The 61,684-nt window shown below is 32.6% G+C and overlaps 1 protein-coding gene and 1 long non-coding RNA gene across 2 annotated transcripts; both read left to right on the top strand.

Annotated features, from left to right (window-relative positions):
• The first annotated feature begins 1,000 nt into the window (after positions 1-1,000).
• Positions 1,001-29,741, top strand: LOC132720327 (uncharacterized). Its single transcript, XM_060704453.1, has 33 exons — positions 1,001-1,196; positions 3,578-3,661; positions 4,125-4,256; positions 4,792-4,933; positions 6,041-6,058; positions 8,724-8,860; positions 9,413-9,529; positions 9,780-9,913; positions 10,132-10,331; positions 10,845-10,975; positions 11,947-12,060; positions 12,357-12,500; positions 13,053-13,233; positions 13,987-14,092; positions 14,864-15,012; positions 16,298-16,312; positions 17,859-17,993; positions 18,333-18,478; positions 18,839-18,964; positions 19,389-19,484; positions 20,022-20,219; positions 20,634-20,874; positions 21,614-21,713; positions 23,135-23,219; positions 23,960-24,127; positions 24,560-24,745; positions 24,935-24,976; positions 25,472-25,600; positions 26,389-26,455; positions 27,401-27,577; positions 27,856-28,002; positions 28,779-29,004; positions 29,251-29,741. The coding sequence occupies exons 1-33, from the start codon at positions 1,124-1,126 to the stop codon at positions 29,494-29,496; spliced, it is 4,392 nt and encodes a 1,463-aa protein (XP_060560436.1). The 5' UTR covers positions 1,001-1,123; the 3' UTR covers positions 29,497-29,741.
• Positions 29,742-41,817: 12,076 nt separating this feature from the next.
• Positions 41,818-47,752, top strand: LOC132720324 (uncharacterized). Its single transcript, XR_009624324.1, has 3 exons — positions 41,818-41,885; positions 44,569-44,664; positions 46,988-47,752. It is a non-coding gene; the product is annotated as an uncharacterized LOC132720324 (long non-coding RNA).
• Positions 47,753-61,684: the final 13,932 nt, after the last annotated feature.

The following is a 61,684-nucleotide window of genomic DNA, read 5'->3' as shown; positions in this document are numbered from 1 at the left end:
AGTCCCAGATATCTTCTTTCCTCTGTTCTGCCAATCATAAATGAAAAATCGCAGAATAGTCCTAATAATATCGTCCTCTCATGAGCATACTAGTAAGTGCAAGAAAAAAATCAGGTTACAATGGTATTTTCAATATTAAAAAGAAACATAAACTTTGAAAAACTGTAATTTTGGCACCAAAGTGTAGACAATTTAATTGTGATCAGAATTAGTTGACATTGCTTTTCTTATTTAATAACTAGAATTTCTTTTTATGTGACGTCCATCCTTGAACAGATTAAAAAATATTATACATATTTATTTCATGCTTTCCAGTGTTTTATTACAATATATCAGATGATTATATTCTGATAAACCACTAGTGAAATTTATAAAATATAATTTTCACTGTAGCCGGACTATATCTGAATGCGTATGAAAAGAAAATCATAACCAAATGGAATAACAGGCAGAAATAAATGCCGTCATACGTAAATTTGCTTATTTAGGAAAAGAAAGTCAATGTCATCATTTATCATGTTAAAAATTTAACAAAATTACAGAAATTTAACAGAACTATATTTCAAAACTTATGATGTGACGTCATGATATAATGACGTCACAAAGGAAAATGCGCGACGTTACGCGGCAAAATCTGTAAAGAAATACTTAACATCACTTTAAAAGCATAAAATAAAAAGAAAATTTATTTGTTTTACATATAAGATTGAAATATATTTCATTCGTGAACACCAGCTATTATATTTTCACTCGTGGCTACGCCACTCGTGAAAATATTGCATCTGGTGTTCACTCAGTGAAATTATATTTCAATCTTACATGCAAAACAAACAAATATCCTCTATATATTAATGTCATTTACATTGTCAACATTGATTCATGACAGTTTTTATTTCTTATAGATTTGCACTTACTACTTCAAATGATCAATATTAATATTCATTCAATCGATGCTGAGAAAACAATCCAGGCAGTTTAAACTTTAAGAATAAGATGTTTTGTTTCAGATGCATGTCCACCAGGCTATTTTTCATTCGATGGGTTAACACCATGTACACTATGCCCGAAGAATTACTACAGTGTGGCACCGTATAGTCACACGTGTGAACCGTGCGATGGTAGTATGGTAACTTATGAAACAGGGTCAACATCAGAGAGCGCTTGTAAAACTCTAGATGAGGCGATAGCTGATAATGGTACTAGTATTCATGACGTAATCTAGAATGTAACATTATCGTCATTTTAGCCGTTTAAGCTACAGTCTCACTAACATCCGTAACTCTGTCGACAAACGTCTGGGATGATCCGGGAACATCCGGCATTTGGCCCCGGATGGAATAAAATATCTAATATCACCGGGGTGGTCCGGGATGATCCGGGAAGTATAGCTTTGCCGGGTTCATCCTTAGCTCTGCCTGGAACGACCGGGGTTACACCGGGGAAGCACCGTAACTCTGCCGGCACAAACCGGGGATGATTCGGGGCATGATATAGCCGGTAGAGCTACGGTAGTGCCCCAGTGAATGCTGGCAGAGCCCCAGTGAAGGCCGGCAGAGCCCCGGTAAATGCCGGCAGAGCCCCGGAGGATGTCGGTAGAGCCACAGAAGATGACGATGGAGCTACGGTTGATCCCGGTAGAGTCCCGGCAAAGCCCGGTTCATTTCAAAAGAATCACGACATTTTGCGATAGTTATTAAAACGCTTCCCATTTCCCTTTTATCCAGTCCTGCATAAGGATTTTCAGAAAATCATCATAAAATGACTGCTTTGGATCAATAGATATAATATTAAATAAAAATTATGTATCAATGAAATCATTTTTGCGCGTTTTCAATCCACCGGGGTTCTACCGGGACTCTGCGTGGATCCTCCTGGGCTCTGCCGGTGCTCTGCCTGGATCGACCGGGGCTCTGCCTTAGTCAACCGGGGCTCTTCCGGCGTCATCCGGGAACGACCGAAGAAGCACCAGCATAAACCGTAGCTTCACCTGGGCTCTGCCTGGATGGTCCGGAGCACATCCTTGGTGGTAAGTTGGGAATTACCATAGTGCTGCCGAGGTTAGTATGACCGCAACAATAAATTCACCCTGGATCGTCCCGGATCACCCCGGTAACTTACCGGGGTGGTTCTGGGTTCTGCCGGGAGTAAGTGAGACCGCAGCTTTAATTTATTCAACAGTTTTCAAATTACAACAGATCACTTGATCTCACATAGAAAATCACACTTTAATTGTGGAGACGGCGCAATGTAATAGATGGTCATATTATAGAAATATATAGGTTGAATTCTTTAATTATTTTTGTTTTTGGAGGGGGGAGTATGTATGAAAAGTCTTTTCATTGGAAGAGAAAAGAGAAAAATAAAGAAGGCGTTGTACTACTATGGAAATTACCAGTGGTAGTCACACATTCAAGGGATATAACTGCATGAAATTTTAATTAACAGTAATTAATTGTATTTGCTTCTCTTAGTTTGCTGATCAAACACGTAACGTTATGATATAATGGGTCGTGTATGTCATTTAATTGTTAGTTACAATATAACAGAACAGAATGTATTTTAGAGATACCTGATTATAGCTCCTCGTCCACAAAAATAATGATTACAATACATAATAAAAACGCAAAGTAGCCAGATAGAATAAAAGTTGTTATGGACACGTGAAGCGTTCTGAATAAGTAAACGTTTTTTCGAGTTCGAATCTGCAAATGCAAAAGTATGACTTTTACTTTCGGAATATTTTTAAAGAAGTTTGTCATGCGAGTGTTAATTTTCTATTTTTAAACATATTATCACGACATTGTGTCATTTGAATCAATTTTTGCACAGTTGAAAAGGTTAAGCAAACTTTAATGTATTTGAATTTGTTTACATTCATTTAACATATTTAAATAGTATTTTTTATTCTATTTGAAGCATTGAATTTCATTAGTCACATTATTAACAATTTAGAATATTTCTAATCGTATATTTCTAATTTTGTCGATTACTATTTATTCGGTCATTTAGCACCTTAATTATCGACAGTGTTGACTTTAACTTAATGTTCTTAAATAGTCTAGTAAGTATGAAATTTACTAGAGAAAAAAGTCCAGTTAGTTCAGAAATATATAAGACAAAAACAAGTTAAAGGTAAAAAATGCCTATTCCAAGGTTCGAACCAGGGTCTCTACACGTACGAAGCGGAAATTCTACCTGTACGCTTTTACGCTGTGGAATGCAGAATGGACATAAATGAGTAATGGTTCAGATTATAAAAGATTTAGGCCATAAATAATAATTATACTTTTATACAAGAATTGTAAACACGCCTATATGTTAATATTGATGTAAACAGATAATGAAAGGAAAAGCGGATTCCAGCTATATTTTAAATTTTTGTTAAGCAACATCTACACGTTATTGTTTGGAAAAAAAAAACATAAAAAATTATACTGATTTTTGATCTTTTTTTGGCTGTCACATAGCTTTATTTTGATATCCAGAGAAAGAAGGACATCATTCAACAGTGTCACGAATTTCCGTTTATATTCAGCAATTAAAAATTATGTCATACTCTTTTTCTTATACATTACAGCCGAAACGCCGTGCACTCCGAATCCGTGTGTAAATGGCGAATGCTCCTTTAAAAGATTGAATTATTTCTGTACATGTCCGGCAGGTAAGTCTATGTTTACAACCTATACTCAAACCTGTAAAACAAAAGACACGTCTCATGGTCTTTGCTGACAGGTGATCTGTTTTAACAGGGTCAAGGAAATTAATGAAACGGAAAGTTGAAAGTTTGTTACTTTGAGCGCATCAATAAAAATTGTTTTCAGTCAAAGTTGATCACTAGTAAAATGTTGTTTATAGAAAGTGTTGTTTTGTGTATTTCATATGATTTATATGTGCCGTCTAAAATGAAAATATTGAAGTCGGTTGTATGAAGAATACAAGGTTATTATAAGCATTTGATATACATGATACTGCAAATATTTGACGAAAATGAATGACTGAAAAAAATGAAAGGTATAATTAAATTAAAGATTATACATTTTGTAATATAATTAAAGATTATAGATAGAACTTAAACAGCAAATCACGAAGCTAAAAATCAATAAAAGCTGAACATTTACTTGCAGGATTCACGGGCAAGAGATGTGAGAATCCTATGAACGGATGCACGGGAAAACCGTGCAAAAACGAGAGGACATGTAGTGCGGCATCAGATGGCCTTGGATTTACATGTACCTGTGGTAGTTCCACCACTACACGTAAGTTAGTTCTGTCATTATGTGTCATTACGGTTGTACTGACATGCGCAGTGCTTATCAAATGCAAACATATTTCGTTCACGATTTGCCTTTATTAAATTGGAAAATGAAACGACTACTCAGTCTAGATACTCCTTTGTTTTTGTTTTTGGAAAATGGTATTTCGGGAAGTATATATGTCTTATAGATCCTTTTTATTTGTGTATTATCTAAATATGATATGCATAGAGCATGATGTCCAAAATTTATAATAAAAAAAAGACAAAAAGGAAACTTTCCGTTCGCAAGATGAGATGGTCAAAACGCTAGGGAATATCTAGGTCATGAAAAAAATAATGAATATTTAAATGTTTATTTACTTATATAAATTAGAACTGAAACGTGCATAAGTCGATGCGTTATAGAGAAAATCGGATACTTCAAAACCAATTTTCGTTCCATAAAGTATTTAAAAAACGTTTGTTTTTAGTATACGTTTCTTATGTATGTGGATTTAAATGATTTATATATTGTTTTTGTTTGTTTTGTTTTTCAGCCAACGAATTCTCGGGCACTCTTTGTGAGAACGACGACTTTGGTTGTTCTCCGAGCTATTGTAAGAATAACGGTACTTGTCATAACCAGTATCAAAGTTTCTCATGTAAATGTCCGACATATTCCGGTTATCAAAACGCAGAGTAAGTATATAGCATTTCTGATAAGTTATGGTTAGATTTTTCTGTGTATACCCTACACATTGTAGAAATATATATGAAATAACTTTGTGAGGAATCACAAAAGTAGATACTGATTTAAGTCAAGACTATATGATTTACAATGTAAACAATATAGATAACATAATAACCGAAACAAAATGAAGTACAACAGTTATTTAATGACCGTTGATAGTAAACATGCTGTATTATAGAGATGCATGAATAATTTCAACTTGTAATTTAGTACGCAGTAAAGAATAAATATGTTAAATAATTTACTACTATAATAATACGTGTAAGTCTAAAAATCAAGAGTTATAAAAGATTAAAAATTCCTGCCACTCATCTGCTTCCTGTAGTCGCAAAAGATGATAAAAGTTGAGTAGTGTCAGGTGTCTATACATGATGCAGTGATCTGAAGTAAAAGGTGTTTTTAATCAAAATAACTCGTATACACTTATAGTCAATGGAACGATGATTGCATTTCTGCACAGTTCTCTAAGCATGATAATAAATAATTATGACAAAATGTTTTTTATAAATACTAAAATCTGATTGCGTTTTTGTGATCTAGATTATCTTTATATATGACGATCACACATTTTGCTAGTATTCTGTTTGTGCTTGTGAATATATACAATTATCACATGTTATTGTATTAAGTAAATTTATAATAATGTGCATTGATTTTATATAAAAATAGAATATTTATATGGGATGAATTGTAGCAGATAATAATGTTAAGTATCTATCATGTACTTAACTACTGTTTTCTTTATACATGTATTCATTTTATGTTAATTATGTTGATTACTTGTAAATATATTGTTCTTATGGGACTATGACCTTCTGGAATTTACTTGAATAAAATCTAAAAAAATCAAAATCTTCTCTGTAAATTTCAATGTTAGAGATATAAAGATAAACACTTATTAGACATAAGTATAGAGCGGATGTACAGGCTGGCCTACCTCTATACTGGTGTAAAAGGCTTACCCCTTTTGGTTCGAGCACCAAGGGTTAAAGTTAACAAGTCCGTTCTGTTTTTTAAACATACTAGTGTAAAATATTTTCTAATTTTTTTACCAGTCCTAGAGGTACTGGCAGGTATGGAGTATGAAGATTGCATGTGTTTAAACAGACGATTGTTCTCATTATTTCACTGCAAAATTAACTTATCTTAAATCTGTAAATGCCTTAATGTCTTATGCTTTAAGGGCTTAAACTTCTCTAATGCGTCGCCCTTTTGCGTTGCTTAGATACCGGGTTTAACGCTTTTGGCATGCCGGAAGTTTGAAAGGTTTAAGCTTGTGAGGGTTTAATTTGAATTATTCATTTGCAAATTTTTATGTCAAAATTGAATTCTATCTTAAATATTTGCTGATATATATCTTTAAATGCTTATTTATTCAAATCTAGCAAAAAAATGTTATAAAATTGCTTTACCTATGAAAAATATGATTAAATTCGTGAAACTATAGTCTATCTATTCTAAAATGCGTCTGACAGAAATTAGGGAATGAAAAATATTGTTTTAAAATTTCTAAGAGTAATAAAACTCTTTGAATACATGTACGAAATTCACTGCATTTCATTTAAAGTTGTTAATTTAACAAACGTTCAGATATAATGTACATTTGTTATACTGATGTTCGAGAATTGTTTCACGTATTTGTGAAATAAAAGCTATATATGTATGACATTGCTACTCCTTCACTATATTAGTACAATTAAGGAGAAACATTTCATAGAGTTTAAGTATATATAGAATCTCTGCGTTAATAAACACGTGTACATGCCATTTATAGAAATGATTATTTTTAGGATTATTCAATTATGATATTATTAGATATATCAAGAAAACCCTAACGTGCCATTTGCTTGTAATCGGTGACATTTCTATGACAATGATTCCAGAAATATAATACAGACCACATTGACCATGTCATCTCTCCAATTGTGATTTAATTATTTAAATAATATATTGTTGGGAACACATATTTACGTAATTGATTTATTACAGAACTGCTCATGAGTAAGTGCTACTAAGGTTTGCTTTGCCTAACAGTGATACTAACTAAATGATGTAACATGTATGTGAATAAATTTAAATGTATCAGAATAAAACACTAATACAAATGAATGCTTCTATTAATATCACGCTGTTGCCTTGTTTGCTACGAATTTTAACATAAAATTTCACAAAATGTAGGATCAAACTGTGGTTTAGTTGGGTCCGTTCGTTTGTGCGATCGCACGTGCATTCGTACGTCACCTCGTCATTGTCTGATTAATAACTTAAGAAGGAATCAACATATTGTATGTAACGTGGCAGGGACATAACCCTCAGCAGATAAATGACCCTTACATATGTCTAGCTCTGAAGGTCTAAAAGAGTTCGACCAAGCATTAGCGACCGCTTTGATCATCAGTCCTAGGAGATGATTAGAATGTTGGTTACGACTAGTTAATACCCTCTCCCGCTAATGTTTTTATTAAAAACGTCAGTTTTAAAACTTTATTTGTTAAGATCAAGTCTCAAAATATTCCATTTTTCTGACTGAAGTTTCTTTATGTTTGAATCTTTTTAGAACACCGGCAAAGTAAGTTAAGATACAGAGTTGATATTGTGACGGGCTTTATAACTATGTTACCTTCTCACCTTAGATTTTCCTTTCTTATAAATTATGGCACTACAGTTTGGTCTTCACCTTTCTTAAATAAGCGTCACACTTCTTTGGTGAATTCTAAAAATCTAGTTGAGCTGTCTAAGTTTGAAAATATACATTTCAGCAATACTGATGGTACTTTATATAACTTCAAATTGTCCCGATAATTCATGTATCATTTATCACATACCCGTGCCGACTTTGCGCCTCCGTAAAAACGGTAATGCATTTTTTGATTTGATGTCATTTGCGTTATACAAACTTAGTGTGAAGACGCGCTAAATGTTAGTACTACACTATAAGCGCGCCATTAAAAATATTTTTTTCACTTTAAACACTCTTTATTTTGGATATGTGATAAATAGAATATTATAGTCGTGTAATTACAATACTTAATTTATTGAACACTTTGAATAAAATAATATTATGCTTGCAAGAGGCTCGCATAATATAACTTTATTCAACTCGTTCAATAAATTCAGTATTGAATTTACACTCATTCAATATCCTCTATTTATTGATATTCTTATTTTAAGACATTAACAAGTTTCGCTTAAATGTGTGCTTTGCTTTATGGAGATTTATTTGTACATATAGCTAAAATAGATTGTATAATTATTAGGTAACCATGTTTTAAGCCTGAAAACTGAAAAGTCAGTCATGGTGATGGTTTCTCATTACATTTATAATTTATATCGACGGGTAACATTAAATCAAAACCTTAAAGATTGAAATTAAACATAATAATGAACTAATCGAAAATCGCTGAAACCAGGTTTGTGAAAATACTATAATATCTCTTGAGAAAAATTTCTTAGTTGACAAGAAGTACATGAAAATGTTAATTGTTTACTTAAATTTCTGTAAACAATATATTCTTATGTTTTTTTACAATTAATGATAGCATTTACATAACCTATTCTTTTAATGTAGGTTTTGTTTATTGTTATTTTCACATATTCCATATAAACATATTTAAGAACAGCGCCAAGAAATGTAAATATTTATTAATATTTCGTCTTTTTTCTCGTTTTTTTTAAGTTCTTTTGCTATATGTTATTTTATAATAGAACATGGGTATGATATGTATTATTTTATTACAGCGGAACATGTAATACCAAGATAAACCCATGCTCCGTAGACCCGTGCGAGCACGGCACGTGTTACAACAACAGTCATTTCTACAAAACATGTGATTGTTATCCAGGATTTACGGGCATTTATTGTAATACAAGTATAGGTATGTATTTCTTCTGTTATATAGATCTTATTCATATAAACTGACTCATAGTTTCTTTACAAAAAAAGAAGCAAAGATTACATCACAATTTGCTTTCAACATACTTAATTTCATTATATATCTAGTAATACTTTGTGTTTAATCATAGGTAACTTTAAAACAATATAATGAATATATTAGTGTAAATATTTCTTTTGACAAACTTTCTATATTTATCTTTACACATGCGCACGCACACACGCACATGCGCATACAAAGGCTTTAACTTTGTTAGCAAGTGTCACATGAGTTTATGTGATACCTATGGAATATTAAGTTTTATTGTGTTATACATTTACATGTGCTACACTAGATAGATAATATTAAAATGAAAGGTTTTGGTTTGTTTTGAAATGATAATTGGACAGTCCGAAAAGATGTACCGTCAATGACTAGGCAAAATCCATAATTATACCTTAGTTTGTTGCTATGCTTTAGAGACTGATTGAACCTCATTGAGCACGTAGACCAAATGAATTTACTATGTAAATTTACATATGCATTTCATTATAGATGACTGTAGTCCAAACTTTTGTGAGAATGGAGCCACGTGTATAGATGGCGTTAACTCGTTCACTTGTAACTGTGCCGACGGTTACCATGGACACTACTGCCAATTCAGAAAAGCCTGTAAGTAAAGTCTGTTGATGATGTTTGTCCAATATTACAATACAAAACAGACGGTAAATTTTACTAAATTCTTTTAAATTTTTTTTAAGTTTACTGCTTCTTTCTCATTTAGTAAAGTAAACAATGTTGATAAAGTTTATTTCACAGTAATAGCAGAAAAGACATTGTATACAAAAATATGTTTTCTGGACACAAATTACAACTAAATGTGTTTATATTCATATATCTTAACATCATATTTAATGAACAGGCGACAAAAAGTGTGGAAGCCCGGATGAACAATTCTGTAACACGTGTAACGATGACAACACGGACACGTGTTTAAATGTCAACGATGATTTCCAGTGTCAATGTCTTGACGGTTACGCAGGAAGGTCATGCGAGGTAATTCCATTGTTTGTAACAACAAAAGTAATATTTCAAGTTTAAGTTTAATAAGAAAATTAATATTACTTAGTAGTTTTTGTACATGTACTTAATTTCTTTTGCGACAATATCCTGTCGGAACACTGAAGTCAACCGAACAAGCAGATTATTGAAATACTAGTAAATTGCAAAGCAACAGGAACTGTCACCACTTGATAAATATTTGTTGTTTTTAGATTGAGACTTCAATATGTAAAAGTTACCCATGCAAACACGGCGGCAACTGCACATCCAACAACGCAACTTCTTTCTCGTGCTCTTGTATCCAGCCGTGGACAGGAAGATTCTGTGACCAGTTACCAAACAGATGTCCGAATGGGAACATGTGTTTTAATGGAGGCACGTGTTATAGTACGACGTCAGGATATAGATGCAAGTATGTCATTTTGTTATTTATTTCAATGATGAATAATCAAAATAATCTTCAAATTTAAAGACAAAGATACATGTTTTACGATATTTAAATTTAATTTTCTTAAATTTCCTAAATCATAAAGTGTACAGTAGTTTTTATTTGCTGAATGTTGTTTTCGGACGACTTTTTAGTAAATAAGCACAATTTTTGAGTTCTCTTTTACATAACAACTAAAGAATGTCTCTTTAATCGTCTTCACCTCTTGGGTACTATACTAGAACTTGTCCGTTATTTAGCATAACTTAGTTTTTATGGTTTCCGATAGTTTGCCCTTGTTCATTGGTTTTGATTCGTTGAAAAGAGCTCTGATCTTATATATAGCAAATTCATGTATTTAATTCACCACCCCCCCCCCCCTGTTCTTATTTTGTGTCCGTTGGTATATTTAGGTATACAAGAGATTTGATCGATTTTGTATTGTTTAGAAAAACATTGCTATCTTGTAAGAAACATCCATCTCTTTTTTTTCTTCAGATGTCCAGATCACTATATTGGTGATGATTGTTCCGTAACTTACGACTTATGTGCACGTGCCAACCCGTGCAGTGGTAACGAAAGTACCTGCTCGTTCGAAAATGGCAATTTCGCATGCGATTGTCAAACAGGTTAATGCATTACTGTACATTCTTAATAACAAGAGTAACATTTTCCAGGTAGTTTTCTTGTTTTGGTCTCGAGACAACCAAGAGGGTGAGACAGTTTGCTTTACTTGCTTATTGCTCAAGGAACAATGCACACATGACCTACTGTCTGTCTGCATGTAATGCGTTGTGTTTATCTTTATCGGAATTAATTTTATTTGCGTCATTTGGATTTTAATGTGCTCAAGACAGTAAGCTCATATAAAAGCATAGTTTATTTAGAGATTGCCAGAGTAGCTTAAGTCAATATAAAACAAAATAGTAAAATAATCCCTGGTCTAGCAAATGTCGAATTATGTTTGATTAAAAAAACTGACTGAGCCGGAAGTAAACCAAGCAAAGGGCTTTACGCGGTGGAAAGATGTTTATATTAAAGGTATATGCCTGCACAGAATTGCAGCATTAAAATAGAGAAAATAATAATCCTCAAAGAAAGTCCAAAACGGCAAAATTGAATATGTAACATAGGTTTGATTGAGCCTGTCAACCGTCAAGTGCAAACTACCGCCTACGCCCCCTAGCACCGGCTTAAGCAGAATTCAACATTTAAATATGAAATGGCAAAATTTTGAATTTAAATTAAGAAACATTTGCAGATGTGTTCATACGGAGGTTATCATGGAACCTTCAATTTGACACAGTAGTGTCATTCTATAAAAAGCGGCGTATGGTCCCAAATTAAAAGAATGAGTGTGCAAAAATGGGCGAAACTAAATAAAATGGAATTTCGAAAAAGGGTTCTGAGGTTATGAAGTCTGCATATGACAGACAAGACGTCAAAGGCAAATATAAATAGCATGCAACATATCCTAAGGGTGATTATACAATATTCAAGTAGGAATACTAAGTCAAGTATATTTTATTATTAAAGAAGATAGTGTTATTTGTTTTATGACACAATTTATCATCACTTTATGCAGATGTTTATGTTACAGGATACAGCGGCAACTTTTGTGAGAACGTGCTTCCCACATGTTCTGATAATGTCTGTAAGAACGGAGCCACGTGCACTAACACGGGAAATGGTGTAACTTGTGACTGTGCTGACGGTAAATTTTATAGTTTATTTTAATATATAAGAAACAATGAAAACATATACTTAAAATCAAATATCGTTTTTTTTTCTTCAGTAGAAAATTTGACTTTGTAATGTTTTCAAATTTAAGAATACTGGAAACATACATTCTGAAAAGTAATTCATTTGTATATTTTTAGAAATACAAGACGATTGTTTTGTTTTGACTTTGAAACTTGTGTTTAAAGTGTAATATTAAGCTTGCATAAGTGTTTTCATAATTCATATATTATACGTTTTGTTATGTTGTGATATTATTGTATCATATAGGTTATACTGGTGAGACATGTGACTCTATGACAGGAAGTTGTTCACCAAATCCTTGTGGATCAAATCGTCAATGTCTGAGCAACAATGCTGGTGGATATACGTGCGTCTGTGCTAGTGGTTATAGTGGAGAATCCTGTGACAAACGTAACAGTTTATCTATATTTGCATCTGCTATTGCTTCAACCCACATATTAAGTTTTATTTTGGTTGGTATCTAAATTCTATTGAGTTCCCTCGAGATCAATGAAAGCAAAAACAAATTGTTGAAGATGGTAGGCCCGGTTTTATAAAGCCTTTACATCAGATACATGTATAATGCAGAGTGCGACGTCTTACACCCCCCCCCCCCAGCACCACCTCAAGCGGTATTCAATTCTCTGTATGATACTGAATTACTAAAAAGGATGTAACTTAAAATACTTTATTTAAAACTTAAAATGTTTGATCCTCAATGACAACAAACAAATGTAACTTTAAATACTTTATTTAAAGAAAGAATCTAATTTCTTCACATTCTGTTATGTAGAATCTATGTATCTATTAACATATTAAAACTAGGCACACCAACAATCTAATAATAAGTTGGCTGTGAAAACAAAACCAATTGCAACGCAAGAAATGCATGAAAAGTTCATAGTGATAATGTTTGTAATTATTGAAATATAACATGCATATATTTATTATTATATATTTCAGTGGTAGGAGATGCATTTGACTATGTTATAACACCACAACTACTATGTCGTACCGAGGCATCGTTAGCAATGTTTGGTGACGGACAAACTGACATCAATTCATTGTCGATATCTTTCTGGGCCAGGTACAAGGCGGTACATGGAGACGGTGTCATTATGAAAATATATGGATCAAGAACAGGGTAAAATATACTTTCCTTGCACATTTTCTTTTACCCCTATCTATCTATATGTTTTCTTACTTTATGTCTTGTAATTCAATTCGGAATAATTTAGTTTATTCGAATTTATTTTAGTTCGATTGTGTTGGAAACTATTAACGTTTTGAAACTCTCTAGAATCCGTTCAAGGAACTCGCCAGTACTAAGAAATGGTACTTTATTTTGGTTGCATTTTATATTCTGTTGTGTACGTAAAATAATGACATGTTAATCACAAATTGTTTTAGCATATAGCCACGATAACATACATTTAGTTTTTAAACAGTAATTCTATGAAACCAAAAATTGTTTGCCTTGAAAACAAGGAATAAGGACTTTCTTCCATGCTTTATAACACATTCTATAATAGGTAGCTCATTTTTACTTTCTTTGCTACATTTCTTAAAACCATCTTGGCAATTTCCAGTTTGTTTATTTCAGTCTTATTTATAACCAGGTGTGCTAATGCCAATGCACACATTCTGTACATGTAGAAAATGCACACGCAAACACTTAGTTTTTGGCTTTCAAAATTTTATTTGCCACTTTTGTAACTTTTTTGTTTCTTTCAATTCCTGTCACAGTATATAAACGGATAAGCTAACACCTTAAGCTAGTGTAAACTGTCTTCTGATATTAAGTCACTTCCTTTAGGGGACAATATTAAGAATGATCGAATACAAACATGATATGGTTTATTTTTTACCAAATCTTATATTTATTGTATGTTTACAGTGGCGAGATGATACCGTCGTCACCTGACGTCAAACTGACGTTCTACACGGAGGAGTTAGAATTATATGAAACTGACAGTGTAACAAGGAGGAAACGAGAAACACGGGTACAAATAACATATAACAACATTTAATCCTGTTTATAAGTCATAACATTCTTTAGCCATAAGTCAATGTAATGTCTTGTTATAATTTTTATAATTATAATGCTCATTTGAAAGGCCGTTTTTCATTGGATAATCGTGGCATTTATATTATCTATATGCATGTACACTTCTGCTGTAAATTTATGAAATATTTTGTATATTATAAAAAAAGAAGTTATGCAGCAATATGCAGTCGAAGTTTTACCTGTTATTTAGTGGTGTGTATAGATTGGTTTGTTTTTATAACACCCGTTTGTATAAGGCCATATAACATATCACAATTACTATAGTTATATAATTTGTGTTTACCAGTATATCCGTACGATAATCAAGTATATTACTAGTTAATGAAAGTCAAGTTTAATTTATATCTTTAATAATGGTCACAAAAAATGCATCCTAGTCTTTACTATTTTACCATATCATTGATATATCAGAAGAAAACGCAGGTCTCAAATGATAGTGCAATTTTGTATATATTTTTATTCTTCATTTCAAATTTTCACAAAATGAAATGTTTTACACATAAATCATAGACTTTTAATTTGGTTTTTGAATGATATATTTTTCTCAGGAAGACATCTTGAAATGCCATGTGCCTGGTTGTAAATATTAACATATTTATTAATTTGAAATTATTTTAAAGGAAGTCTACACATTAGGTCTGTTTTCTGAACATCTTGCAAAGTCATGTATCTGGTTATTAATATAAAGCTATTAATTTTATTTTAGACATTGTCGTATGGGAAGTCAGTCGCAGACGGATATTGGCACCATTTCTTAATAGTTTGGTCGGCTTCATCTGAAGAAATATTTCTTTACATTGACGGACAGTATGAGGACTCGAGCTTCTTTTCACGGAACCTACCCACTGGAAATGTGTAAGTTTTTTTGTGTGTTTGTGATGTTGCCATAACAACAAGCTTATAAAGGTGTTTGTGTACATGTATTAAGTTGTGAGCGCAATGGCCAGGTATCGTACTGGTGCTTAGCTTGTATGAATTGTGGCATTTCTATAGAAACTATGTCTGTGTCGTGGAAACTCTGATATTGATCATTTTAAACAGGCATTTCACATTTCACGTCATGATTAAAGTCATTTTACTGAATAATTAAATGACCTGTTTTATATGTTGATTTAGAAGCTGTTTTGAACATGACTTTAAAATTTTGTTGCAGACTCACATTTTTACGTTTCCTTTCTTATATCATTTTTAGAGAACTTAGTATTTGATGAATAATTAACGATTTAAAGGTTATCAAGTTGATTTTTCGTAAATACAAGATAATACAAATTGAAGTACATGTACATTATTTTGTAATTTTATCTATTTCAAACTTATTAACATCATTAGGCGCCATTTGTGAAATCAAATTGTACATGTAATTAAGAGCTCACTACGCAAAAAATCATTTTGATCTTAATCAACTTATTCAAAGTTTTTCTTTCTATTGATATTTAACTTCATTTTAATAGTGTATGCATTTAGTTAATTACATTAACTAGGTAAAAAATATTAGGTAATTTCTTTTGAAGTTTTTACTAATCAATTTCATGATAACGAATAACAGTGGTTATAAGTTTATTAATAGTTTTACCAATAAATTGAAAATATATAGAATTCTTTTTTGTTTACAAAAATGTATACGTTTTACTTTTTCAAATTTTAGACAGGTTATCATAACTTATATGTCCCTTATATAAAAGGTTGTTTGTATAAAAGACAACTCCGGTGATATTGCAAATAAAATTTATATATGCCATATAGCCTATTAAGAATCTTTATAACAAATTTGTAATACTGCAAAACCTTTTTTATTTGGGAAAAATGAAATTAATTCATAAATTGACTGCAGCCGTGTTTATAGATTGTACAAATATCACGGTTATCCAATGAAAAACGACGTTACAAATATGCAGTATTATAAATTTTGATATACACTACATACAATTGTTGACAAAGTCTTCCCTTTTTCAAAATAGTATGGTATAATAATGACTAATTATGACGTTAACATTAGCGAATTCATTTTGGACAGACCTGATTATTTAAACTTTTGGACTATTAACACATTCATACATATAAATTACATCACCCTCCATCCACTCTTCTATCTAACCCTTCTTTTATTTTTATATAAATCTATATGAAACTGGTATTTCAGCAACGGAGTAACTGTGTAAGTTAAAAATATATTAGAATGTTTTATATATCGATATAGCTTGCTAGTATTCTATTCAGTTGCATGCCCTGTAGATAGTATAGTCACATGTATTCAGTATAATAGACGTATATTATGTGTGTATTTAGTTATAAACCTATCTTTATCCAGAAACTAGTTTACCTAATGATACTTATTAAGGCACGTTAGTAACTGGTGATATTTTTGTAATGATCTGACAAAATAATTCGGTTCAGCTAACATTTTGGTCGATTGGTGTCCCGTGTTAACAGAAGACGTCAAAGTAAACTGGTGTCAACGAAATATATATTTTTTCCCATCCATTAGTTTGACCAATACGTGATAGTGTAGTCTGCACTACATTAAACATGAAAATTTCCGTTAGTTCAAAAATATTTTATTCAGAATATTTGTACTTTTGTAAGTAACAACATTACAAAAGTTACAGATTTCGGTCGAAGCAAGATTCTATAGAAGCCATTATCAAACAATAACAATCTTCAATGTCAGAGGTGGTTGTAATTAACAAGTTACCAGAAAGTAAACACATCTGATAATGCAAGATGCAAGAAAAGAAATAATAATTCATAACATTTAGGGCAAAGAAAGTTTACAAATACAAAGAATTCCCGTTGGTCGACATTGTTTATTAAATTAGAGAAAATGGAATCCTCAACAAACGCCCAAAACGACAAATTTGAGAATGTTGGCTCGGTCTGATTGTGCCTGTTCATGGACAGTAATGGAACGTGTGTTGCATTGCAGGCTAATTACTCATACATATTTTATGTAAATGAATGACGAACACAGTTTTACCATATATATGTTTCATTTATGTGAACTTTAAACATGACAATGATTTATGTATGTTATCTGACAAAATACTTGCAACTGCACTGGATGGTTACAATATGTCAAGAATGATCGATAACAGTTCTACATATAACTTCAAACCCATGCATGTATATCAATTTTTATGAGAATATATGTTTATGATGTTGACAGTTTTACGTGTTGAGTGGTCATGATAATCCTGGTCACGGCACCAAAACGACCGTTTTCGCCAGGTATAATGGAGTAACAAAATGCAGAACTTTTACATATTTAATTCTACATAAGTGTACAAACGTCTACTCTAGCCGACTCCCAATTTCGAACTGCCGACCAGTATTTATCATCACAACTCAACACATAAAACTGTCAACAGAAAAACATTCCATTTTGTAGCATTTCAAAACTCCATTCTATATTTTCTAACACTTCTTTACAAAGCATTTACTTACAGACTTTAACTTGTAAGTTGTTTTCATTTCATCATCATTTTAAATGATAAAATTTCATTAGTTCTGTGTTTTTGTTTGTTTCATACTTAAAATTCATCTATTACTTACTTTTGGAATAGTTTTAGTTTAAGAAAATATTGTTCATTATGAAGAAAAAACGTTATTGAATTTAAGAATAATCTGTGCTATAATGCATTTGTATAAAAATGGAATGAATGTTTAGTATATCTAACACATATATATGTCTATTCTTATTTCAGTGGTTTTCTTGTGTTTGGGGACTTTGACGAACAAGACGGGTTTACTGTTCCAGATAATAGTTTCGAAGGTCTTGTTAACCGTCTATATGTTGTGAGCACAGACCTTACTGATCTTCTTCCTCAGCTGTACTCCAGGTTAACAGATGTTAACATTATTTTTGAATTTCTTGACTTGCGAAAGTCGGGTGGATCTGCTGGTGCACGGCTGTTCACCGGTTAAAGCTTCATTGTCTTTATGTAGAGGTTGATTGTGTACTGGAATGTTAAATAGGACAGTATACGGTTGATGATGAACATTATATTTTGCATTAGTTTACTTTCAAACTTATACATTTTTTCTGACTAATGTGTACATGAACAGTTGGCCATGATAATCATTTTCCTTCAACAAACGAATATTTCTTCTGTACACACCTGCAGTGTTTGATTTTATTTATATAAGTTAATGGTGTAAATCATTATTTTACCCTACAGATCTTACACACCTCCGCAAAATGCTGTCATCTTGATCCAGGAAAGAACTACGTTACTGCTTTATTCTGTGACCTACAACAGCGAGCTTAGTTTAAATAGTAATAAATGCTTGCCATCTGACAACACTTGTAAAGGAATTGATGAACGTAAGTGTACATATAATCTTATAGCACTGAATTCATGAAATGAACGTTTCTTAGTTGAATAAGGAAGAAAGCTTTCCTTGCATTCGGAATTCGATTAAATACTAAACATTGAGTATAAATTACCACTTCAATTAAAACCATTGCATACATTTGCTATCTAGTAAATAAATTAGCTACAATTAGTCACAATTTAAGCGCATGACCAAAGCCTAAGATTGAACTAGATTTATATATAAGTCGTCAGCGGTATCGAGTATGGCACTTTAAATTGAAATGAAAAATTATAATATCAAAGGGCATTGGTGGGCTTCATTTATTCTGTTAATTTCATTAAGTTTTTTTGATTTGTTCTGCATTTAGGTGCCAGTGCACCGACAATCAACAGTTGCCCGGGAGACACGTTTGTTGTTAGGGCACGATGGGTAAATTTCAACTGGACAGAACCGGTCTTTTCAGGATCATTTCCATCTATTACAAATGCTGGAGGTAGTGTTTTATTTTTTATAAAAATTTGAATTATCATATGACTGATTTGAAACCATTCCAAACTTTCCATACATTGCATAAAGATGGTTATGCATCAGAAAATCTTAAAAAGGCATTTACATTTTAATTGATTGATCAATAATGTTAAGTGTTTACATGTACTTCAAACAAAAGAAAGCATCAAAACGGCATAATTTCTTTCTTTCCAAAGATAAGTCAAAAGTTGTTTTTTATATAGCGTATGCAGCCAGAACATGTGATCTATTCATCTTTTTTTAGTTCCGTCTTTCCGTCTTCCAGGGAAAGCATTTAAAAGGAAATAATTTATCAGTTGGTGTTTAACAATGCATATTTATAGTACAACGACTATTTATCACTTTTCATAATCCTTTTAACAATTTACTCTCATATATCGTATATACAGGATCTAGATATGATTACGGTGTACATGGTATAAGTTATGCCAATCTAGACGGGGAGGGTGATGCCGCAGTGTGTACCTTTAGACTCTTCTATAGTGGTAAGACAAACATTATACTAGTTTACATTGTCACTTGGTATTGTACGCCCTGATTAGTAGTTGCACAGATACTTATACTCTATCGAACATTTATATAATGCGTATATCATGCTTTACGTTTTGAACTGTCTATAATTGTAAGACTTCAGAATGGTTGAATTTTAAAACAAAAAATTATATCCTGGTCATACAGCACGAATGTACAGAATGATTTAAATTTGTATTTGTTAAATGGAGTGTTTATTAGATAGAGTGATAATTTGACACTTCTAATCTGAAAGAACACAGAATTTGATAGTTAAATTATTACGAAAGCCTTATTGATATAGACTTACAAGAAGTTAATCAAGACTCAAAGTACTGATCATCTTTATTCAATTCAAAGGGCCTTTGAAATGTTAATTTTTTTGGGACAGTCAGGTCGGTTTTAAAACAGTTGAATATTTATATTCTTGGCTAAGGAAATTGTTTTTAAAGTATATGCACCATTAACTATGAGTATTTATACGCAGTTTTGATATATGCTTCTTACATTAGATGTTGGTTGTGGAAGTATTGACGGAACTAACGCAAACTGTAACAACGATTTAGGACCTGGAGTTACTGCATGCACGGAAGATTGCTCTAGCAATAATTTGCTTCCCGGTAACCAGCCGTTATATCTTACATGTAGTATGTACGGAATGTGGGACGAGGCGGTGAAATATACGGATTATATCTATCCAACATGTTCAGGTATGAAAATGAAGCGCTTGCAGTGAAGTTAAAATATCTGTTAAAAATTCTTCCATTAAATAGATTAATTAATATCCTAATTCGTGATGAATTATAGTTTTTTATATCCTTAATAAAAAATTCTATAAACCGATGATTGTTTACTAGCCCAAAACATATTAATTCAATATTTCATTTGCCATGTGCAATAGAATTCCGTATGTTGTAATTGATTGTATCTTTTTGAAGTTAGAAATATATTCTTATATTCTAAAGCGGAAAAAACTATCTATAACATGGCATTCGTTGTAGGGCAAATTCCACAAATCTAAGCAATTGAAGGGAATTGTTAAAGTTATCACTAAGTTACATACATTTATGTACATGTTTGATTGTTACAAGATATATCATATTTTTCTCTCTTTTGTTATAAAGCAACAACGAGCATGACCCAACGCGTTTCTCTCAGTTTGACAGCAATGTCTAGTTTAGGAACATGTGACAGTACCATTATCTCGCAATATAGTGTTGCTGTCCGCAACAAATTTGTGCTCCTTAACAACCAACAAGCACAAAACAACAAGCTATGTTCCAATGACTGCATCGATGTCATGATTCCAGCGTTCACATGCGACGGAAACAACATACGTGTTTCCATCAACTTTGGATTAACAAGGTGTTTTATTTTTCCATGTATCTTTCATATTACTTTACTTCAAGATTAAGGAATGCGATGCATATAATATAAATCCAAATCATTCTATATATGTCAGCTTGTAAGCGATTAATACATAACATTTATTGTAATAGAACATGGTATTAAATAAACACGTATATACTTAGAACATAACCTATCTTTCATTGGCTTGGGCACATTGTGAATAAGCACCGCAAATGTTAGTGGGATATGCAAACATGATTATTTGGAAACTAAGCATACATGTTTGTACCAACGCTTTTATTTCTGCATCAAAAATTAGATTCTATAATTTAAATTCTGTAGCTACAATACAATACAATTAAAGGACATACATTTTTTATGATTATAGAAATAAAAAAAAACTTCTGTGGAGAAAACAGACAAATATGGTAATAAGTAAATTTTTACACTAATGGTTCGCGACATTTCTGAAAATATGTCATCATTTTTATTGTTATATGCGAATACTGACATTCTTAACTTTACTCTTATCGTATCTTATAATCAATGAACATCTGGATATAACAATTCTTCTCTAAAGGAAAAGAATTAAAATAAATACAAACTGAATAGTGAACAGTACAGACCATGACCAGTTAACACGGATGTTCTGACTGATCTTGGTCTGCACTGGCCGCATGGATAGAATCAGTTCTCACCACCAAGCTGAGGGCTACCCTATAACAATACAAGTATAAATTGTAAATTATTTTAGTTCTTTCATGACGTACGAAGGATCAAGTGTCACGACTGAGGAGTTACTCAAGATTGCCGTCGGGGACTTCAAGGCGTTTGATTATGTCCAAACTAATCTGGTATTTGTTTTAATTGTTAATAATAAACAGATACATTTCATTTAGTTACTTGATATATGTTTGTGTAGCTTGTGTTTGATTGCCGATTTGACTTTTCTTTGATTGAAATTATCGTGAACTTTTGAATTTGACAATTCAAGACAAAAATTGCAGTAAAGTTTAGTTTATGTGATTCTTAGCGGATTTTTTGGATCGATGTTTAAATTTAAGGTAAGAATGTTATCGTATTAGGCCTACATTCTGTTGTATCTTTTATCCGAGTCGAAAGAAAAAATGGCCGCCAATTACAAATTCTAAGTGTCAGGGGCGGAGGAATTTGTTTTCAAGAATTATTTCTTTGAACAAAAATTCCCCTTTTTAACGAAATTCGCTATTTAGAAGTAGATTATTTTGTTATTTTGACAGTTATTATGTGTTACATGATAAATAGAAAAACATGCTACTGTCTTTTGATATTAATTTTATCGGCAAGCCTCGCCCTTTCTAGCCCATATCAGCCTCGCCTGATAAAATTGATATCAAAAGACAGTAGCATGTTATTCTCTATATACCCCGGTATCATATAAAATCTCATGTTATATCATATCACTATTATATAATAAAAATAATGTCATAGTCTATCACATTCTATCATGTACCATATAATATATATTGTCTTTGATTTATTGGCGATATAAAAGGAATACTGCATGACGTATATTGCTCGGATAGGTAAATTATATCGAACAAAATGAATGTGTTCAGTTGTATTCTGGCGAGTACATGAGGCATACAACGAACCAGAACCTAATTACTCATTTAACTTTTCTTTTATTGCTTACCTTGGCTTAAACTTCATACTCTTATTTGAGAGTATAATAAGGGGTAACTGTTTCACTACCAAGCACTGAGAATAGTCGTGTTATCTTGTTCTATTTACAGTTCTTGTTTCGGAAAAAAATTCAGTTAAAATGATGCTGTGTGGTCTATATACATTTGTGAACAGACCCAATTTCCTATTTATCGTAATAAATCTTTGAGACTTTTTGTTTTGGTTTGTTACGTAGTGATATTGGTAGTTGTCACTCCAGATCACGGCAGCAAGCACATTGAATTAACCAGAGCACAGTTGAGCCACTGCATTGTTTCTGGCCAAGCTTGCGAGCAGTTTACCAGTACTGGTTCCTTTTGAATAGTGTGCAAGAACAAAGGTACAGTACGAATAATCATAGAAAGGATTTAATGATCAATCACAAGGAAAGTGACCTGCATTGTCCGAGAATCTAATCAGGGTCGCCCGATTTACAGTCCAACGGCTGACCGGACGGTGCTTCATTTTGTTATAACATATTTTCCATATTTAAATACAGGTATAAAGTAAATATAATTGTTTGAAACTGCTTAGAGTTACATATGTATCAACATTTTTTTCTTTGCTTCAGACCATATCACCAGATCTTTCAACCCTTGTTCTAACAACAACACCAGAATGTGTTGCTGGTTATATGGTTAAAGAAGATAAATGCGGTATGTACATTTTAATATGTATTATGTTATAATATATCGGGGCTCCGAAATACCAACAGATCTAGCTTGTTGTTTGTATACAAAAATGCAATACTTGTACCATTTTGATGATGGTGATAATTTTAATGTTACAGTAGGTTCTGTGTTGATGAAGAATTTGTTTTGGACATGTGTTATTTAAATACGGATTGTAAAAAAATACTGGTTGTAAGAAAAAGGAATATCAGCGTATAATTTTCAACACCGCCTGCAAGGGTATGGCTGAAATATAGCAAGTTCAGTCGCGAGACACTGAGGTCGAAATATATGTTTGCCTTACCAATTTCGATGATACACATAGTTAAACCTGCGAACAAAGATCATACAAGGAATAGTCCGAACATGGTCTTTGTATAGAGGTTATTTTATTTTTAATCAATGAAGGTTTGTCGAACAGTGGCCTTTATTTACACGGTGATCTTTATAGAGATGCTCTTTAATACAGAACATTTACACATTTTAGTACTTTTGAATAAGATAAGAACTGTGGGAAGTGTTTTCTGGTATGAGAATGATTACACGAGATTTAAACAAGAGTATGTCGACTTGGAGTGTTTTAAGAGCATTTGCCCACCTGTACTTATGGTGACTGCATTCCGAGTATTTTCGTATATTCAATATGTGTGATATTAGGAACACAGTGGTACCTATAAAATCTTGTGAATGAACATTCTTTTATATGAAATACTTATATTTTACAGTTTCATGTGGACAAGGAACGTTTTATAATTCTTCCACGAAAGCATGTGAAAGATGCCCAGTTGGTACATACCGCAGCGATATCTCAAACCTTGTTTCTACTTGCACCTCGTGCTTCACGAGTCAAACCACACCGGATAAAGGCGCCAGGGAGCAGACGTACTGCATACGTGAGAACTGGTTCTTTTTCAAACATTTTATAAAAAAAGAGAAAAATTCTTACAACTACTTGTCACTTCATAGACTAATAATGCTAAAATCACTGTCTCAAAGCAGATAGAAAAGAACAAATTGGATAGTCATATAGTTTAGATTAAATACAGATTATCAATTAAACACAGCCACGTGAACATTTGTTACGTGATTTTCGAATTCAGTGTTTTCTTAAATTTAGTGTTTCATCATAAGAAAAGGTGGTGTGGTATAAAGAGAGTAGCGCCTTGTCCAAATATTTATTTATTTGCTGTATAGCCGTCAATTAGAATTCAGTATTGTACTCATTTTTATAACCTCGTGTTATACTAAAATCTCATAGGGACATGTATTAACGAGAGGTTTGTCATATATTTATGATTAAGTTAATACCGTTTTGTATCTTACAGAAAGATGTCTCCCTGGGAATTATTATGCATTCCCACCCAATACAAACCTTAATATTAACCAAGGCACGTGTGACCTTTGTGGGCAGGGATATTACCAGGAATCTCTTGGTTCCATCAGTTGTAAAGCTTGTCCAGTTGAACTGACCACAGATGGACAGGGTTCCACTGGGTCAAGTAGTTGTGTCAGTAAGTAATAATATGTGTTTTCTAACAACTTGAAGTATAAATTTGTTACTTGTATTTTTTAAATAGATAAAATGAAATATTTATGTGTTTAAGTCCCCTAAAAGCCGACGATTTCATCTCTGATAAACTTAATATTTAGCTAAAAAACTGAAAATAATTGTTTGATGTTTTTTTTCTGTAATTTTACAGGTCCTGGGAGTTTGACTACAACCACAACGGAATCCTCTGTTCGTCAGTATAGTTTATAAATATTTCGATCAATGTATTTTCCTAAATTAAACGGCTAGTTTGCCCAGTGTCATGTATATATATTTTAGGTGTGCAATTGTATAATGTATATAATTAATTCAGTTGACATAAATAAAATAATATGACGCGTGACCCAGTTAATCATTTGGAACTCTCCTTTTATTTCTTCATTTAGACCTCACAGCTCCCGTGGAGATTATATACGTCACACAATTTTCCAATTATTGTCACTATTTCTCCTTCGAGCATTTACAGTATAAAGTTGTTGATATAATGGTGATTTGCATAAGGACTTTTCTGATATCATAATTAATTTTAGAAAAATGTTTAATCAAGATTCAAAATTTTATAAATATTTCCTCCGCCGTGACAATTTCCACTGTGTTGATAGCATGCGTTGATAAACCGATTGACAGGAAGTACATTATTCCATGTCACATAGAGGTTTGCACTAATTGACAAGCGTTTGTTTTATAGCTGATACGGGTGCAGCAACAGAGGAAACCGGTTTGAGTGTTGGTGTAATAGTGGCTGTCGTGTTAGGAGTGTTGCTAGGTCTAACTATCATCATACTGATTGTGTGCTTCTGCTGCTGTAAAGAATTATGTAAGCACTTAAATGAACCAGTTCACATTTATTTATATATTTTTACGAGATAACACCACGATCCCAGCATTGAAACAATACAATTTATGTTTATGTTATTTTACCATTTTTATTCTTCAAATGTCCATCGTCGGATATCCACGGTTGATTAATATGTAATATAACTGATAAATGTAAAAAGTTCGGCCGTTGGTATCCGACGGTGCAAAGGGCTGGCATCTCATAACTGTTTGATTAATGCATAAGTACTTTATTTATTTTATACTTGCATACTTACGTCGCATTAACATAGTAGAGGTAAATATTTTCTAGCTTTACTGGTAGATGAAGGACCCTGCGTAGCACCACGGGCGTCCCGTAAGCTACCTTGATAGCTTTCTCATAAAAATTCCAATGTCGCTGGCAGGAATTGAACCTACAGCGGTGAGGGTCAAGTGGTCTTATACACCCGGCCAAGGACGTTTCTTTATGTATTTTAAGTAGTTATTTCATTAATAAACACAAGCTTTAAACAAACACTTCACAATAAGTTCCACATACTTTTGTAAGAACGAGACTGTCATGCTCTAAGTTTGCTGGGATTTTTTATGCCGCGTGTTAGAGCTACAGTGTAGCATAATCAGATTTATATATGTAGTCAGTAAAAGAGCATCACACATCTGAATGAATAAAGTATTTTATTGTTGTCGTCGGTAAGTCATTCCACTTATACAGTCTGCATACAGTATAAATTTGTAACTGTATGAAAAAATAACACTTAAATTATATACATATATATATTCGTGTAGTGCCGTGCTTATCCAAGAAGAAACAAGTGGTAGCACCAACACAGAAGGACGGATACTATGCTAAGAAGTACGAAATTTTTATCTTTTATTTAAGAACTATATAATTATAAACTTTATTAGTGTTATAACTAGCATACAACTTTTAGTATAAGTATTTCCCTTCTACTGAAAATATAACTACAGAAATATTTATTCTCTTGAATGGTTTTCTTCCGGTACTTTTAAATTTTACACAACACCTATGTAGCTTTAGTGAAGTCTTACAGAATTTACAAGGTGCATTTAGAATCCCTATTTTTTCTTTCATTGAAAAATTGAAATATTTATGTATATTGCCTGTCAGCATGTGCGAATCTTTTTATTTAGTATTGTTGACTAATTTAATTTTGTAAATACGTATTAAAATTTTAACCGGCTTAGTATTTTAAATTACTTTTTTTAAAAACAGTCGATTTACTAGATGTTATTATTAGTGTTTGAAATTATGTTTTGCCTAGTAGAATTCCAGTATTTCATATGAATAATAGCACATTTACTTTGGTAAATCGCCTTATTGCTTAGCGTTTTTTAGTAAACCGTTTCGATCTATTTTATTCAGTAAAACTTACAAATAAACACTAACCTAAGATCTTTTGATTAAGTTATAAAATGCACATCTATCACGGCCAACAACATTTTAGCTAAAAGTTTTAATCAATATTTGAACTTTAGTTCTAATGTGTGTGACTATAGCCTTTCTATTTTGAGAAATTTTATTGCTAAGGCAATATTCCTGCTTGTTATTTATGTACCTACTATATAATTTGATAAAAAAAGCTGTATCAATCAATATTGGCTAATAATATATCATTTGTCTTGTATTTAATTAAGAAATATAAAAAAATGTTGTATAGTGAGTTGAAAATTTGAAGAGTTGAAAAATTGAAAAAAACGGGTATTATAACTTATAAAACTCACTGAATTATTTCAACATCTTAACATCTTAATTATAAAGATTACATGTTTTGTCTAGGTATGGTGACCATAACATGCAATTTGTAAGTTATAACCTGCAAGATATTCGGGAGAAGAAAGGCAAGCCTATGGACAGGGTTCCTTTCGTTGAGCCTCCGCTCTCGGATGAAACTGGGTCAGTTAAGACTGATATCTCTGTGCACGTGCCAGTCTTCAATGAGAAAATGAACGGAAAGTAAGTTAAAATATACACTTCTGTCACTAGATATTTATAATATATTTAGTATTAGTATACATAGATATGAATGATTATTATATTTTTTTCTGATAAATATTCTATTAGTCATTTAATTAACAATTATAAATGTGTGTAATTACATATACGTACAAATAAATATATATATAAGATCTAAGCAATGCGGAGATCTTTGGATGTCCATAACTTTTCCAGTGATCTGCTTTAATATTGTATGATAAAACGTGCTTTTATCAAGCTCCCTCTGTTTTTTTCAGGGTGAAAAGAAAGTCCATGTATGTTTCTAATGGTGGACAAAACTTGAGCGTCTCCCTACCTAGATCGTCTTCCCGTACACCACGTGATCCAGTTATGACGTCATCGCCTCGCGAGACACAGTATGATAACGTATATGAGGACTACGTGTATGCAATATTGATTTTGCCTTTAATATCAAAGCGACTATAAAAAAGAATAATTTAGATGACTCATGTATTATATCATTCATGCTAATGCTTTCTTTTCTCTTCCTGTTTGCTTGATGAATTGTCTTTATATCATATGTTCTACTTGAGCTCTGACTTTTGAAAAGTTTATTTCAGGAAAAATAACAATATTTTTTTAAAGCAACGATTAATTTGAAACATTACGAACACTACATTAATTATACTGAAAACAGAAAAATAAATATAAGCATTACTGCAAATTGATTAGAATACATGTAAGTTAGCATGATTATTATTTCTAAAGTAAGAAAAAAGTTATTACTCGGTTTTCCTTACAAATTAAAATATTTTTACCAATATTTTCTAGGGTCCCTTACTTCCTTCGTGTTTTGGTATTCAATTTAGATGTGAAGTTGTAGTCTTTTCTCTCCTAAGAAATTATATTTTTATGAAAATCCACTGTGTATATTTAAAATATGTTTGTTTTTTTACCAGAGAAATTCACTTTTAGCATCCTTCTTACATATATTTATACAATCTCAAGGTCATTATTTATATTATGGTTTAAAAGATAACATATGTCAATTATATAATTATATCGTAAATCCTATAAATCAACACGTTTGCATTCCAGTCTTAAACATATGAGCATTAAAGATAACAAGATGTGCATACAAAAAAAAATAGTATGAAAATAAAATATTGATGTAAGTTAAACTAATTGAGTCATATACTGATATTGTATCACATTACAGTAAACCCAAACCAAAACGACGCAGGAAGAAGCAACAGAAGGACCGTTCTTCTTCAGAAAGAAGATCTCGCCGTCACCATGACGACGAGTATGCCGAAGAAATCAATGTACATGTAAGAGGTCCACTGCCCAAAGCTCTGGCACCAATGCCACAGCGTCTGGTTTCCAAACCACCAGATGATGTTATATTAAGACCGTCCTCTGCCCTTGAACAACCTAGAGTTATGGTAATTAAATTAACCTCATATTTTATGTACGACAAAACATGCTTATAATATTGGAATATTATATGACTTGGTACATCTATTATTGGCATTCGGTATTAAGACATGTTATTCGCTGGGTTTTTGTCTTAATTGCTACTTGAAAGATTGTTTTACAAAAAACCTTTATAAGTGAAGTTTATTTTGAAATATCTTTCAATGCGATATGACAATTATTTTTCATGATGATTATTTTGCTTCTTTCTGTAGGTTGAACCGTCACATTATGAGGACTTTCTTGATAGTTCTCCTACCAGACAACACCATCAAAAACACCATCATTCCTCCAGGTCACGTGATAAGGATCACGTAAAGAAACGGAAAAGACCGAAGAGTTACGATAACAGCTTTGAGGAGACACAGCCGCAACAGTATTCCGGAGGATATTATGACGAAGAACAACCGCCGTTTAATATACGGAGAATTGAAGTTGAGTCAGACGAAGATTTACGATAGTCGACGAATATTTACGATATTCGACGAAGATTGACGTAATTTACGATATGTGACGACAGATTTTGAAATCTAAGTAAAATAGATAACAGAAAGCACATTATCTTAATGAACAAATCATACCTTGCGGCGTTAGGTGGTAGATCTATTTGATATAGTCAGAAAGAATTGTGTGAGAGGACGTATTATAAAGTGATTGTCATGAATGATGTATTAACTTATGTATAAAGAACTATTTAACAATAAAACCTTTTATTACCCTTCCAGATTTGTTCCGCCTTTTTGATTGGATATTGATCACCCGAAAGAAATTGATATAACCGAGCCAGACGGGTAATATACACACTAAATTTCCCCGTTTGGTACCCAACGTTGTAAACAACATGCGCTGAGGTGATGCGCGTACGGTTCGATTTTACGCGGTGTAAATTCCGATTTAAAAGCACTTTTTAACTGTCAAATGATCAATATTTACCAAAGTAGAGTAATGATACATATTACCATCAGTATCGAAAACAAATATGACCTTGTGAAAGCTTGATATTAATTACAAAAAAGTGCGTTCAATAGACTACTCCTTTTCTCTTATTTACTTTCGTAAGGTACGGGAAAAATACGTCATGTATTTATGTGACGTCATGTTGTGACGAAGAGGTATCCTAAAGGGAATCTTATTTCGACGTTTCATTTGAAGCAGCAATGATTTTTTAAAAAAATCGTCTAAACTCGGCAGGGTAGGGTAATAAAATTATTATTTTGGTTTTGGAGTGATATATGTGCATATATTACCTGCCAAGATAAAATATCACCCTCGCCTAACGGCTCGGGTGATATAAAATCTTAACAGGTAATATATCCACATATATCACTCCAAAACCAAAATAACATATAATAGATGTAGATTTTATTAGATTTTTTGTTTGAAAAATACTCGTACATATATAATTACATGTATATAAAATAAAAAATAGTATAAACCATAAATATTGGATGATATATAAAAAGTAAGGACATATTTTATCACCTTGTAAAAGAAACTACGGTAAATGCATTATATGTTTTAATATTCTGTCTTTTTTATGAGTTTATTGTATTTAATTTTAGATATTACTTATTATTTTTTATCCCTTGGTTTTGTACAAAAATATACCTTTTAGTGCTGATAAGGTTGTTAGATAAACCAGGCGTTGCTAATGGTAACTGACATGGCTATTAAGCCCACAGCTGTTATACTTTCAAACTTTCCATACCTGGCTTCTTCAGATATCATACATATAGTAAAATAACATGCTTTGAATAAATACTGTTTGTGTTAACAATAATAAAACATATGTTCATTAAAATGTACATATTACCTGATATATGCATGTATAAAAGGACACTTGACACATGTATAACAGTAACTAGATACCATATTCATGTGTAACCGGATTCTATATGCATGTGTAACTGTAACTAGATATCATCTGTAAGTATAACCGGACGCTATATGCATATTTACCGGGATTCTATATGTAAAACCGGATACACTATCTTATCGAAGAAGTATATTATATATTGTTACCCCTGGTTACTGTATATGAACTTGTTACATTTATAAATAATTAGTTTTTCTAGCTTAGTGTTATTGAAATATAAAATTTATATTTTTGATTGTACGTATTAGTTTTACAGAAATAAAACATTTAAAGCTAAAATAAGTAAAATTTAAATTAAATCTAAAGAATGAAAAGTATGATCAACATTATCAGAACAAAAAAACGAAAAGAAAAAAAAATAAATGAACAAAAAGCGTATGAATAATTAATTGTGATTTGTATGACGTATAAAACTAAATCATTTTTTAAATGAAATACAATGAAATCTTTTCAATATTTGACGACGGTTTTACACCCACAACAATTATGATTGAGAATGCTTGTTAGCAACATTTTATCATACAATAAATGTAACATCATTTGATATTTATCATAATTATATATTATATCATATCTTTTGTAAGGAATATAAACTTAAAGCTTAAACCACGTAAATAAATGTATTTAACTGTATACCGCTCAATGAAATATATGTTTATTAATTAAAGTTATTGTATATTATATGAATAGATATTATGCGAGTTCGATTTCAGACTTTTATTTTTTCTTGTATTATTATATACGTATCTGTGATAATTGATGTTCTTTTTAACTTCATGTCTAGTATGAAATAGATTTATAAATATAGAATTTAAAGTTGTAAAACGTGTTGTCGCTTTCTTTATTTAAATAACGTTTAATTTATTTATGTATGCACATGTACACCCGCCCGATAAGGCACAAAAGTAGCTTTCACTATTAAGTTCAGGCCCTAAGCATGCCACCAGTCATGATCTTAAAGGTTTTTATCGCAAAAAAGGCGATAACTTACATCCGCGCAATTTCAACAGAGTATTAATTAAAACATGAATTTTGAGCCAAAAAAATGGTCACTTTACATTGGTCAACTTTTAACATACAGTAACCTGTGAATAAATTGAAGGAGGTTAGCCCTGATAAGGGCTGTTTGTACCAATCAAAGGGTCTGCCTTTCAAGCCGTCAATGCGAACTACGGGCTCACGCACCCTAGTACCTTTCACCGTCGCCCTTGTCTACTTTGAAGGCCCCTCTCCTTAGCTCCAGTCAGGACATCAGCAGCCGGTTTTGGGAGTAACTAAGCTCGGCAACACAAAGTTGTATTAATTTGACCTCAAGGATCTGCCTTCTATGTACAGAATTAGCTGTCAAAAATTTAACATTAGTTCTTGGTGAAAAGAAGTCCACTCAATCTTCAAATCGTCTGCCGACTATCTGTGCCTATCCATGCCGTGCACAGTGTTTATATAAGCACAATACAATGACAAAACCTTGCTTCCCTTATATTATTGTATGTATTTTCAAGATTCTCTGTATTTAATTACATTACTAAGGCCTATGACCATATGTTTATAACTGTTTCAGTTAGATTCAATAATACACTCAAAGTTAAATGAAGACAGTAAGTAGATGGTACATCTTGATTTGTTTTGAGACTGGCGCGATTTTAAGTAAAAGTAAGCAACAAAGACATTCTAATAATAAAAACAACATAGTCACAAATATTCCAGGAGTGATTGTTTATTCATTTTCTTTCCACTGTTTTACAAAAACAAAAATACATCAAATTGATCGTAAATGTCTAGAAATGAGTACACATGTATTCATATTATCTGAAAGACACTTGCTTCCACATAAATGACGAATATTAACATAAACGTAAAGAGCGGAGCTTAATCACCAATATATACATGTATATAACATGTGTATTTACAGAAATAGATAAAATGGCTACACTACAATAAATTAATAATACTTGTACGTTGACAAACTTTACATGCACATACATTTTGTGATAAACAATATTGTCAGATAGTCCAGTTTCTTTCTGAATCAAAAGTTGTCTGCAATTACAAGCGGATACTTATGTTATGTAAAATAATTAGAAATTTTGTACAGAAACATGAAATGGATGATAACAAGTGACAGGTGTTATATGTAAACGATATTTGTGAACATTTTCTTTTATTCACGAGCACATATCATAAAATAACCTAATTCTTTGTGACTTTCATAATGGTCACTTCTAACGATATAGATATAACAAGATTTACAAGAGCCATTGACATTCTTTTTAATCCTATTTCTAAATTATGATGTAATATGCACATGTATGTTAATTAAGAAATAATATATCCCAAACAGTGATTTTATCGCTCAATAACATCACTGTTTGGAGTTCGGATGCGATGAATTATATCACGAGGGCGTAGCCCGAGTGATATAATGATGCGCATCTGAACGACAAACAGTGATGTTATCAAGCGATAAAATCACTGTTTTGGATATATTATTTCGATTCTAACACGACATCAACAAATAAATGCTGCCGTACCTGATATTAAGCATAATTGCGCCTGATTTGTTTCCGTACTTATTTTCAGCGCGTCACCTTTTTAGTGGTTACGTCACGTGTATAATGATTACGTCACATGTCTAAATATAGAACGTCAAACAGTGACTTTATAGCATAATAACACACACTTTTGGTTCTTCTATGTTCAATAGGGAAAAATGCGGGTCGTGTTAGAATACTGTAATAAAGTACTTTTATAACTTCTTTCACCAGTTTAACATTTTATGTTTGTTTAACAGCCAACTTAAGTGGTATCATCAAGGAACAGCAATAAGTGCATACTTCAGTCATAAACATGTGTCTAATTATTAAGATCATAATTATCTCTCATGTCCGGATGTACCTTCTCACATAACTATTATCATACTTAAAAACTAATGTATTCCTCCCAAAGAAAGATTAAAATTGTGAACAATTATCTATTTTTAATCAAATCAATCTTAAATGAATATATAATATAACATAAATAAATAAAATTTATATAAATATCGGATTCATGTAAGAGTGATATGAAATAATTTTAACCCGAAAAAGACGGAGGTTTACCGAGGCTAAAATTAACAATCTTAGATTAACAAAATAAAAGTCATTATATACTATCACGCAATTGTTTCATGATGCATACTGGCAAAATCACGTGATACATAATAAAACGGTAAATGTGACTTAATATTATATGGCAGTTCAAATAAGCACAAATATACCTTGTACATAATAAAGTGAAACTTCATCATTATAGTCCTGCTTGTAATTACATCAGCATAAATTAACTTGTAGGCTACATATACACGTATAATATTTCATTTAAAAATATTTCATTTAAATTTGAAACACATAAGTCACATAAGAAATAACAGTTTTGATTTATATATAAAAAGACAAATATATATTGCAGATTATAACTGACTGTTTTACTGGAAACAGGATGTTTCGGTGACTTAACATTACATCAAACATGTTATTTGGTGGGAAGTAAGCTGTCCTTGTGAAGCAAATCACAAGTTGAAAAATGTTTATAGAATTACCTTTGGTTCAATGCCTTAAATAGAAAGGTGCTACTGATTGTATTGCAGAAATTGTGAAATTAGTTAGATTCATTTAAAAGTTGAACGTCTTCAGGAGTTTGCATTGACATGTTACTGCTTTCATCAGCAATTTTATAAGTACATGTATTATGTGTTGTTTTCGTCATGCTCGTCACGTGATACAGGCACTCGAGTATCATCAGACAAGTTTTCGTCGTTTTCACCTGTAGCTTTACTCTTTCTCTGAAGTGTGCTGTATGTAACACTGTCAGAATATTTGACTGATTTGAAAGACCGGAATGTATCATAACTTTCTTCAGTTACAGTGTGATCATACACATTATTTTCTTCCATCTCACGATCATGGTGAGAATCTGGTGATTTAACTTTCAAATCTAATCGGTCGTAGTCTTCGTTCAGATTTCCAGCGGCACCATTGGTATCTGCAGGAGAGGCTTCCGTTTTTATCTTGAAATTTTCATATGAACAAGACATGTTTTGTTTTCTCAAAGTCTGTCGAATTGGTTTTTTCGGTTTAATTTTGTTCTCGCAGCTTTCTAATGTTGTGTCACTGTATTCGTTATTTACAACACTCTTTGTAGTAGTTGCACTTCTATCATCATTGCTTACAGAAATACTTTCCTGTAAACGTTTGTGATCTCGCCCTTTCTTTAACTTCCTTACTAAAACAATTACCACCAATACTAGAAGTGCAGCTAGGGAAACTGCTATAGCAGCGATCACACCTATGTGTATTGTGTTTTCATTAATATTTTCGTTCGAAGTTGTTTGTGCTGTTTGTGTCGTAGTCTTCACGGAAGGTATATTACATATATATTTCTTTTTCTCCGAACAATCATCAGGATCTAACACAAGCTTCATTCCCTTCTTGGTAACGGCTAAACATGTTTCTTTTACGTCATCTACTACTTCAAAGCTTCTATAAAGTCCCATCCAGTATTTATCATTTAAACGATTAGTTCTTTTATTAATTTTAGCAAACAAGTCTACATCTATTATTTTGCCTGACAAGACATTGCACCTTTCGTTCGCTCCAATCCAGCTAGTCTCTCTATTTTCAAGACAGAAAGCGAGGGTTTCGTTTGTCGTCTTAAAATAATCATCACAATTTAGTTGTCCTGTGGGCTTTTTGATACATATGAGGCCATCGACATCATCATGGTCAGTGTAACATGATCTAGTTTCATAACTGACGGTTTCCAAAACGCCTTTTGCAACAATGCATTGTCTTTTGTTGTTAAATGAAAACTTTTCCGAAATTTTGTAAACATTCATAGCACTACATGTATCTGTATCTGTGCTATTAAAATATATATTGTATGGCTCCTGATGAGTACAGTTTATATCATTAATGATTTTCACTTTGGTACTAATATCGTTATCTGCAATACAATAACATTTGTCTTTACATAAACCAATAAAGCCAAAGGACTTCGCTTGACATTTATCAACACAGTCAGTTATTGTTATTCCCGTGTTATCATAACTGTAATGGTGAGAGGAACCAAAATTTTCTTTGTAACAACCCTGCCAGTTTAAGAAACTAGAATAGCTAACATACCCAGAAATCCATGCCGTTTCGCCTTCTGTAAGCGAATATGCATCCGAATTTATTAAGTTCAGCATCACAAAGCCGTCCGATATTACATTTGTATAGTTTAATAAACCTCCGTTTTCTTTACAATTAAACTCTGCCATTGAATGGTTAAGAGGCTCCAGCCCGACGCAATTATCAACTACAAAGAAACATGTAAATATAATCCAAAACTGGTTCATCATTAATTCTTAATGGCTACAGACTCCAGTCATATTTATGTACAAGTGTTATAGTCATTTAGTTGTGACACATACATACACATTTATCATTGATCTTTTCCGGTTCAAATTGTACTTAATGTCAGACTATCATATTGTAACACGGCTTGCGATTGGCTTAAAAAAGTACAGGGAAAACTATAAGATTCAACCGGACCTCAGATATTATTATGCAAAAGGTTATGTATATAAGTATATAAACTATTTTCGAAACTGAAACTACATTATTTTTAAAAAAGTTAAGTAATCATAAGTCTGTAGTATAATTTTACCTTGGATACGTACGTTTTAAAAAGTGTATATGTCAGGTCTGTGACCAGCAGTGAATATCAATGAAAGGGGGATCCTCTTCAATGTCACTTGAGAATTATATTGGCTACCCCTATATAACGAGATGAGTCTGTTCATTCTCCAAGGAAAATCACATCTCTTTGCTGAAAACTCAATTTTAATTTTTGCTAATGGGCTATTTCTAAAACAATGTTAGTCTATGTAAAATCAATACGATAGTATGACCTAAATCTGCAAAGTGCATTTTACCATTCTTCCAATACCTAATACTAAATTTCAATTGATACTTTTTAAAACAGAGTTTGGCATTAATGTGTATTGTTCTTGTAACATAGGTCAAACATGAATTGTATATATTGATTCAAGTTTAATTTTAAAACAAGTTCTTGCAATTTTAATTCGAGTCTTTCTTTGAAAGAGCCAGAAGTGGTGTCATTTGTGGAAACAAATATGTTCATGACCTGAGTAAAGTTCGAACCCTGGTTCTCAGGCTTGACCGGCCGGTGGTCACCGTAAACTCTAAGTCACTGGCCTCATTTATCCTAGACAATACTGACAAGTCTACGAATACAATACTCACAGTGGAAAGTGTCATAAAATACTTTAAAGTGATACATAACGAACAACAATTTGTATGTTGTATATCTTCAAAGAAAGGGGATATAGATATTTAAATATTGGCATTTTAACACATAATAGTATTTTATCCTATAGAACTACAGTTTATTGGACACCCACAGAATAATTATTTTCTATGGCATAATATTAAAGTGCTATGTCCTGGCACCCAAAACATGAATAATACAACGATTCCAATGAGCGTGCATAAGAGTCTTGATGAAAGTAGCATACGGATTACTATTATACCAGAAATTTAAAATGAAGCTATATATTTCTATGCTTTATTTTCTCTAGGCAATGTGCGCATGCGTGCGAAAATGATGCAAAATCTTGATTCTGCATTGCAACGATGCGGGATGTTTTTTCAATAATTCTGTTTCTGGTTGACTCAATGTTTTATCCACCAATAAAAAGAAAAACAAAGTAAAAGATGAAAATATTTTGATAATACCTCATTATATACGGTATTATCTTAGATTAATGGTTCCAGATGTCTTTTTGAGTAATCAGTCCGGTATTAAGAATGTTTCTAAAATTATTTTTGAATTGGAGAAAAATCTTCCATCGAAGACTGATATAGGTTTGCAATATATACATATATATAGGTATCGTATTGTAGATAAAGCATGTTCCATTATTTACCTCATGTACATATAAATGATATGTTTCAACAGAGCAAGAAATTAAAACAGTCAAAGTCATGATGTTGAAAAAAATAGGTAACTGATTACATGTGTCTTAATAACATTCAACAGTTCTTTCCCTTCTACAAAACAATTATAATATATTGTTGCCAAATATATGTGAAAATAATCATTTTTAAGCATTACATGTGAGTAACATGTGTGTTGCAGATTCCGCCTGGCTTTAGTATAATTCTAGGTAGGAATAACATACGCCTTTAATAACAGTTTAGAAATACATTGTTTTATATTACAGGTATTCCTAACAAAATGAAATTTGTACTAATTGTAATAACGCCTTTTTGGAAGTCTTAAAAAGTAATCGGTAAAAGTGGTTGTAAATGTTAATGGAGATATATCGAATCATATTGATAATGTATTGTGCCAGTGATAATCTGGTTTAATTCATTATTTACTAATATTTACCATGGTGCTCATTTGGATTCAGATATAAAGGATGAGAACGTTGATAACAAAGGGTTGCCTACCAATGTTACTATTATCATTTTGAAATGAGAGTTCACAACTATGTAAAGCAATTGGAAACGATGTGACTGATAAAGAGCTTAAACAAAACACGTCTGCTCAACATTCTTTGTACGTGTTTTATTTAATGTATGCATAGACCGTGGTAGTTTCTTCTTTTGGGCTTCATGCATTTTCAATCATATTCCTTAGTCTTCCTCAGAAAAGCACTATCATACAAGGTATAGCTTGTAACATATCCACTGGCAATAAAATGAGTTATGCGATAAAGGTATCGCTATATATATGAGCCGGTTAAACGCCATTAATCGGCGAGTTTAAGCACTTTTAAAACATATTTTTGTGGGGAAACTTTTATTCATTTTATACAGAATTTATTTTGGTTTGATTGCGTAGAACATATAGACAGTCTCGAATCAGTCCCTAAAACTGCAGAGCTATAAGCTTCGTAATTGCTCCGCGCCCACAGGTGCAGAGCTATTGTGTTCACTATTTTTTGTCCATGAACCCGATTTTTATTACTTAATCCCTTCGATTTACAGCTAAAAATAAATTCGGAATCAAGAATTTCTTCCGATTTCTTTTATGTAAAGTCATATTTTGGTTTCCCCTTCGGTCATGCGCAGCCTATCATATTAATGAATGCGAACGGGAAGTAATTTCACGCCTCAACCGTTGGGTAGGCAGTTTAAATGACAAAACAAACATTAAACTTAAATTCGGTAATTTATTTCTTACATTTGTATCTTCTGTATGGAATTAATTATTATTTTGTATTACAAAGTGGGTTATGTATTTATTTTATTACTGTACATGAATTCGAATGCTATAAATAGATGACCTAGCTTTGCATTGCGAAAGTCCGAAAATCTATTTATAGAAATAGTTTTAGTTTTGAGTCTGAAACTAAACGAAACGGTCATTCGTGTCGCGCTACGATAATAAATCACGAACTGGAGAATTTTGCAGGAAATGAAATGCAAACATATTCAACCGGAAATTGAACTTTTTATAAATTTATCGAAAAAAAAATAAGTAGGCAATTTTTATGAATTATTATATCATAGTACTATCATTTTGAAATTGTCTTTTCCGTAGGTTCTATTCGCTACATTGATAGCTCATTCATTTTTAAGGCCCTAATTACACCACTGACATATTTTACCGTGAATATTTAAATCGACCCTGATTTCTCGAACTTTTGCTGTAAGAAGTTGATTCTATTTTATTTATGGCGGTTTGAGTGGAATGTTGATTTGCAAAATACTGTGTTTGTACATAACACACCGGTAGGAAGTTAGCAGTAGCAGTGAGCAGTAGCAGTAGCAGTAGCAAAATTATAAAACGTGAAGTTGGCAGTAGCAGTAGCTCAGCAGTAGCAGTAGCAAAATAATAAAACGTGAAGTTGGCAGTAGCAGTAGCTCAGCAGTAGCAGTAGCAAAACAATAAAACGTGAAGTTGGCAGTAGCAGTAGTTCAGCAGTAGCAGTAGCAAAACAATAAAACGTGAAGTTGGCAGTAGCAGTAGCTCAGCAGTAGCAGTAGCAAATTTATAAAACGTGAAGTTGGCAGTAGCAGTAGGACAGCAGTAGCAGTAGCAAAATAATAAAACGTGAAGTTGGCAGTAGCAGTAGCTCAGCAGTAGCAGTAGCAAAATAATAAAACGTGAAGTTGGCAGTAGCAGTAGCTCAGCAGTAGCAGTAGCAAAACAATAAAACGTGAAGTTGGCAGTAGCAGTAGCTCAGCAGTAGCAGTAGCAAATTTATAAAACGTGAAGTTGGCAGTAGCAGTAGGACAGCAGTAGCAGTAGCAAAATAATAAAACGTGAAGTTGGCAGTAGCAGTAGCTCAGCAGTAGCAGTAGCAAAATAATAAAACGTGAAGTTTGGCAGTAGCAGTAGCTCAGCAGTAGCAGTAGCAAAACAATAAAACGTGAATTTGGCAGTAGCAGTAGCTCAGCAGTAGCAGTAGCAAAACAATAAAACGTGAAGTTGGCAGTAGCAGTAGCTCAGCAGTAGCAGTAGCAAAACAATAAAACGTGAAGTTGGCAGTAGCAGTAGCTCAGCAGTAGCAGTAGCAAATTTATAAAACGTGAAGTTGGCAGTAGCAGTAGGACAGCAGTAGCAGTAGCAAATTTATAAAACGTGAATTTGGCAGTAGCAGTAGCTCAGCAGTAGCAGTAGCAAAATAATAAAACGTGAAGTGGCAGTAGCAGTAGCTCAGCAGTAGCAGTAGCAAAACAATAAAACGTGAAGTTGGCAGTAGCAGTAGCTCAGCAGTAGCAGTAGCAAAACAATAAAACGTGAAGTTGGCAGTAGCAGTAGGACAGCAGTAGCAGTAGCAAATTTATAAAACGTGAATTTGGCAGTAGCAGTAGCTCAGCAGTAGCAGTAGCAAATTTTATAAAACGTGAATTTGGCAGTAGCAGTAGCTCAGCAGTAGCAGTAGCAAATTTATAAAACGTGAAGTTGGAAGTAGCAGTAGCTCAGCAGTAGCAGTAGCAAAACAATAAAACGTGAAGTTGGCAGTAGCAGTAGCTCAGCAGTAGCAGTAGCAAAACAATAAAAACGTGAAGTTGGCAGTAGCAGTAGGACAGCAGTAGCAGTAGCAAATTTATAAAACGTGAATTTGGCAGTAGCAGTAGCTCAACAGTAGCAGTAGCAAAATAATAAAACGTGAAGTTGGCAGTAGCAGTAGCTCAGCAGTAGCAGTAGCAAAATAATAAAACGTGAAGTTGGCAGTAGCAGTAGCTCAGCAGTAGCAGTAGCAAAACATAAAACGTGAAGTTGGCAGTAGCAGTAGCTCAGCAGTAGCAGTAGCAAATTTATAAAACGTGAAGTTGGCAGTAGCAGTAGGACAGCAGTAGCAGTAGAAATTTATAAAAACGTGAATTTTGGCAGTAGCAGTAGCTCAGCAGTAGCAGTAGCAAAATAATAAAACGTGAAGTTGGCAGTAGCAGTAGCTCAGCAGTAGCAGTAGCAAAACAATAAAACGTGAAGTTGGCAGTAGCAGTAGCTCAGCAGTAGCAGTAGCAAAACAATAAAACGTCAAAAAGTTTACCTAGACATAAAATAAAGAGAAAAATTGTTTGTATGGATGTAATATCACAATAAATTCACTTGAACACCAAAAATTTTTATTTTCAATAGTGGCTGTGCCACTCTTGAAATATATCACTTTTGGTGCCCACTCTGTGAAATTATATATTACACTGAAACCAACAATTATGTTCAATGTAAAGTTCCCTCGTCAAAGAGATTGAATGATTACTTTCATATTACTTTCATATGAGAGGCAATTGACATGTGTAAGATACAAATTTATTTTCCACAGCAAACGGAATTAAAAAGGAAGTCAATCCTGAAAAGCTTTTTATACCTTTAGTCTATTACAGCAAACTTCATAAGAAATGTTACTATTTCAGGGACTTCTTGGAACAGTCGGATGCCGGTTTGTCAAGATTGAATGTAGAAGAATTTCAAGTATGTAATCAATGTTTAGCTGAAACAATAAACAGAATATAATTGTTCTTTTAGATGTATGATCTTGTATTATTTCACAGAGTGAAAGTTAAAATTGCTATTTTCACAAGAGCCGAAGTCACAAGTGTAAATGATAACTTTTATGTTAACAAGTGAGTTTGGCATAAAACTATTTTAAAAACCCGTGGCCTTTTTAGATATTTTTATAAAAAATAGGCAAAACGTCAGGGTATTTTTTTCACAAAATGATGTCATTGATGTGACATAGAAGTGATATTGATGTGATAAATAGGAAATGCCTAATGTCTTTGTTATACATGGGCATGGGAACACAAATATTATTAGGGAAATGATCGGCTATTCATTTATATTTCAGTAAATTACTGAAAAGCATAAAATAAATACAATTCCAACATTACAAAAGTACTCTGCATGAATAGAGTAAAAGTTCCTATCCATTAAAATGTATATGAAATTTTAAAAAAGGTTTTCAATCATTATATGTAATTAAATAGATTAAATAGCTTTTTTGATAGTTTTTTCAGGGTATCTAGCTGGTCATTACACGATTTTTTGTCAGCTCACCTGCTGACATTGTGAGCTTTTGTGATCTCCTGTAGCCTGTAAATGATTTCTTAAAACAATATCTTCTCATTAACCACCAGAGAAATTTCCTCTAAACATCACAAGAAGGTACCTTGGGTAAAGTTCTACCAAAGTTGTTAAAAGAATTTCATTCCATACATAATTCTGGTTTCCATGGCAACAAATACATTAAAAAGAAATAAATTCAAAAATTTGATTCTGAAAACCACTGTGCCCAAGCTTAGATATATTGTATGCAGCATTGTCTATAGGTACTTCATGATGATTGCCCAAATTAATAAGCTGCAGTCAAAAATGACCCGACCCCAGGGGTCACAAGTTTTATAATACTCGTTTATAAAATATTTTTAGAAAGATTTTCTTTCCAAAACCACTGGGCTTGGAGTTTAAATATTTAGTATGTAGCATTGTTTAGAGTTTTTTTGCCAATACTTTTTATCTTTTTTTTCCACTGGTATTAAAAAGGCCCAAGGGTGTCAAATTTTACACAGACTTGTAGGAAAGCTTTCCAGATAGTCTTCAAAACTGCTTGGTCTAGAGCCTAGATATTTACTTTGTAGCATTATCTTGAGGGCTTTTACGAAGAATGTTCAAATTGCTTTGTTAGGGTCAAAAATGAGACCTACCCGCGGATCACAAGTTTTACAATGACTTATATAGGACATTATAGGAACAAAACTTTTACAAAACTGATATGTCTAGAGGTTTGGTAATTAGTATGTAGTTTCATCTAGTTGTCCATGACATTATTCTGCTTGGGTCAAAAATGACTCTTCCACATGGGTTAAGTTTCATATAGACTTATATAGGAAAATATATGGACATCTCCTTCAAACCCATAAGGCATAGAGCTTAAATATTTTATACATGTACTTAGCATCATCTACAGGTCTTCACCAACTTTGTTTACTTGCAAGGTTTACATAGATTAAGATTTTAAAAATGTTCTTCAATATCACAGTGCTTAAAGCTAAATTCTAACACTCACGCTGTTATGTTTTCACCCTCGATTGCATAGTTTACAAAGCATTTAAAAGCAACAATAAAAAGCATTTTTATTTATATTTTCAGTTTGTATAATGTTTTCTTTTCATACAATACCGAAATGATATCTCACATACACTAACGCCTCATATTAAATCCATATCAGTTAATAAATATTTTGACAAAACGGCGCCAATCCGTCAGCAGCGTAATGACGTCATCTTAAGTAAACAACTCATTCATAAACAAGCTAACGTTATTTCATACATACAAGAACAACATGGGGCATTGATGTAAACGTAATACGACGTAAGTTTTAATTGTTGAAAACTTGATAAAATAACGTTTATTTTTTTATAATTTCTTTTGTTTGATAATTTCTATATCTTCGCAGTAGGGTTGAAAATCGAACAGCGTTATACGAAAATCGGCACCGTTAGTTATTTCCGCTTGAAAAATAACATTAGTGATTTTCCTTATTTTGTCGTGTTAGAATCGAAATAACATCGGCCTGAGAGGTGTATATCGGCTATTTAACACCAGTTTTGTCGTTTTGATGCGACAAAATTAACCACTCAGGCCTACGGCCTTCGTGGTCAATTCCTACGCATCAAAACTCCAAACCGGTGTTAAATAGCCGATATACACCTCTCAGGCCGATGTTATTTCTTAAATTTATGTTTTTTTAGCATCATCTATAGAGATCCTATACAAATTGTCCTGGGGTCAAAAATGGCCCCACTCTAAGGGTCACCAGTTTTATTCAGACATTATAGGAACTACTCGAATTAAAAATTTAAACCTCACTTTAAGACATACAGTTTAGATTTTTATAATGTTAATATAATCTAAAACTCTACAGGAAGTAAACTTTAACACCAGGACTTGAACTCAGGTGGGCAATTTAAGACCATGATGGAAAGAAAACTTGAAAATTACCCATGCACAGTATGAAGTAATACTAGATTTTACATATGATGAATAAAACAAACCAACATGCAAAGTAGCCATGTCTGTAGGTAAAATTAATTGTAAAGCACAAGAAGGATCCAATCATTTCTTCGAGTAGTATATGTCATTTCATTATTTTTAGGATTTACCAAAGCAGCAGAACAGTAATGATTGCGGTGTGTTCATGTGTCAGTTTGGGGTGTGCAGGGCTTTTAAAAAGCATGTTAATTTCACACAGGTATAAAGTAATGTCTTTAATTGGTGATTAAGTAATTAAGAATGACAGACAAAATATAAATTTATTATATAGTGTTAAGTAAAATAGTGAAATATATAAGTGAATTTACATTGATGCAATTTTCTGTTTCAAAGCAAGGAAAATATCCAAATATACCAGTTTGGATTAACTCCAAAGTGTATACCGGAAAGCAAACTGTGATAACGTCAATTACATGACACAACATATATCATACTTTCTTTGTTCATTTGTAGCTTGTAAAACCTCATCCAATTCAATAAGAAAACAGAAGAGCATCAGCAAAAGATTAATTAATGCTACATATAGAAAAACTTGAATAATATTCAATCAAAATGTGTTAAGTTATCATATTATTTATATTATAAATTAATGTAGAGCATTTATGACTTCCGAAAATTGAGAGCATTATATATATTTATCACATAAACCGCGGCGCAGGAGTGTAATAAAGCCATTTAATAAAATGATATTACACTACTGTAATAACACTTTGACGTGACGTCATTTGCGCTATATATAAATATAGCGTTAAAGCGCGCTAATGTTAGCGTTACACTATAGACGCGTCGTTGAAATATTGCTCATTTTAACAGTTTACTGTTCTTATTTTATAAATGTGATAAAAAGAATATTATATTCGTGTAGATTCAATACTAAATTTATTAAACTTGTTGAATAAAACAATATTATGCTCGCCAGAAGGCTCACATAATATGATTTTATTCAACTCGTTCAATAAATTTAGTATTAAACTATACTCATTCAATATCCTCTATTTATGGAAGTCAAGTGCAGTTTAAATTACCTTCATGTTATACATGTCATTGTGTTGACAGTAGCAGTTTGGCTTGTAAAATATGTTTATTAACCTTGTTTAAATGTATGTATATTTAGATATACATCATATTCATTACAATTTTTCGCTACAAGCAAGGATCACACAAATATTTAAGTAATTTTTGACACAAAAATAAACTCGAGGAATAAAGTTTGGTGAGTAGAGTGGACAAACCCCACACCTTTGATTTTATAGAGTGGACATAACCCCACCCTTTTTATTTTCCCCCACCAAAAAGGCAGCGGGGGATATAGAAATAGTCTCTATCCGTCAGTGTTTCCGTCCCACATTTTGTCCGGAGCAAATCTCATTAAGTGTTTGAGGTATCAACTTGAAGCTTCATAGGTGGATAGATCATATTGTGGAGGAGTGCAGTACACAGGAATGATAACTATCCTACATAATCTTTCAGTTATTGCTCTTTGATATTTTTCAAACTTAATTTTTGTCCAGAGCATAACTCAAAAAGTCTTTGAGATGTCAACATGAAACTTCATATGTGGATAGATCTTATTGAAGGAGGAATGCTGTGCGCAAGAATGATAACCCTACCTTTTACAATTTTTGAGTTATTGCCCTTTGTTATTTTCCATAATTTTTGTCCGTTTCCATACTTTTTTATCTCAAAAAGTGTTGGAGTTATCAACTTGAAACTAAATAGCTGGGTAGATCTCATTGAGGAGGAGTCCAGCACACAAGAATGATAACCTACCCTGCATTATTTTTCAATTATTGCCCTTTGTTATTTTCAGCCATCAGTATTCACATAGTTTTCATTACCAAAAGACCTCTTAAAATTGAATTTTTCTGCTCTACTACATATACATTCTTCCAATGAGCAAACACATACGGCAGGGGATTGCCATGTTAACATGGCTCTTGTTACTTATTTGTATAGACAATAAATAACCAAAATTATTGACTTTTAGAATAATTAATGTTAACTAAGGTTAATGGATGTTTACCCTTTGATTTTTATTCAACAAAGTTTGTCATATTAATTTTGTATAGTCTTTTATTATTCAATCATATTGCATTGTATACTGAAATGAAATATAAGATACCGTTTATTATCATAATCAAAGGAACTATGTAAAATGATTAAAGTAACTGTACAATGTATATTAAACTTTTTAGTAAATCTTTTCTTACAAGAACTTTCATGATCAAAGTATTATGAATTGTATGTTAACAAATAAGTAGAAAGTGTGGGGTTATGTACACTCTGGAAAATTAAATCTGTGGTGTTTTGTCCCCTCTATAAAATGTTGAGGTGTGGGGTTTTGTTGTACATTCTGCAAAAACATATTATGTATGTCTGTTCATGTTTTAATAACTGCTTAAAAATGTCAATATGAAATTAGGCACTTAAACAAGTTTCACAAATTAATATAGTTGGTATGGTTACTTCTACATATACTAAGGCCTTTCTGACCCATTGTTTTCTGCATTCGTATATTTCAGGAGCATATTCAACAATACAGAAATGCCATGTTGGTGGAGTGTATGGCTGGGAGGTTGATGCCTCGCTTCTGAAAATAAATCAGCTACATGACAGGGAAAAAAAATCATGATTGAAAACTGCTTATTTGTACCCGAAACAAACAAACAAATTAAAGTTTTCTATCTGTTTGATATTTAAGCATTACTTATAACATGCAGTAATATTTTCTGTTTGTTATCAGTTTGAACTATATTTCCATTATTTTTAAATTATGTCATTTGGTAATTGTTTTTAAAAATTTGATCGGTGGTAATCCATTTTTATGAGATAAAAAAAATCTCACTTATCCAGAAATAATTTTATTGTGAAATAAGAAATACAATGTACTATACAAAATCATTTGCATTAGGTATTTGTCCAGTTCTTTTAGAGCAGTTCATGTTTGGCATTGGCCCCACGAGTGTTCATTAACCCAGAGATTGCAGTGTAATTTTGCTACCTTGTGTCAACTGTGTCGATGTTTATCAAACGGTCTTTTTTGTATTATAATGAGTAATAAATAGAGACAACAAAATGTGTGCTTATTGTAGTGTCATCTTTACTGAAAGGTCCAGTCATCTTGACATTAGACACTTTATCCCCTAATTCCTTTTCTGCCAGGCACTACAAAGTTGTGTGTACAATATCCCATATAAGTCCCTTACTGGTTTAGCCAGAGGGAACTTTGGGTTTTCCCTCTGTCCGTCTGTCTGTCTGTCTGCCTTCCATCCACAAAACTGGATCCCAAGATAACGCAAAAAGTACTGAAAATATTTGCATGATATATGGGTAGATGGCAATCTTGAGATTATGCACGTATTTTTCTTTTTAGCTCACCTGTCACAAAGTGACAGTGTGAGCTTTTGTGATCGCTTTTCGTCCGGCGTCTGTCCATCCGTCCGTCCATCGTCCGTCCGTAAACTTTTACTTTAAATGACATCTCCTCATAAACCACTAAGCCAATTTCATCCAAACTTCACAGGAATGTTCCTTTTGTGGTCACCTTTAAAATTTGTTCAAAGAATTTAATTCCATGCAGAACTCTGGTAACCATGGCAACCGAAAAAAAACACTTTAAATATCTTCTTTTAAAAAACCATAAGAGCTAGAGCTTAGATATTTGGCATGAAATATCTTCTAGTGAGTGTCTACCAAGTTTGTTCAAATAAAAGCCCTGGGGTCAAAATTGGCCCCGCCCCGGGGGTCATTGATTTTCCAAATATGCATTATCATATAGTAAAAACTTAAAAAATCTTCTTTTAAAGAACCCAAAGAGCTAGAGCTAAGATATTTAGCATGAAACATGTTCTAATGGGTATCTACCAAGTTTGTTCAAATAAAAGCCCTGGGGTCAAAATTGGCCCCGCCCTGGGGGTCATTGATTTTCCCTATATGCATATTGTAAAAACTTAAAAAATCTTCTTTTAAAGAACTCAAAGAGCTATGGCTAAGATATTGAGCATCAAACATGTTCTAATAGGTGTCTACCAAGTTTGTTCAAATAAAAGCCCTGGGGTCAAAATTTGCCCACGCCCCAGGGGGTCATTGATTTTCCCTATATGCATATAGTAAAAACTTAAAAAATCTTCTTTTAAAGAACCAAAAGAGTTAGAGCTAAGATATTTAGCATGAAAACATGTTCTAATAAGTGTCTACCAAGTTTGTTCAAATAAAAGCCCTGGGGTCAAAATTGGCCCCGCCCTGGGGGGTCATTGATTTTCCAAATATGCATATAGTAAAAACTTAAAAAATCTTCTTTTAAAGAACTCAAAGAGCTATGGCTAAGATATTGAGCATCAAACATGTTCTAATAGGTGTCTACCAAGTTTGTTCAAATAAAAGCCCTGGGGTCAAAATTTGCCCACGCCCCAGGGGGTCATTGATTTTCCCTATATGCATATAGTAAAAACTTAAAAAATCTTCTTTTAAAGAACCAAAAGAGTTAGAGCTAAGATATTTAGCATGAAACATGTTCTAATAAGTGTCTACCAAGTTTGTTCAAATAAAAGCCCTGGGGTCAAAATTGGCCCCGCCCTGGGGGGTCATTGATTTTCCAAATATGCATATAGTAAAAACTTAAAAAATCTTCTTTTAAAGAACTCAAAGAGCTATGGCTAAGATATTTAGCATCAAACATGTTCAAATAGGTGTCTACCAAGTTTGTTCAAATAAAAGCCCTGGGGTCAAAATTGGCACCGCCCCGGGGGTCATTGATTTTTCTTATATGTGTATAGCAAAAACTTAAAAAATCTTCTTTCAAAAAACCCAAATAGCTAGAGTTAAGATATTAAGCATGAAACATCTTTTAGTGAGTGTCTACAAAGTTTGTTCAAATAAAAGACCTGGGGTCAAAATTGGCCCCGCCCCGGGGGTCATTGATTTTCTTTATATGTGTATAGCAAAAACTTAAAATCTTCTTTGAAAAAACCCAAATAGCTAGAGTTTAGATATTAAGCATGAAACATCTTCTAGTAAGTGTCTACAAAGTTTGTTCAAATAAAAGCCCTGGGGTCAAAACTGGCCCGGCCCCAGGTGTGTCATTGTTTTTAACTATATGTGTATAGTTAAAACTTAAAAAAAATCTTCTTTTAAAAAGCCCAATGAGGTAGAGCTTAGATGTTTAGCATGAAACATCTTCTCATAGGTGTCTACCAAGTTTGTGCAAATAAAAGCCCTTGGGTTAAATTGGCCCTGCAACGTGTGTGGGGGGGGGGGCCTATATACAGGTGAGCGACCTCAGGGCCATCATGGCCCTCTTGTCTTACTATGTTGAAAACTGTGCTTGCTATGGTAACAAATAGACTGAAAATATGGCTAATTTAACACATAAACTGAATCCAGTTATAACACAAAAAGAAATGAAGATATCTTTATGAAACTTAAAATATGGGTAGATGGTAGTATGGAGATTATGCTCGTCTTTTTCTTTTCTTCCTTTGTTGAAAAATGTGGTTGCTATGGCAACAAATAGGCTGAAAAATATGGCAAATTTAACAATATTTGTGATTTCAAAGTTCTGAAAACATTTGTATGATACTTAAAATATGTATATAATGGATAGGTGACAGTAAAGAGATTATACACATCATTTTAATCTTGACTATAGGGAAAATATTGAGAGCTGTTTTACTCGCCAAGCGTCTGCGACCGTGTCAAGATTTCTGATTCAAGTTTTAACAGTTTTTCACTATAAGTTTTTTATTTCTTAAGGTATTTACTTCACACTTTAAATACAAATGTATATGTTTCTGATCATCCACATAAGGTTTACAACTTGAGCATAAAAATATCAGAATTACCACCCTTGACCTTAGAATAGTCATGATTCTTTATTTCTAAATGTCTCTACTTCAAACTTCATACTGATGTTTCTTGTCACTCAAATCATTTGTAAGAAGGTTCAATACTCTGACTATTTTCAGAATAATGTTCCCATTGAACTTAGATTTTTTTACATTATCTAGAAATTATTTTTTACTTAAACTTCTTCATTTCTTAAAGCATTTACTCCAAACTCCCACATCATAAAAATATGACAAGGGTTATAAATCTAGCGTTTATATTTCCAGAATTATCTCCTCCTTAAACTTTGAATTTTTCTTATTCATTCTTAAACTTTTTAATTTCTCCATGGATTTACTTCAAATATAAAATAAGACATTCATTATCAACACTTACATCATATGTGATTAGATTTTATAAGTCATGGGTTTCACTTTGAGCTTGAAATTTATTTGATTCTTTATGCTTCCCGAAGGGTAAGCAATATAGTCGCCGCTTTCTCCGGCTGTCTTTCTGTTCATCTGCTATTCTTGTATGAAACATAACTTTCAAACAACAATAGGTATCAACATGAAACTTTGTATGTAGATAGATCTCATTGGGTAGAAGTGCAGTGCAAAAGAACCTTAACTATGTCTTGCCTAATTTTGGAGTGATTGCCCTTTGTTCATTTTAACATCCAGGACATATCTCTAAAACTATAAGAGATATCAACATGAAACTTTATAGGCAGATAGATCTCATTGAGTAGAAGTGCAGTGCAGAAGAAACATAACTCTGTCTTGCCTAATATTGGAGTTTCTGCCCGTTTGTTCATTTTTACACTTTAAACTTTGTCTGGGACATAACTCTAAAATTATAAGAGATATCAACATGAAACTTTGTAGGTAGGTAAATGCCATTGGGTAGAAGTGCAGCGCAAAAGAACCATAATTCTGTCTTGCCTTATTTTGGAGTTATTGCCCTTTATTCATTTTTACACTTTGAACTTTGTCCTGGTCATAACTCTAAAACTAATGAAACTTGTAGGCAGATAGATCTCATCAAGAAGAAGTGCAGTGCAAAAGAAACATAACTCTGTCTTGCCTAATTTTGGAGTTATTGCCTTTTGTTGGGTAGAAGTGCATTGCAAAAAAACAAAACTTTGCCTTTCTTAATTTTGGAGTTATTGCCCTTTGTTTATTTTACACTCTGAACTTTGTCTATGACATAACTCAACATAACAAGAGGTAAACTTTCCAGTTTCCAAGCCCTTTTCGAGGAGCATCAACTGGTTCTTGTTTTTTAATACTTTAAAATTATTTTTTCACTTCTTCTTTGTGACTTTAAACTTAATATTAAGATAATATGTTCGTTGTTACACTTACATCATGTATGACAATGTTCTTAAGTCTAGCATCTTTATTTCAAGAGTAATCTCTTAGTTTTAAGAGTTTTACTTTTAAAATTTATATTCTGGTAACCTCCATTTACACTCTTTGTCTTTCAGTCCGTCTGTCTGTCCATTCCTAAAACATGTTGTCTGATATCACTTAAAGATTTTTTCCAACAAATATCTTTAAAGAGAGAAAAGTTTAAAACATTAGTTATACATAATCTTCTTACAAGGCAGGGAAACTTAATACATTACTTTGAGATAGACTAACTTAGAACTCGAACTATTTCAGTTCTTATTCATGCTATTTATTCATTCAATGACATAATTGAATGGCCAATCAGAATGTTGTTGGGGTTTTACCGGTTGAGGACTTATGGATTGCTTGCAGTACCATGATAATTGCTTGTTGAACTAGTTGGTGGCCTTCAAACTTGTAGTCGAGATTCAAGTATTCGACCTCGCACTTCCAATACGTTCGTCTTTATCACAAAGTACTTTTATGCAAATTGGATTTTAAGCGTCGGTACTAGTACCGGTTGCCCAACGTACACAGAGGTAGGTTAACTTATGCCTATGTTTATATATATATAATTTGTTTACAAATATTTCCAATCCTTGCAGAATTCGTGTTGTTGCATACGACCGTAAAAAAACTTTTAACGCTTCTTGCGATGACATTTTGATTTTCGAGTATATATATCAAAATGAAATTCGGTTTTCGTAGGTAAAGCCGAAGTGAAGTGACTGTTTATCTGAATCTAGTTAGGGAATAGATATCAATTCTGAGATCATTGTAGAATAATGCACGGTTTGAGTTCAAATGCGTAGTAATATAATCACGAACGCCGATAGGCCTGAGTGATTAATTACAAAGCATTTGAACGAAAAACGTGTATTATTATACAATAATGCACGAAGAATTAATATCTATTTCCATTCTAACACGTCAAGAAAAAATATAATTACTATTATTATGCTGGACTTTATGTTTGGTGGTTGAATTTGTTTTCGTCTCAGAGTTTCCAATAGAAATGTTTTTAAAGGCCGTTCCTGTGGGTTGAAAAAAAACTCGTTAAATCTACCGTGTGTAGATAACTAATTTTGAAAACGTTGATATAGAGGATATTTGTTTAGTTCAGTGTAAGATCGGAATATATTTGAAACCGAGTGAACACCAAAAGGTATATTTCACGAGTGGCCCAGCCACGAGTGAAATATGAACTTTTGGTGTTCACAAGGTGAAATATATTTCAATCTTTCACTAAATAAAAAAAATGCCTTTTTATTACATGCCAAGAAACGTTTTAAAAAGTCATTTAACCTAATACTGAATGAAAAGCGCGACAAATAATAATACAACGTGACGTCATTTACGACGTCACGACATTAAGTTGGTACCCAGTACTGTGCACGCTGGTATTTCACTGAAACAACGTAAGGAGCTTAAATTCAAAACAGTGAAATTATCAAAGTGGTAATTTCACTGTTTCAAACAGTGAAATTACCAGTTTTATATCACTGATATATTTCTATAAACCACCGGAAAGCATGTAGATTTAATAAAAAAACTGTGTTTGTTTATTTTCTTTCATTCTATAATTATTCCAAGCGAAATACAAATTATTAAAAGTGAAATGAATGTAAAACTTAACTCGTTTGCGACATTAAAATATCTTTCTTGATTTGATTGTTTTCCACGTGCTGTTTAGCGCTACATTGTGACGCAACGTAAACAACACTTTAAACGTCTGTACAGCGTTAACGACTGAATTAAAGATATTGGTGTTCGGATTCATTTTTTTCATTCTAGAATGATAGTTTTCACAACAAAATTCGACAAAAAAATGTTTTTATTTATCAGATTGTTCAAACAAATGGCGCCCTCAATGTTAAAATACACAGGGAGATAATAAGAATGGCGAGTGCATTGTTGTATAATAATGCACGCTTCGGGCCTTCTTTGTTTATATAGAAAAAATTCAAATAGTGTTAGAATGTTAAATAAATTACGGTCATTGACGTCCGAATGGCGATTGTAGCACGATAAATTGACGCGATATTGCTATGCAAAACGAAAATCCCGCTTGCGCCGGTTCACCCTGAGAAATATTGAGCTACTTTTTGCTGCATTTTCCCTCTAAAACATAGCAGTGAAATCGCGAAAATGCGTTGCTGTTCTACTGCTACAACGTAACTGCTATTGCTGTGCTACTGCTACTGCTGAATTCACGTTTTATAAATTTGCTACTGCTACTGCTGTCCTACTGCTACTGCCAAATTCACGTTTTATTATTTTGCTACTGCTACTGCTGAGCTACTGCTACTGCCAAATTCACGTTTTATAAATTTGCTACTGCTACTGCTGTCCTACTGCTACTGCCAAATTCACGTTTTATAAATTTGCTACTGCTACTGCTGTCCTACTGCTACTGCCAACTTCACGTTTTATTGTTTTGCTACTGCTACTGCTGATCTACTGCTACTGCCAACTTCACGTTTTATTGTTTTGCTACTGCTACTGCTGAGCTACTGCTACTGCCAACTTCACGTTTTATTATTTTGCAACTGCTACTGCTGAGCTACTGCTACTGCCAAATTCAAGTTTTTATAAATTTGCTACTGCTACTGCTGAGCTACTGCTACTGCCAACTTCACGTTTTATAATTTTGCCACTGCTCCTGCTGAGCTACTGCTATTGCCAACTTCACGTTTTATAAAATTTGCTACTGCTACTGCTGTCCTACTGCTACTGCCAACTTCACGTTTTATAAATTTGCTACTGCTACTGCTGTCCTACTGCTACTGCCAACTTCACGTTTTATAAATTTACTACTGCTGTCCTACTGCTACATCCAACTTCACGTTTTATTATTTTGCTACTGCTACTGCTGAGCTACTGCTACTGCCAACTTCACGTTTTATAAATTTGCTACTGCTACTGCTGAGTTACTGCTACTGCCAAATGCACGTTTTATAAATTTGCTACTGCTACTGCTGAGCTACTGCTACTGCCAACTTCACGTTTTATTGTTTTGCTACTGCTACTGCTGAGCTACTGCTACTGCCAACTTCACGTTTTATTGTTTTGCTACTGCTACTGCTGAGCTACTGCTACTGCCAACTTCACGTTTATTGTTTTGCTACTGCTACTGCTGAGCTACTGCTACTGCCAAATTCACGTTTACAATTTTGCTACTGCTACTGCTGAGCTACTGCTACTGCCAAATTCACGTTTTATAAATTTGCTACTGCTACTGCTGAGCTACTGCTACTGCCAAATTCACGTTTTATAAATTTGCTACTGCTACTGCTGAGCTACTGCTACTTGCCAACTTCACGTTTTCTAATTTTGATACTGCTACTGCTGAGCTACTGCTACTGCCAACTTCACGTTTTATTATTTTGCTACTGCTACTGCTGAGCTACTGCTACTGCCAACTTCACGTTTTATAAATTTGCTACTGCTACTGCTGTCCTACTGCTACTGCCAAATTCACGTTTTATAAATTTGCTACTGCTACTGCTGTCCTACTGCTACTGCCAACTTCACGTTTTATAAATTTGCTACTGCTACTGCTGAGCTACTGCTACTGCCAACTTCACGTTTTATTATTTTGCTACTGCTACTGCTGTGCTACTGCTACTGCTAACTTCACGTTTCCTACTGCTGCTACTGCTACTGCCTACTTCCCATTTGTATTTTAACAACAGAAACTTTCGTCTGCAGTTTAAACATGAGGTGTATCGGGTTTATTGATGGGATTTAATAAATCACGTGATAAGGATCACGTAAAGAAACGAAAAAGACCGAAGAGTTACGATTACAGTTTTGAGGAGACACAGCCGCAACAGTATTCCATAGAATATTATGACGAAGAATAACCGCCGTTTAATATACGGAGAATTGAAGTCGAGTCAGACGAAGATTTACGATAGTTGACGAAGATTTGCGTAATTTACGATATGTGACGACAGATTTTGAAATCTAAGTAAAATAGATAACGAAAGCACATTATCTTAATGAACAAATCATACCTTGCCGCTTTAGGTGGTAGATCTATTTGATATATCTAGAAAGAATTGTGCGAGAACACGTATTATAAAGTGATTGTCATGAATAATGTATGAACTTATGTTTAAAGAACTATTTGAAAAAACCTTATAGATGTAGATTTAATTAGATTGTTTGTTTGAAAAATAGTTATATATAAAAATTAAAACATATAAACCATAAATATTGGAAGACATATAAAAAGTAAAGACATATTTTATCACCTTGCAAACGAAAGTACGCTAGATGCATTATATTTCTATATTTTTTTTAATTTTTGCTTTTTTGATGGGTTTATTGGATTTAATTTTAGTTATTACTTTTTACCCCTTAGTTTTGTATGAAGATATACAATTTAGTGTTGATAAAGTGATGAGATTAACCACTCGTTACTAATGATAACTGACTAAGCTATTTAACTTAAAGTTACTCTGTACGCCCACATTTTTTATACTTACAAACATTTTTGTTGAACTTTCAATACCTGGCTTCTGAGATCATACATATTATATAAATAACACATGGGTTTGTGGGTAACAGTAAAAATATCATCCCGAGGAAAATACTGTTACCCGAGGCGTAGCCAAGGGTAACAGTATTTTATCGAGTGATGATATTTTTACTGTAACACACAAACCCATGTGTTATTTATTTTATTACCCCGAACAAATACTTTGATGATCTGAATTTGTAAACTAAATCTAACTGTTACAAAAATAAACCAAGAGTAGCAATAACTAAACTGTCCTTACCTTGCAAGTTTTAAGTACCGTAGGCCTACTTGAGAAGCTGTTTTTCTTTTATTTTTTAAGCAAGTGATGATATCTACCGGTCATAAACATACAATAAGCTGTGTTTTATTTAGAAAACAAAACACTAACCCATTTATAAGGTTACGATCTGTGAAATCTGATCCTTTTGTATCCAGAATATTCATCGCATGGTTTTTGACAAAGTGCATTTACAAAACGATGATATCCTACAGATGTCTGTCCACCAACTCTATCTGTAACGTTTCACTGGTTAAAATTGTTAATTAATCCTTTGTTTGCATGCTTTAATCGTCTGCATGTTCCAGTTTGACACAAAATTATTCACATTACAATTACTTCCGTTGAAAACGGATGTTTACTTTTTGACCATTCAACAAAAAGATATTTTATACGCGAAAAGAACTCTAGGGTGCAAAGAAATAACTTATATGAGAGACATAGTTACTTTGGTGATGCCCTAGGCCCTATCGTCGAAAATAAGAATGAATCGAGTGAAATAGCTGCCATTTTATTTCATTTTATTTAGAAAATAGACCACGTGATCAGACTTTATACTGTTAAAGAATACTGTTATCTATGTAACAGTACAAAATTCTTAGTCACGTGGTACACTTGCATTAACAGTAAGAATAACTCCCAGGGGCCTATTGGAAATTAACATTACGAAAAAAGTGAGGGGTAATAAAGTAAAATTACATGCTTTAAATAAATACAGTTTGCATTAACAATAATAATACATATGTTCATTGAATGAATGTACATATAACCTGATATTATATGCATTTATAAAATGACACTTTACACATGTATAACTGTAACTAGATATCATATTCAAGTATAACCGGATTCTATATGCAAGTGTAACTGTAACTAGATACCATTTGTAAGTATAACCGGATGCTATATGCAAATTTACCGGGAAACTATGTGTAAAACAGGAAACATTATCTTTATGTAAGAAGTATATAATATATTGTTGCCCCTGGTTACTGTATATGAATTTGTTAACATTTATAAATATTTAGTTTTTTCTAGCTTAGTGTTATTGAAATATAAGATTTATATTTTTGATTGTACGAAATAAAAAATCTAAAGATAAAATAAGTAAAATCTTAATTAAATTTAAAGAACAAAAAGTATAATAATCATTATCAGAAAAAAAACGGAAAAAAGGGGAAAAAGTTAATGAACAAAAACGTATGAATAATTAATTGTGACTTGTATGACGTTTACAATTAAATTATTTCTTAAATGAAATACAATGAAATCTTTTTAATATTTGACGACGGTTTTACACCCACAACAATTTTGATTGAGATTGTTATTAGCAACATTTAATCATACAATAAATGTAATATCATTTGATATTTATCATAATTATATATTATATCATATCTTTTCTAAGGAATATAAACTTAAAGCTAAAACCACGTAAATAAATATATTAAACTGTATGTTGCTCAATAAAATATATGTTTATTAACAATAGTTATTGTAAAGTATATGAATAGATATTATGCGTGTTTCATCTCAGACTTTTTATTTTTTCTTGTATTTTCATATACCTATCTGTGAGAATTGATGTTCTTTTTAACTTCATGTCTAGTATGAAATAGATTTATAAATATAGAATTTAAAGCTGTAAAACGTGTTGTCGTTTTCTTTATTTAAATCATGTTTGTTTATGTATGTACATGGATTTTTAGCTGCGATTTAATACGCTACGACTGTTACGACATATTTTATAGGTAGCAGTCTTACACGGTCGTCACTATGCTATAATTAAACAAATACTAAGTGTTTAACTTCATGAATATACGACATGTGTCTAGTGGCAAGGGAGGAACGATATCATGACGTATAACATCAGATAAAGGACGTCGTCGAGTGAATTTATTCTCCATGACAGTGTTAATTTGTACAACCGCCCGATAAGGCACAAAAGTAGCTTTCACTGTTGAGTTCAGGCCCAAGCATGCCACCAGTCATGTCCTTAAAGGTTTTTGAACCGCAAATATGGCGATAATTTACCTCCGCGCAATTTCCACAGAGTATTAACCCAAAGATATGAATTTTGAGCCAAAAAAACTGGTCACTTTGCATCGGTCAACTTTTAACATACAGTAACCTGTGAAAAAATTGAAGGAGGTTAGCCCTGTTAAGGGCTGTTTGTACCAATCAAAGGGTCTGCCTTTCAAGCCGTCAATGCGAACTACGGGCTCACGCACCCTAGTACCTTTCCCCGTCGCCCTTGCCTACTTTGAAGGGCCCCTCTCCTAAGCTTCAGTCAGGACATCAGCAGCCGGTTTTGAGAGTAGCTTAGCTCGCCAACGCAAAGTGGTATTAATTTAACCTCAAGGATCTGCCTTCTATGTACAGAAACAACTCTCAGAAATTTAACCCACGTTCTTGGTGAAAAGAAGTCCACTCAAGCTTAAAATCGTCTGACGACTTTCTGTGCCTATCCATGCCGTGTACAGTGTTTATATAAGCACAATGCAATGACAAAATCTTGCTTTTCTTATATTATAGTATACATTTTGCAAGATTCACTGTATTTAATTACATTTAATCAGGCCTATGACCTTGTGTTTATAACTGTTACAGTTATATTCAATAATACATCAAAAAATAAAAGAAGAACGTTATTAAAAGTAAATAGTACATCTTGATTTATTTTGAGACAGCCATGATTTAAAGTAAATGTTTGATATCAACAAAGACATTCTCATAATAATAAAAACAAAACAAAAACAACAAAGTCACAAATATTCCAGGAGTGATTGTTATAATTTTTCTTTCAACTGCATTAAAAAAACAACAAGAGCACCACTAGGTGGAGCATTATATGCCCGAAAGTGTTTTGTTAGTAAGGATGAAACATTTGTAAGACATGGGAATTAAATACAGTATTACCTCCTTCAAAAAGCAATCCTCCTATATAGCTGAAGAACCTTCCTATATATATGATTTAACTTATTTAATTATATATAACATATATGCAATTGCTGTTTTCAAAGCACCACCATCAAGTTGTAGTTATGCTCCAGAAACCATAATTTTCAGTGTAAAGATCATTGTAACCCTGACCTTTGACCTTATGACCCTAAAATCAATAGGGGTCTAAAACATATTTATATCCTATAAAATTTTACAGCTGTAGGTTGATATTGAAACTGTTTTCAGTTTTAAGATAATAGTGACCTTGACCTTTGACCTTGTGATCCCAAAATCAATAGGGATCCTACCCAATATTGGTTATCATCCTATGAAGTTTGAATACAGTGGGCCAAATTGAACTTAAGTTATGCATCGGAATCATTTTCAGTTTTAAGGTAATAGTCACCTTGACCTTGTGACCCCAAAATCGATAGGGGTCTTTTACCCATTATGGACAATCAACCTATGAAGTTTGAATAGTGTGGGCCAAACGGAATTTAAGTTATGCATCGGAAACTATTTTTAGTTTTAGGGTAATAGTGACCTTGACATTTGACCTTGTGACCCCAAAATCAATAGGGGTCTTTTACCCAATAAGGACAATCATCCTATGAAGTTTGAGTACTATGGGCCGAATGAAACTTAAGTTATGCTCCGGAAACCATTTTCAGTTTTAGGGTAATAGTGACCTTGACCTTTGACCTTGTGACCCCAAAATCACTAAGGGTCTTCTACCCAATATGGGCAATCATTCTATGAAGTTTGAATACTGTGGGCTAAATGTAACTTAAGTTATGCTCCGGAAACCAAATTGCTAAAGGACGGACGTGCCAACATTAGGGGTTTATGTGCTTTTTCTTTATGAGGCATTTTCCCCCATAAACCAGTAAAATTACCACAAAAACCAGTCGGTTTATGGGATTTCCTTTCTTTCTTTACTAAAATTATGGACGGAATGAAGCTCATTGACCATTGGATGTTCGCCCGGATAGACGGACGGACGGACAGACGTCAGGGGGTATAACATAATATAATAAAAATACATCAAAATGAACGTAATGTCTAAAAATGAAAAGGTGAATTTAAGTATTCATAATATCATTCGCATAGAGATAAGCTTAATCACAAATATATAAAAGTATATAACATGTGTATTTACAGAAATAGATAAAATGGCTACACTACAATCAATTAATAATACTAATACGTTGACAAACTTTACATGCACATACATTTTGTGATAAACAATATTGTCAGATATTTCGGTTGTCTGCAATTACAAGTAAAATAAATACAAATTTTGTACAGAAACATGAAATGGATGATAACAATTGACAGGTGTTATATTTAAACGGTATTTGTGTACATTTTCCTTTATTCATAAGCACATATCATAAAATAACCAATTTTTTGTGACTTTCATAACGGTTACTTCTAAAGGAAACAATTAAAAAGTTGGGAGGGTTCATTAGTGTCACTTTGTCATTTATTGTTAAAATTACGTTCGTTTATATATATTATTTTATCTTTGTCTAGCATTTCACGATTAATTGTATGATCGTGATATATTTTTTACTTATAGAAAAAAAACTATTAAGCGGAAGAATATAACATGATACTATTTAATCTTTAAGAAGCATTAAATGCTTTACGCCGATTGGTCCATAAGTAACCATTTGTAAAGACTAATATGTGGATATCAAAGCATATTCACCATTAATTTCTAAAAATAGATATTTTGGAATATTTTTTACTCGGTAATGTTCGGCATAACATTTAAAATTCGGTAATGTTCGGCGTTACAGTCTCTCACATAAATTTCATGTATATATTCAATGACTCAGATAAGATGTTAAGAGATTTACAAGAGTCATTGACTTTCTTTTAAATCCTGTTTCTAAATTATGATGCAATATGTACATTTATGTAAATACAGCAATAAAATACTTTTATAACCTTTTTCCTATATTTGTATAATAGCCATTTCAAATGCATCAAGGAACAGTAATAAGTGCATACTTCAGTTATAAACATGTTTCTAATTGTAAAGATCATAATTATCTTTCATGTCCGGATGTACCTTCTCACATAACTAATATCATACTTAAAAACGCACGCGTTACTCTCAAAATAAGATTAAAATTGTGAATAATAATTTTAAATCAAATCAATAAATAAAAATATAACGTAACGAATAAATAAATAAACATTTACATAAACATCGGATTCCTCTGAGAGTGATAGGACATAATGT

Source organism: Ruditapes philippinarum, unplaced genomic scaffold (genome assembly GCF_026571515.1).
Source record: "Ruditapes philippinarum isolate M1 unplaced genomic scaffold, ASM2657151v2 ctg5899_1_1_1_1, whole genome shotgun sequence".
NCBI classification, from domain to species: domain Eukaryota; kingdom Metazoa; phylum Mollusca; class Bivalvia; order Venerida; family Veneridae; genus Ruditapes; species Ruditapes philippinarum.
This window is presented reverse-complemented; position numbering and strand designations above follow the sequence as displayed.

Excerpts from the sequence above, each read along its gene's own strand:
- LOC132720327 (XM_060704453.1), top strand. The coding sequence starts at position 1,124 with ATGGTAACTTATGAAACAGGGTCAACATCAGAGAGCGCTTGTAAAACT. Across the intron at positions 3,662-4,124 it reads TTTCTGTACATGTCCGGCAG|GATTCACGGGCAAGAGATGT; the intron begins GTAAGTCTATGT and ends ATTTACTTGCAG. Across the intron at positions 9,530-9,779 it reads CTGCCAATTCAGAAAAGCCT|GCGACAAAAAGTGTGGAAGC; the intron begins GTAAGTAAAGTC and ends TTTAATGAACAG.